This window comes from Calliphora vicina, chromosome 1 (assembly GCF_958450345.1).
Source record: "Calliphora vicina chromosome 1, idCalVici1.1, whole genome shotgun sequence".
Classification (NCBI taxonomy): Eukaryota; Metazoa; Arthropoda; class Insecta; order Diptera; family Calliphoridae; genus Calliphora; species Calliphora vicina.
Genome location: NC_088780.1, coordinates 117,495,810 through 117,567,898, shown reverse-complemented (window position 1 = coordinate 117,567,898; position 72,089 = coordinate 117,495,810). Strand labels below are relative to the sequence as shown.

At 28.7% G+C, this 72,089-nt stretch overlaps 3 protein-coding genes across 3 annotated transcripts; 2 read left to right on the top strand and 1 right to left on the bottom strand.

Moving 5' to 3' along the window:
• Positions 1–11,727: 11,727 nt before the first annotated feature.
• Positions 11,728–12,063, bottom strand: LOC135952393 (uncharacterized). Its single transcript, XM_065502308.1, has one exon. The coding sequence runs from the start codon at positions 12,061–12,063 to the stop codon at positions 11,728–11,730; it is 336 nt and encodes a 111-aa protein (XP_065358380.1).
• Positions 12,064–21,769: 9,706 nt separating this feature from the next.
• On the top strand, positions 21,770–22,322 carry LOC135955931 (uncharacterized). Its single transcript, XM_065506361.1, has 2 exons — positions 21,770–21,887; positions 21,955–22,322. The coding sequence occupies exons 1-2, from the start codon at positions 21,875–21,877 to the stop codon at positions 22,281–22,283; spliced, it is 342 nt and encodes a 113-aa protein (XP_065362433.1). The 5' UTR covers positions 21,770–21,874; the 3' UTR covers positions 22,284–22,322.
• Positions 22,323–45,442: 23,120 nt separating this feature from the next.
• Positions 45,443–69,420, top strand: LOC135963669 (WD repeat-containing protein 20). Its single transcript, XM_065515615.1, has 4 exons — positions 45,443–47,126; positions 63,885–64,073; positions 64,133–65,986; positions 66,095–69,420. Exons 1-4 carry the CDS (start codon positions 46,575–46,577, stop codon positions 66,152–66,154), a joined length of 2,655 nt encoding a protein of 884 aa, XP_065371687.1. The 5' UTR covers positions 45,443–46,574; the 3' UTR covers positions 66,155–69,420.
• The last annotated feature ends 2,669 nt before the right edge of the window (positions 69,421–72,089 follow it).

Genomic DNA, 72,089 nt, shown 5'->3' with positions numbered 1-72,089 from the left:
AGACATAAAACCTATGGAAAATAGTAAAAGACAAACTCGGACTTGAAAAATTGCAAAACAAGGAAGAACTTTGGCAGAAAATTCAGGAAATATGGTATGTAATTTCCTGATCTACATGCGAAAGTTTGTTAAATTCAATCCCCAAAAGATTTGATGCTGTTATTAGAAATAATTAATATGTAACAAAATATTAAGAAAACAATGAATTCTTATGATGATTTTTTATTTTTAATCATTTTAAGACTGATTGATTCTATTTGAATGTCGCATATTTTATTTAGTCTTTTAGATTTGACATCGTTTTTAACATAAGAATGTGTTATTTTTTTATTTTGTTTTTTTTTTCTATTTATTGCTTACGTTATGAGCATTAATATATAATGAACAAATTTTAAATTTTGAAATCAAATTTTGTAGTTTTACCGCTTTAATCGAATTAATATGTAGTGATTCTATTGTATTGTCCGTCACTGTATATCTTATAGTTAATTAAAAATTACACGATTTTTCAAAACCTCGGGACTTTTTATTTAATATCGGAAACATTATTTAGTTACAAAAATTATAAATATTTTGTTCGAAAATGAGTCTTAAAACTTTATCTTCTAAAGTAGAAAAATGCAGTATTTTCATTAAATATAAAACTCCTCAAAAGACTTTTATTTTATGACGGAAAAAATAAAAGTCCTCAAATGAGTTTTTTTATGACGGCTATTTTTAAGCTGAATAATAACTGCTTTAGATGGGTTTTTTTAAAGACACAAAATAACTGTTATAAAATAACTTTTTGATATCACTTATAACCGTTACGGTCCCTGGAAAATATCTGAATGTTGTAGTGGAAATAAAAGATGATAACACTCAAAACCCCTACAAATCACTTGCTTCTTATAGATGGTATAAATATTAATCAGAAGCTATCGATGTTCGGGGCATGATAATTCAGTATGCATAAACTCATTGTTCAATTGTCGAAAGAAAAATACACCTGATCTCTTTACTATCTACATCACGTATGTTGAAACGACCTAAAATTTAGAACAACAATAATGTATTTTGAAGATACTTGCCCGCACATAATAAGTTTATGCTCTATTGATCCTGTCAATTTGGGTTGTGTTTCACTGTTCTATACACCTGATCTCTTTACTATCTACATCACGTATGTTGAAACGACCTAAAATTTAGAACAACAATAATGTATTTTGAAGATACTTGCCCGCACATAATAAGTTTATGCTCTATTGATCCTGACAATTTGGGTTGTGTTTCACTGTTCTATCGAAACTACAATATAATGAGTTCTACTGAAATCTGAGATGTTAACGTAATATTTATTACAACAAGAACTAATAACATTTCTGTTGGATTGACTACAGGCAAATTTATTTATTTAGCAGAACCTGTCACTTTTGTTTACAAAAATTAAATTGAATACTCGCAAACACTACTCCATATATGCTCCTTCCCATAACAAATAATGTAGACCGGAAATCTTTTATTAAGAATGCCAAAACTATTTTCAATTATGCGCCGTGTTTTTTGTAGCCTCTTTATCAGTGTTATCGGGATTTAGGCGTAATCAACTATCGCCCAAAACAACAGCATCCGGAATGAATATATGGAATCTCTGAAGAACGAAAGTAGAGGCATTCAATTATATACATAAAGGGAATGCAATATTCAGAATTAAAGAAGCTATATGTTCTAAAGAACTTAATATCAACGGAAGCTACATATTTCAGAAAAGTAAACTATTGGGGAACATTTGTAGTGTTATTTCTAAATACCAGATGATGCTTTAACAAATGAAACTTTAATATTCAGATTTTTTTTATTTTATAATTCGAGGATTAAATGCTAGTAAATATAATAAATTTAAACCTCATATTGCGAAAAAGTTTATGTAGCCTAGATGAATTACATGCAGCCAAAATAAAACAAAAACCTTCTCCCAAAAAAATGTACCTACATACATACTAATTAATTCAAAACACTGCTTAACAGAATTTTCATTGTAGCCTTTGTTATTTAGCTGCTTTTTGGCAACAATTTATTTAACGTTCTTATACCCTACAGCACACTGCATTGCGGTTGTGTAGGACAAGCATACACTTGCATAAGTTAAAGCTGACAAGGAGAAAATGTTGTTATTAAAACAACATTTCCTAAAAGTAAGAATTTTTAAAATTCTTGCTGCTACATGTTAAATGTGTTTGCTCATTATGTTTATTTATGTTCAACCCTGTTTTTTGGTTTGATTAACAAGATGAGATAAAATTGTTTATATGTATGCATATGGCTGGTGAAAATTTTGTATAAAGTATATTTTAATCAGTACTATTTTTTAGCATCTTCTGTATTCAGTTATTAGCATGCTAGTCAAGTTTATCAAGCAGTCATTTTACTTGCTTGATATATGGCGTTAAGTTACTCCCCTAAGTAGGCTTATTTTTTACTCTCGGTTTCAGTTTTTTTTTTGTGGTTTTGTAGTTTATTTTGAGTTTAATGAAACTGCACGAAAGGATGTGTAAGCAAAAATCTTACAATGAGTTTTTTTATTAAACATTTTATCATGTGGCAACAATAGTAGCAACAAAATTAAACACTCAGATACATAGTGCATAAATAAGCACACAAAGTAAAGAAAATTATTTAACTACAACATGCACCAAAATATGTATATGGGCTAAACCCAGAAAATTTTCAAATCAATAAAACAGACTTAGGGCCATTATTACAATTTGCATTTAAATTCCTATTAAAGTTAAATTTAAGCAATAGAAAAAGTTAATTAAAGTTAGCTTTTACTATTAGACCCCTTTCACACTAGGCAATTTAGTTGCGCAAGTCTCTTGTCCAACAACAAAACAGCATGCTATATTTTCTTCTCCTTAACCCGACATTACGTCTGGCATCTACAAACACAAGAGACTTGCGCAACTAAATTGCCTAGTGTGAAAGGGGTCTTAGGAATTTAAAGGCAAGTTGTAGTAATGGCCCTTATACTATTAAATAATTTTTAAATTAGCGAATTTTGATAAAATATGTTGACATTATGGATTAAAGCTAATTGCGTTAAATAGTTATCACCAATCAAAGATGAAATTTCCAAAAATGTTAAAAGCTATTAATATCAGCGTACTTGTCTTCTAAAATTTTGTTTATTTCACCTGAGACAAAGTGGTAAAGCCGTGAAAACTATTTTTTAATACATTACAATTTTTTAGCTATCGTATAATTATAAAGTATATACGTATACAAAATGAGATACGTCACAATAATGATAACGAAATGCAAAGATCACTTCAAAAATTTATAGACAAATGGTAATTTTGGTTCCCTAGTTACTCATATGGCCAATTCCATGCTATACATACTTTATCTTTAATGGTTTTTGTAGCATATTTTGGATTGTATTCGAGTTTTGAGGACGCCTAACGTATAAGCGAGAACCTTTTCCACCAAATATGACTCTCATGATTTACTCTCATGATGTTCATTTGGGAACTTCATGCGCTTGGCTATAAGTCTAGTATTTAAAAGATGGGCCATTCTTGACTGCACGCTTTTAAATTATGTTCTCTGAGAAATGTGCGAACTTTTTGTACTGTCGCAGTTATATTAAGGTCCTTTATTAGTTCGGTTACAGCTTTGAAAGGAATTTTTTGGAGTGAAGGGGGGTCAGGATTCGTTTTCTTCCACGTCTTTCAGCCTTTTCTTTATAATTAATTGCGTTGTAAATCAATTTGTTCGAAAATCCAGCCAATCGACCAACTTCGCTATAAGATTTTCAATCCGATATTAGTTTATTGAATTCTTCGCGTTTATCCACGATCCATTTTATTTAAAATATTAGCTTTTTGTTAAACTTTAAGATCGAAATAATAAAAATAAAAATCAAATCTTTTAAACACGTGCTTTCCATTAAAGCAATTATGCGAAACAAATCTGTTTTTTTTTTAAATTTGTAAGTGGTGCTACTTTATTTTTCGGCATTTTTTAGTATTTTTACTTTAAATTGCTAAAAAAAAATTACAATAACAATTTTAAGAGAAGTACTACATTTTTAATATAGGGGACATGCTAAGCTATGTTTTAAATATCAACATTTGAAAAAATACCAACACTAATTATGTGTTTTCGGAAAAATAAAAAAAGCGTCCTAGTGGTGCTATTATTTTGTTCCCAACTGTATTGTTATATTATTTTGGTTCCTAATATTTTGGTTCTTTAGTTACTCATATGGCCAATTCCATGTCATCGTACGTGACATTTGTACGCCTATGAAGTGGACTAGATTTTACAATAATAATTGTATCTGAAAAATAATTGTCCAATTCAGAACGTAGTTGTATGTTGTACGTTTTATGATACAACTATTGTAGTTGTGAACACAGATTTAGCAAAGTAGTATGTTTACCTTGTCAAGCCTTGAAAATGCCAAAAGAAACAGATCAAAACAAAACATTCCATAGTCTATTAATGTGTAAAATAAATAGTGTAGCGAACAATAGCAAACTAATGTCTGAATTGTGTAAAAATGCAAACAATTGACAAATATTTAAAACAAATAATCGTTTTCCATAAATTAAATAAATCAATTGATTTCAGTGTTACCGTTTGGTTGTTATTTTACACTAAAATTAACAACGTTTTTTGTTTAAGTATAAATATGAACTTTTGGTAACACTTAAATTTTCATACACCATTCGAAAAACATATGTAAACATGTTGTAGGTGTTGTACAAAATATTTATATAGAAATTATCAACAACATTTGTACAACTATTGTAGATTCAGACGACTTGTAACTCATACGACTGTACAACGTCTATAGTACGGGTACTAATTTTGAAAAAAAAAAAAATAATAAGTACTTTCGTAATATTGTTGTCCAAAATATCGAGCGAAATAAGGGTATGTACATGTAAAAATATGCAAAAAAAATTGCGAATCGTAAGAGGCGTTATTTTTTCTTTTAATGTCTCACACAAAAAAACCATCAAAGTTAAATTCATTTCATACTACATGCTAATTGGTCGCTTAGTTTTTGCGGCCATCTTAGCCTAAAACATATCAATTAAATTAAGAAATAAAATATAGTCAGTTTAAACTCTTACTTTTGCCCTTAAAATGTTGTAATAAGCTCTAAATACTTTCACGTAGTAACATTTTAGTGATTACTGCTATTCAAATCATCTTGAAAAAATGTTTCATGGGTTTTAGTTTTTTTCAGACGTGGTTGTCATTCTCGTGGAATAGCCCATATGCGAATATCGCGGAATTATTTACTCAATCTTTATGTTGTTTCTCTATATAAAAAGTGGAGTTACATCAAACAAAAATATGAATTAAAATATATGTCACTTTTAAAATTTTCGAGATTATTGGCAATTGTTAACAGAATTAAATACATATAAACCAGCCACAGAGTTATTTTGTAACTCAAAGGCAAACAATTTGAAAATTCAAACAAAAATGCCTAAAATCCATTCAAAAAAATTACTTGATCTGTTAATAACAAAAAACTATTACGAATTATTACAAATTTTCATATAAAAATTTTAAATTTGTATTGAGAAACTGGAAAATTTATAAACAATAATTCGTAATAGTTTTTTGTTATTGAACAGGCCAATTTGATATACAAAAATAATACAAAAGAACATTTACTTTTTGTTAATAAATTAACATTTTAAATTACATTAACTTTTAAACTATTTAACCCATTAACTAACCTCCGTTTCCGTTGTCTAATATTGGCGAAATTTCATACCAACAGGATTTTGTGTAATAAGTATATTCATGTATATTTTATTTTTAAGTGATACACCTGAAACTATAGTTATTATACGCATTTATTATATTTTGATGAATATACGAATATTCCAGGAAATATTTCTACCCTTCTGATATTCCAAGGTCTTTGAAGAGTTCTGAACATAAGCAAACATACATAGCAGTACATATAGTTAGATTATCGTTTGAGTGTTGCTGAATAAATTGTAAAAATGCACCAAAATAAACGAGGTGGTTCTGGAGAAGATGTCACGAATGCATAGATCATATAGATCACATAAATTATATTATTTTCTTAAGATTATATACAAAAAATCTTTCATTTTTACTCGAAAATAATATTCATATTTATATATATATATGTTTTAGAACCCGTTAAATTTTTTTAAATTTTTAAAATTTATAGAACTACCGACTTTTGACCCCAACAAAACTATTTCTTCCTTTATCCATTCATGAAAACAGATTCCTCTCATCTAGCCCTAGTTAGAATTCATCTAACACAGCTAGAATATTTTGGGTATTTTTACCCATTCGGCGTTAATGGTTAGGATAATTTAATTGTTTCTGCATCATCTGAAACATAGAATAAACACATAGAACGGAAGGAGAGAGTAATATATATTGAAAAATTACTCTCTTTTCACACATACGGGTGATACAATAACAAAATACATGCAATACATTCTCATGAATTAGGTTTTTGACAACAGACTTAGGTTTTTGGCTCTCAGTTACCTATCTAGTTATTGTCTATGATCTGAAACGTTAAGCCTATAGTTAAAAAATAAGTTTGTTGATATTTTGATTATGGAATTTTAAAGTAGCAAAATGTTTTGAATTTTATTAATAGGACAGAAAAACGTACTTATTATAGTATAAATAAAAACTGTTCCCTCAAAAAAACTTTTCAATTCAAGATATGTAAGGAGTGTACTGTAGGATACCTAAAAATTACTTATAACATGCTCTAAAATAGCTATTATTAATAATATATTTGAAAAGTTTCGGTTTGTTTTGGATTACGCCGAATAATGATTTTTTGGCAAAATATTAGGTTCGGCTTCGGCCTGAATAGGTGGTATTGGTCGAAATGTAATATTGTATATATTAATCGAAGTTTTTTTCATACCCCAAATATTCAAATTTTCTGTAATTTTACCATATATGAAATCACATCTTAGAAGCTTAGACATCCATATACGAAAGAATACCCACTAGACAATTACTTAAACATAACTCTCTTGACTACTTAATGACATGCCACAATCTCTGCTGAACTTTTCCCGATTCAGAAGGTGGTTTTTGTATTTATCATCGACATCAGGCAAATTCTTGGAATATCATGAACATGTCTTACTTAACTAAGGACCAGTGCACAAAACATTACTTCTAACACTAATTTCCACCTGGGTGCTTACTACTTATTTTATTTTTATTATATTACAGTGTAGGTCAAATCACATTTTACAAAAATTGCTTTTTTTAATAATAACAAGTAAGAGTATTATATTCGGCTGTTTTCTATATAGACTTTCTTAAAATTTTAAATGACTTATGTTGAAATTTATGTTAATACTAGCTAAAACCCGGTGTTATTAGTTTCTGTTCATGTTCAGTTCAGTTTATGTTCATGTGAAAAACATGGATTTTGCAATCGATTAAAATCAAATGGCATTTCCGAAGTTATAATTCCCAGTTATAAAGGCCGCTCCGATTAGATTGTTCATTAATTGCCTTACTGTAAGTCGAGTGCCATTACAAATATGCAAACAATCATACAAACAAACACACATTGACTTATATATATATTAGAGTTCGTTTGTGAACAGGTCACTTCATTTGTTTTTCGGCTATCCTAATTTTTCTGAAGGATTTTGCGTAAATAAAAATAATGGCGTCCTATTTTTTGGAAAATGTTCATTCCTTGTGGTGGTTCAACGCACCTAAAGACGCGGATTTTGAGCATATTTTTCTGTAGAGCAAAAACGGTTGAATATATTGCAAATCTGATTTCACCAATGGATTCTGCATCAAAAATTAATACAATTGATGTTTTTTGAATCCCATTTTGGCCTCAAATATTTATACAAATGGTGGTATTGCTCATGCAAAATTTGAGGACTATAGCTATTATAGTTTCCAATATATTTGATATTTAAAATTAACTTTGTATGGGAGGTACCACGCCCACTTGAAAATTCAAAACAAAAAGAATCATATTGTTCCTTCCAGATATATAAAAAATTTCAAAATTTCAAGCAAATCTAGTTAGCCGTTTAGCCGTCTATAGACTTCAAACCAATAAATTACATACATATATACATATAAACACACATTCACTTTTATATATATAGAAGAAGATAATTGAGAAAATATCTTCCTTATCAGTGTAACCTTTGATAAAAGGGTTTAACATTTTTTTAAAATGTACAATAAAAACATATCATTAAACGAATTTATATAAAAAAAATTATAAATTCGCTGAAAATATACTAAACTATTTGGCAAATAATTTTACAATATTTTTCATATTTTGTTAGTAACTTGATGTTTAACACTTTCAATTCAATTCAATTATTTTTGTAAATTAGTGTGATCATAAAATAGCTACGAATTTTTTGTTTAAATTATAAGAAAAAAACTACATGTTGCTAATCGATCAATATTTCAGTAATGTTTTTCTGTAATTGACATCCAACGCTTTTAAAAACAAAACTTTGCTTTAATTTCCTGTTTTTTATACATAAGATGAGATGCTGTATTATAGATCCTAATATCTCAGCGAAAATCAATTATTCCGGCGGACATTTGTATGGGGGCTAGGAAAAATCATGAATAGAAGTTGAAACTTCGGACACCAAAATTTCTGTTCCGCTATGTTATTTATTGACATTAAAATATTTTTCTGTTATAGGGGTTAATTATGGGCTGATCCTCTCAAAAGTTGATAGAAAGATTTAGGTTCATATAAAACTTGTTTATGTCCAATTTCATCACGATATTAACCCTGATATGCCGACTGTACTATTTTTTTGGAATTTATATTTATGGAGAGTAGCTTGATTGTTATATGCATGAATGTTTCATTATTGCGTTTTAGTTTTGTTGTTGTGACCCCAATGTCCTATATATAGGACGACTTAAAAAACCACTTTTAATAAATTTTTAAAAAATTGTAATTGAACTGTTTTTTATTTCTCATTTGCTTCCAAAATAATATAAAAGTACTTTTAAAATGATCAAGCTCAAGCAGTCGGCATATATAGGGTAAGTAATTATCCCTCCCTTAGTCGCAACTGATCTGGTTGATACTAGCAAACTATTTTTTATTGTAAATCTTTATAAATTACTTAATTTTGAGCTATTTTTTGATAAAAATATACTTTTACTGCAATTTTATTTTTATTACTCTTTTAAATATTTTGAATTTAATATTGTTTTTATGCTTACGAAACAAAAAGTGAAGAGATTATTTTCAAACGCGGCTTTTCTTTATTAATATCAATTTGATACATTGCGATTAGTCTCAATTGAAAATGATTGTGACTAACGGAGAGTTATTATAAGACAATTATGAATGTTCAAGTCATTTTCATTTTAGTGACAAGTCTTGCCCGATTTTGCCCATACTTTACATTACAATTTACAAAATTTTATCAGGATAATCAGCATATTTATGACTGCTCAAACAGTATTCCGAGGGACATTTGTATGGGGGTAGGTGAAATCATGGACCCATATTGCCCAGTTTCAATACCAGACAAACTTATAAAGAGACAGACATACAGACAGACATAGCTGGATCGTCTTAGAATTCCATAAGGACCCAGAATATATATAGTTATGTGGATTTTCGTTTACAATTTTTATTTTGACAGACTGTACTTTCTTAATTGTTTTATTTTAGAGCTCACTTCTTGTTTATAAAATCTTTACTTTTTTGGAATTGGATTTAGTTAAATATATTTTGACCGATACTGTTCACACGAATGTATACTAAATGTAGACTGTGGTATAAAGTTTACTGATATTGTTGTTGTTGATGTTTAGAATGGGTGGTTTGGCTGTCTGGTTAATAATGTATGCATGTAGATACCACAGACTTGAATTATATTAAAAATATGTTGTTTAATATAGCACAAAAAACCCAATTTAGTTGGCCAAGAAGAGCAATACAAACAACCGAAAAAATAGGTGACACAAGAAAACATCCTCCCATACATACATACGTACATACAAATATTGACTATCACAGGAAGACGAGAGCTTATACGGAAGGAAGGAAAGTAGAAGAAGATGGGAGATTGGCTAGGAGTTGTGTATAAGTTGATTTAGCATTAAGCTGGGTACAATGAGGTTGAAACCAATTTACATATGAAATGTCTAGTATATAACAATGTCAAGAGAATGTAAATTGCATCGTTCTCAGAAGAGGCCTGCATACTCAAGAGCATGGTGTTAAAGTGTCTTTTGGCGAAAGCAAACAAAAATGGATTAACTATAAATATAATTAATTTAAATAACTGATTTGTTAAGTGTAAATATTTTTATTTGATGAAAATAAATTGCTTTATGCTTATTCACTCATTAGAACAAATTAAATCCATGGTTTCTTAATTAGCGCTTTTTTAAAATATATGGCGTATACGCCATGCAGACAAAATCTTGCTTGAAAACACGGCAGTACACGGCCTACATTATCAAAACGTTATGCGAAGTTTATATATATGGAAAAACAATGAACTACAAAAATGTACCTAAGATCTCAATAAACAACTTTCTAAAACATCCCATTCTAGAACTTCCTAGGAATGATTCGTAACACCGTTTATGTAGGTCAATATAAGTTGGTAAGAAAAAACTAAACGAATTAAGTGTTTTGGGCCATAAACTAGGCAGCTTAAAAAAATTATATCTAAATTTATTTCGATTTTATTAGGTTTTTGCATTTTATCATAAAATTTTTATGTACATTTGTAAATGTAGAAAACATAAAATATCCTATAAAATATACATATGTAGGTTTAAAATTTGTAATTTTTAATACTCAGGAATGCTTAATATTTAATAATTATAAACAAAAGTGCTGAGTCCATTTTATTTTGTAAAATACTTGTTTTAATTATTGGATTATTCATTAAATTTCAACCAAAAAATGTAAATCATACATTTTTATTAAATATTTGATAATTTTGAAATTTTTTTCACATCGACTTTCTGATAAACCAAATTTAAAGTGAATATTAAAAAATAAAAATGTTATTGTAAAAAACATAAATAAATATTGACAAAAAAGTGCGAGTACAAGGATGGATATCGCAATACACATGCTTCGAAGTTTCATTTTACATTCCAGTAAGTATTTACTTACTGCTTGTGGAACTTATATACATGCGAAATCAATATAAATTAATCTCTTATAGATACAAAATATATTCGGACTCGTATATATTTTGTATTTGTTGGCCCTATATATTCATTTAAATACACCAAAAGTTAATAAGATATCACATGGTAATAATGTTTCTTAAGTTTGTACTACTCTGGCTAAAAGAAAGCTAACAGTGGTAAAAAATAATATTATGTAAAACTTGGCCATAGGAAAAGTGTGCAATGCATACTAAAGAGTATCATTATGGTTCGAACCACAATCTAGCCACATACTCATACTTTTAACTATTCCCACAACTGCATTGTAACGTTATTATGTGGGTGGATGCTGACGATTTTTTGTGTTTCATTAACATCCTTTATAGTCTAAAGAATGTATAGAAAAAATGCATATATTTTATACGGATCAAGAAACTGATACATTTATTTAATTATAGTAACAAAATACCAAGTGAATGTATAATTTAAAACAATATTATAATTTTTGTAAGCAATTAAGATTTGTATAACTTATTCACAATTTTAATTGAATTATTGAGCTGGTTGTTCTCCTTCTGCCGCTGGTTGATTTGGTGAACTGGGTGGTGCCACTGTTGGAGTCCACTGCCAGTTGATCCAAGGTACACAAGTTTTTTCCGTGGCCAAAAATCCATCACCAATTGGACATAATTCCAAAGTAGCAGCTTGGCCCAATACAGAACACCTCCAATAGGCACGTTTATTACGGAAGTGTGGATAGAGCGTCACAATCAGTTCTTCTTCCGTTAAACAGCCAGGCTGACCAGTGTAGAGAGGATTACCTTGAGCCTGAACTAGGCTGGATGCTACAATAGCACTGGTTACCACTAGTAAGATTATGAATTTCATATTGTTTTGGATGTGTTATTATCTTTATTTTGTATCTTAATTGGATGTCACTACTGACTTTAGTTGAACTCAAAGTGAGCTTTTATATTAATATATTTTATATGTGAACTGTATTTGATATTTAATGAAAATCGCTTTGGTATTTGTTTATTAGTAGATGTTATCTAGTTTGTTAGAAAAGATAACAAGATAACAAAGATCTTATTGAAAAATATTTACTAATTGAAATTCTAAACAAATAATAATAAAGCCTATTCTTTGTCAGATAACTGCAGTTGGATGATAAATACTTTTTACACCCACCATCAAAAATATGGAGGTATATGGATTTTGTCATTTCGTTTGGAACACATCCAAATATTTGTCGCATATATATTTGAATATATATTCTGGGTCCTGATTTGAGCAGCCATAAATATGTTGATTATGCGACAATCATAATAAAATGTTAAACAAATTAGTTCTAACTTCTCTGAAATTATATTGTAAAGTATGTCGAAAATCGGACAACTTTTGTTCATAGTTCTCAAGGTTCTGAAATTTGAGCGTCTCGAAAATTATTTTTTTTTTTTTTTGATATATCGTAGTTGAAATTTTTCCTCATGCTAAAAGCTTACAAATCGGCGCAGGCTAGTATATATACACTCGAAGTTTATATTTTTCTTGAAATTTATGTTGGTGTAACTCTCGTAAACACGCAGAGAAAAAATTTTGTTGTACATGTTTACCGTAAAAAAATCCGTAAATTATATTTCCTAAAAATATAATATAAATTTTACTAAGCTCAAAGGTAGAATGGCGTTTACAAAGTTTATTAGTTATTAAAAAACTACAACAAAAGTACATGAAAGTACCACCAGATTTATGCGATTAACCATTGACTAGAGTACAAAAGATGTAGTGTAAGGAGTACTTAAAATTATACATAATTTTTATTAAAAACTAGTTGATCGCCCCGGCTTCGCCCGGTAGCATTTACTAATGTTAGTTCTTCAAGTTTCTCCAACCCACACACACCAGCCTGTTCTTATTTATTTGCAAATAAAATATGTAAATTTGTACTGCTTTTTTATTACAGTTGACTGGACTCACAAAAAACGAATTTCCGAGTTTTACCAGAATTTTTTTTTCTTTACAAACCATCTTCTGAAAATTTCGAATCGAATAAAAAAAATCAGCCAAATCGCTGCAGTCGTTCTCACGTGATGACATTACATACTTGTATCATTTCATTTTATATATATAGACTAGAGTGTCCCAAAAATTTTTTTTTTGGATTTTCGGAACGCATACCCTCTAATTTTTTAATATATATAAAACTATAGTTAAATATGAAATTTTGTCTTTCTATCATGAATGCATCCCGTGCCGACTTGCGATTTAGTTTTGTGGTGCATTTACAAGGGGAAAAAATGCAATTTTTTCAGTTTTTGTAAAAATGTTGCCATTAGATAAATATTTTTGCAATTTAATTTAAAAGAATCGATATGTGTACGTAATTGTCGTTCTAATAAGACATAAGTCACAAAAATTGGTTAAAAAATGTTAAAGTTATTAAAAAATCGCCAGGCCATTACGTGTCTCAGGCCACTAGAACAAGAAACTTAGGAACAAAATTAACATATTTTGAGAAATATTAAAATAAGAGCTAATTTTTACTTAAAATATATACATATTTACTTGTATATGAGTTTTTGTCTTCGTAGGATACCGTTAACCTATTCGCAGGTATGACCAAAAAAAAATATATTTTTTAACGGCAGTTTCAAAACTCCAATTTCAAATTTTTAAAAATTTTGTTAAACAAATTTCAGAATTTTTTGATTATCACTTGGGGATTTATTGTCAACATAATAGGGAATAAAAATCTCAATACCTCCTATAGTTTTTCCGTACCTGCGATTTAAATTTTGCGATTTTCGAGAAAAACTATTTTTTTTGCCATATTTTGGATAATGAACCTAATTTCCTTACTGTTATGATTTTTAAGTAAAAGCTACTCAGAATATTATACTCCATATAATTTTAAAAATAGTCTGAAAGTTTTACTAAAATCGGAAAACGTCAACCCTTAAATCGAGAAGGTCAAAGGTCAAATTTTTCAATATTTGGAATTTCTCATGGAAAAAAATGTTATATATTTTTGGTCCGATTAAAATAATGTCAATAGTTCCTTGTAATACCTGTTGTTAGAAAGCCACCCTTTAGCAATTCTATATGGGGTTTACTGTTTCAATAATCCAACTAATCCATAATAACAAGCCAAAGTAAAAATATATTTAAACAACAAATAAGTATGCTGCGGATTAGTAAAAATCATAGATGGGCACTTTGCAGTACCAGTACTTTTTCAGTATATATTTATTTTTACTGATTACTGGAAAAAAAATTCAAAATAATTTCAGTAATCAGTAAATTTTATTGAATACTGAAAAAAATCAGTAATCAGTAAATTTTACTGATAAGAATGCAGTATCCGGACGTTTTTACTAGATACTAAAAAAAGTTAAGTACCATAGATGTGCCATTTGAAGTACCATTACTTACTAAGTACTTGCCTTCAATGACATTTTCATGTTAAAATTAACATCAATTGAAATTTTTTTTTAATTTTTTGTGAAAATCTCAAAATACTGCAATCTGATTTACTGATTACTGAAAATCAATTCAGTAAAAATTTTGTTTACAGCAAATATGAAAGTGTAGCTTTGAAGTTAATATGATCACTAGTACATATTAAATGAGAATGCCCACAGGCGTCTCAATGTTCGCATAAAATGCGAGGTTATCATATAATCAACTACCAACTAAATGGAAAACTACTAGATCATTCAAATTCCTTAACGAGATCATCGCAATATTCAGCAAAGTTTTCAAAATATGTTGTATTTTTTAAAATTTTTGGAATATTTGTTATTTTATTTTCATTACTAATTACTTCCTTATTTTGAATCTATACATTTTTAATTATATTTTGTTTATATGTATATTTCAACTTGGAAAATAAAAACAATTTGTTTAGTTATTTGTTAAATAAATTCTACTCAAAACAACTAAATAATAAAACAAACAAAAAAATTAAAAATTAAATAAATATAACAAAAAAAACAGCAGTAAAATTTTACAATGTTAAGAAAATATTTACAATCAAAAGATTCCATATAAGCAACTACAATATATAAGATTAGAATTTTAATTCCTGGAAAAAAGAGGCAAATTCTATTGAATTCTTAAACAAAAAGTACTTGGGAGTTGATAAACCAAACTATTTACAATGTGTAATCTAAGTTAAAGTAAAAGTAAAAATGTAACGAGATGTAATTATAATTGTGAAAATGTTATCAAAATAATAACTAAGATCTAATAAACTGTATGCTAATCTTAATATCGAGTAAAGAAAAACAAAAGATTTGCTATAAATATCTGGCAATTTCAAGATAAGTTGCAGTACCTCTTAAAAAATTGCATTTAGAATAACGAGAAAATATAAACGAATTTAATATAAGTATGAAGTCCTTTATTGCATTTCTGGCTATTTCTTTGCTAGCTACATTAACATATGGTAATCCTCTTAACAATGGTGAACCTGGCTGCCAAACCGAGGAAGAATTGACTGTCAAATACTATCGCCATTTTCAAAATAAAACCGTATATTGGGAATGTGTTGCTCTAGGTCAACCAGCTGAATTACAATCCTGCCCAGTGGCTCATGGTTTCTTAGATCCGCAAAAGCAATGTGTTCATTTCTCATTGTGGTATTGGAGTCCAACAGTTCTACCACCAAGTGCACCAGCCACTGAATCACCCGCTGAGGCTTAAAGTCCGAACAATTGAATTAATGAAGTGGATTTTAAACAAGTGTAATGTAAATATAAAAATAAATGGTATTAAAAAAAATATAAATGTTTGTTTGATTTCACCTTGCTCACAGAATGGTTTTTTCAAGGAAGCCGTGGGCAACATGGTTACTGTGAGTAATGAGCCATTAAACATATCGTGTGTAATTCTTAAAGCGGGTCACACGGTATGTATTCCATATGTATTGGGGCATGTATTTGATACATATGGAATTCCAAGTTTATATCAAAATTTACGTTATGCATTCAATTCATAATTTTCACGTTCACACGTACATATGTAATTGCGTGCAACATAACCTCTATTAGTTTAAAGAATTATTGTTTTTAACTATATCTATATATATATATAACTTCTTAGAGCTAGTTTCTTACTTGTCACTTAAACGAAGCTTAACACACTGTTATATTAAACCTGAAACATATTTGTATGTATGATGTTGTATGTCCAATTCTCATTCCGCAACTTTCTGAAGCCATCTGATGATATAAGAAGCCGAAATTTGGCATACTTAAAGTACTTTCTTTGCGGAATATCGCAATGGAGCCATATTTTCGGCCTGTGAGCGGCAACGGTGTGGAACTTTCCGTTTTTAATATTTCTCCATATAACTCACTATTTTTTGTAATGTGATTTTACTTTTTCACAACTTTCTGAAGACATCTGATGACATAGAAAGCTGAAATTTGGCATACTTAAAGTACTTTCTCTCCGGAAGATCGTAACGATCGCCAGATTTTTGATTTTCGGCTATTGATTTTGGCCATACACCTCCCTATATAATTACTTATTTTTTGTAGATTTTTATGAAGACCGATGAAGGGAATAACGGATATGCAAGTAGTACATATTAGTCATAAGGATATTCCTAACGGAGCCACATTTTATTTGTCCTGGTATTCATTACAATTTTCTACTCTACAGTTGTATAACTTTTAAGTTCCCAGTAATGACACATACAAAATATTAGTAGTTAAGGGTGAATATTTGAACTGATTTAAATAGTAACAAATTAGTAACACAAAGAAAATATTTCATTACTTAAACACATTTTGTCTACTGAAAAGTTCATACACAGAGAAAACAGATTCGTTGTGGCAACCGAATTTGTCGCCAATCGAATTCATTCGGTTCCAGGTACTATCGCTTGATTCGTTTGCATTTAAGGTGACGGTACACGCAGAGAAAAAATATAATTGGACATGGTTACTGTAACCATTTATATAGTGTTACAAGATTTTTAACAATATTATAGTCACAGTAACCATTTACATGATTGTGGTAACCATAATATGGTCAATTTACGATTCACATGATTGTATCAACCATATATATGGTTACAGCAAACAAATATATGTTTGTGGCAACCATATTTATGATGAATAATTTTATCATAATATGTTGTTCTCAGATTATGATAAGCCTTAAGCCGAGAGCACCATAATATGATAAGTTCTTCATCATATAAATGGTTGTCACAAACATATATTTGTTTACTGTAACCATATATATGGTTGATACAATCATGTGAATCGTAAATTAATCATATTATGGTTACCACAATCATGTAAATGGTTACTGTGACTATAACATAGTTAAAAAACTTGTAACAATATTGAAATGGTTACAGTAACCATGCCCAACTATATTTTCTCGCTGCGTGTATATAGATTACTGATAAATGTATGATTCAGTCAATTAGGCTTATTTGTTTGTAAATTAAATTCTGTATTTCATTCTATAAAGAAATGAATTAATTAAAGAAATAAAATTGTTCTTCTTTAAAAACCATTAAAAAATTCGTTGCAACTTTTTATTGTTAAAACCAATTTGGATTTTTCGACTTTGATGATTTGCCTGGCATGAATAGGTTTTTGAACTAGTTGAATTTTAATTTTTAATAATTTTATTATGTGTAACTCATCGTCCTCTACTATTTAGAATCATTGTAATTCTTTAAAATTTGTATCGGAAGATACAAATCTAAACTTATATCAGCAGTTTAGGTTTTAAATTAGACCAAATGTTTCGTATAATGTGTATAAAATTAATATAAAAATTCATCAAAAAGAGAGATTTATTCAGTTTAGTCCCAAATTTTAAAAACCGGTTAAACGAGTGATATAACCCGTATAAACCGGTTAACCGAAAATAAACATTTTAAAGTTAGCAAAAAATCGAGATTTTAAAGAAAAGCCGATTTTTCGGTTAACCGGTTTATAAACACTACTTGTTTTTATCAGCTTATAACTTTTTTATAAGTAACGCTTATTCAAAAAACTATATAAAACAATTAAATGTTCAACTTTAGCTTTAAATTTTACAACAACTGCTGAACCGATTTTTATGACGTTAAAACTGGAGAAACATCTCTCCATCAAAAAAAGTTTCTAAAATATCTCTATCGGTTCAAAAGTTACAGAGTTTTGGCCGATGAAAAATTATCCTGAGCCACTGTGTGGCGGACCCGCGGAGGGTCGATAAAATTCGTACCTCGTCCAAATAAAAAGTTACAGGCATCCAAAGTTGGATCAAGGTCCGTATTTTTTGTTTATAGACACAAATTTTCTTCACGACTACATATCATTTATTTTTGATCCGTAATGCATAAGCATGTAAAATAAAAATTTACTCGAAACTTTTTATAAAAACTTCAACAATATTTTGGAAAATAAATTTTATGTATACAATTTATGAAAGCTTTATTCTTTGCCTATCCATAATTGTTTACAATTTTTAAATCGGTATACAAATGTGTGAGTTAGAGGTACTAAAGTACTGCGACCTACCTTAAAACAGTTTTTTTCAAAATAACTCAAAATTTTGAGGGTGTTTAAAAATCTTTGAAAATGGTTTTAGTATGCCCTCACCATACCAGTGTGTTATTAATTAAAATTCGAAAACGAGATCACGAGAAAATATCCATCGAAATAAAATTACATAAAAATTAAAATTACTCATTCGTTGTCATACAAAAAAATTAATTTAGAGGATGCAAACACATTTTTTATATAAGGGGATTCCCTAAACTTTAAAAATCTAATTAAAAGAATGTATTTCAGTGTCGTCTATATTCTTATTCCGCTAATAACTTGGCCAATAAGCGTTAAATCAAGAAAAGGAGCTCGATCTGTAATCACTCATATTTCTGGCTAAAAATCGATATTTTTATATAAAAACTCGCAATATCTAAAATCGTTAGTAACTTGGCCAATAAGCGTTTAATAAAGAAATGGAGCTCGATCTGTGATTACACATATTTCTGAAAAAAAAAACGATTTTTTATATAAAACTTCTAATTTGCTAATAACTTGGCCAATAAGCGATTAATCAAGAAAAGGAGCTCGATCTGTGATCACTCATATTTTTTTATATAAAAACTCGCAATAAATAAATTCTCTAATAACTTGGCCAATAAACGTTTAACCAAGAAAAGGAGCTCGATCTGTGTTCACTCATATTTCTGACCAAAAATCGATTTTTTATATAAAAACTCAAAATATTTAAATTCGTTAATAACTTTGCCAATAAGCGTTTATTCAAGAAAAGGAGCTCGTTCTGTGTTCACTCATATTTCTGACCAAAAATCGATTTTTTATATAAAAACTCAAATATCTAAATCCGCTAATAACTTGGCCAAAAAGCGTTTAATCAAGAAGAGGAGCTCGATCTGTGATCACTCATATTTGTGACCAAAAATCGATTTTTTATATAAAAACTCAAAATATCTAGATTCGTTAATAACTTGGCCAATAAGCGTTTAATCAAGAAAAGGAGCTCGATCTGTATTCACTCATATTTCAGAACAAAAATCTTTTTTTTATATAAAAACTCAAAATATCTAAATTCGCTAATAACTTGGCCAATAAGCGTTTAATTAAAAAAAGGAGCTCGATCTGTGATCACTCATATTTCTGACCAAAAATCGATTTTTAATATAAAAACTAAAAGAATATCTAAATTTGCTAATAACGTGGCCAATAAGCGTTTAATCAAGAAAAGGAGTTCGATTTGTGATCATTTTTAGTTTTTTTACATCAGACTTAGGTTCTTTGTCTCTCAGTAACGCTTCTATGTATATTTTATTCTATGACCATAAAATTCATTCTACATATTTTAAAATCAAATGTAAATCTGGGTTATGTTTGATTTACATTTGATTTTAAAATATGTAGAATGAATCTTATGGTCATAGAATAAAATATACATAGAAGCGTTACTTATTTATATATGAATAAAAATTATCATTCAACAATACTTTTTTTTTCTTTTTTTACCTATGTATTTCAAATCGCTTCTCACAAATTCACAGATCGAACGCAAGCATTTTTTTAATTTGGACAGGACAACATCTGTCGGGTCAGCTAGTAATAAATATAAATCAAATAAATATTTGATACTTTATAGAAAAATAAAACTAAAAATCATGCATTTAAGGGTTAATTGTAGGGAAATATGAATAATATGAATAATAAGAAATAATAATAATAAACGTATGAATAATATTTTTAAATGAGTTTGTGTCATTCTTTTTTAAAAGGTTTCTTTTCCTTGCATTATTATTTCATAGCAAACTGCTATGAAATAGTTTAAAAGTAAAAACCAATAAATAATTTTAGTTTTCGGTTTTAGGCCTTGAAAACCCGAGAACACGAAACTCTAGTATGAAGTGACAACAAAATATTAAACTCGGACTCTATTTAGAAATTATTATTTCTCAAAAAATCCCCCACTATGAAACGCATATGGCCACAGTATTAAATTAGCTATTTACTTAAATTAACCTCCAACAATTAATGTTTGCTAAATTTTAAAAACTTTTCTTATCATTTACAAATTTCCAATTAATTTAGTCTCTGATTACATTTATCTCAACATTGATTTTTAGATTATCACAAACAGGTGAACAAATATATGTATAAGGTTGCAAAGAACAAACATTTCATGCCGTATTTATTTAGTATTGACAAATATTTACTTTTTCAAGTATATAGAATGAATGTGAAGATGTCTGATGGAGAAGAAAAGAAAATCCCCTTTAAATTACGCCTTTGACCTTGATAAAAGGAAAGGAAAGAAAACAAAACAAACGTCAGTACTGATAATTTACTTCCGGTATCTTTTTGAAACATTTCTTTTGATTACAATCATTCGTTCGTTAAACACAAAGCAAATTGATATAGCAACCAACCAATTTTATTCACTTTCTGTTGATTCCTTTTCAATTTTCTTTTAGACTGTGTGTGTGTATTGTAGATTGGAAAATTCTATTTTATAAATGTCTAAGACAGGACAAATAGAATTTCCAATGCCCTATAATGAGGGATAGACTATTACATATTATCCTTGAGTCTATTTGAGTTTAAAGTCCTAAGATTTATGAACAAATTTATGATTAGTTTATCAGTTGTACCCTATACTATATTTCCCTTGTTACCAACGTTATGTTCAATATATAATATCAATTCAGTTGAGCTAGATAAACTAAAAAATACGTTATAAGATAAAAGCAAAGAAAAGTTTAACAAAAAAAAAATTATTAACTTCGAATTGCAACAGAATTCAAGTGCAGCCATTAATAAACAAGCAAAATAAATGAAATCCCTTATCAACAAATTGACCATTCAAGGTTTGTGAAGAAATAAAATTTCTTTAAGCAATTGTAGAAAGAATTTACAAGTATGTTCATTCAAACAACTATTGGGGTGATAGCCATTGACTTATTGGAAATTTAAAAGAAGATGAATCGTAAAAGGTCTTTAGCATTTTTCAAGTTCATGATAAAGTTTAAAAGATAGTGGATAGATAATAAATCATATCTCATTTATTAACCAGTCATCAATAACTTAAAGTGCAGTGAGAAGGAACTTGTATATAAATCAATCAACCATCAAGTTAAAGTCATCATAAAAGTTGTGTAACTTGAATCGATTAAACACTTTCCTTAAACAGCATGAAAAACTTATGTAAGTTTTAAATATATTTTTTAAAAGAAAAACCATAAATGGTTCTTTAATCCTTTTAATTATCCAGTAATTATAGTCATCTTTGTGGTCGTTGCTACTAATGCAGACATTGAAAATACCAGTTTTAATGGCAGACCTGGTTGTAAGACTCTGGCTGAAGTTGGCATGACTTATGCCAACTTTTTCGATTCATCACGTTATTGGCATTGTTACGCCATAAATAATCAAGCCATCTCTGAACGTTGTCCAAGTCAATATGGCTACCAGGCGAGTATAAAGTCCTGTGTACCCTATACTGTGTGGAGTTGGGAAGAGCCAGTCATGCCTCCAAGTTGTCCTGATTTCGAACAAGAATGTGTATCCGGTTCATCTGTTATTGCAAATAAGCCTGTTTAGATTACTATTGTAATTTTTTTAATAAATCGTTAAATAATATATCTATGAAGTGTTTTTTTTAATATTTGTTTAAGTAAATGGTCGAGTTTATGTCACAAAAAAACAGTTTTTCATCAGTAATAGTAGGATTTCTGAAAAAAAATTACAAGAAACTTAAAAGCTAATATATTTAGAGATGGGAAATGGGTAAATACCCGGGTATTTACCCAAAAGCTCGGTATAAACTATGTTGTAGAAAATTGGTGAACAAACACGTTGTGCAGCAAAACTTCATGAATTTTATAATAAATAGAAATTGAAATGCTTACAGAGCACTTGAAAAATAACAATTTAAGACAATACCTTTATTATATTCTATATAAATAAAAATCAAATGTCGTTCGTTGGTAATTGTATCAGTAGAGAACGGCCGGACCGATTTAGACAATTTTTTTTTTAAATGTTGGTCATAGCCCAACTAAGGTTTTTACGGAATGAAAAATTTACTACGCCCACTTTTTTCGATTTATTTAAAATCGGAAAACGGCTCCATCGATTTGGCTAATTTTTTGTTTAGATAAGAAAAGCAGTTCGATCTGTGATCACCCATATTTCTGACCAAAAATCGATTTTTTATATAAAAACTCAAAAATAATAAATTCGCTAATAACTTGGCCAAAAATCGTTTAATCAAGAATAGGAGATCGATCTGTGATCACTCATATTTCTGACCAAAAGTTGATTTTTTATATAAAAACTCAAAATATCTAAATTCACTAATAACTTGGCCAATAAGCGTTTAATCAAGAAAAGTAGCTCGATCTGTGATCACTCATATTTCTGACCAAAAATCGATTTTTTATTAAAAACTCAAAATATCAAAATTCACTAATAACTTGGGCAATAAGCGTTGAATCAAGAAAAGGAGATCGATCTGTGATCACTCATATTTCTTAACAAAAATCGATTTTTTATATAAAAATCATATATAAAAATAAGCGTTGAATCAAGAAAAGGAGCTCAATCTGTGATCACTCATATTTCTAACTTGGACAGGACAACGTCTGTCGGGTCAGCTAGTTATATATATTTATTTTTGCAATATAACATTATGTACTGGTACTCACGGACATTATCGCTGACCCATAGTCAGTTTCACTCCGAAAATAATTAAAAGATGAATGAGTAGTAGATTGGGAGATACTAGTTGAAGTGGAAGGTGCTTCCTCAAAAGAATTAGCAGATGGTATATGGAGGAGTCAATATATGAACCGCGATTCGGCTTAATTCTGTGGACGCGCATATACTTTTCCACCATGTCGAAGGAGATATTTCTTTATACAGCTCCACACAAAATTTTTAGACCACAAATCCTGTATTTATATTCAAATTGGTACACATGAATTGTTGAAAACAATAAAACAAATGAGTAATTTAAAATAATGTTTTAGCTGATTGACAACCAGATATTGCAGCATTTCAAATGCTTTTTATAAATACCCAAAAAAGGTATTTACTTGGTATTTACCCAATGTATGGGTAAAAACCGGGTAGAATCCCATCTCTAAATATCTTGAATAGAATATCCTTTACAGTAAATATAATGAAAATATCTGATCGCTTTAAAAAAAAGTTAAACAGAAATATCACTGAGTACTTATTTTGCTAATTGTTTAATTGCTAATTTAATGTATTAGGCTCATAATAAACCCCATGCTCATTATTTGTTTCTGTCTCACTTAAATATTTATCATTCCAATCAAAGTAATACAGAGATATTTATTATGAACTCAGTTCCATATAAATGAGAATAGTGCCTTTTTTATATTAATAATAGTATATCAACTTTATACTAAAAAAAATAATTTCTTGCATAAATAAATACACATAAATATTTCAACAAAACTCTATGATTTAAATGTATATCGTTACCTTAATAGAGAAAGGCCCTAATTCTTGGTTTTTTTTTTTGTAAGCGCAGATTTTTGTTTATTTCGATAAATGGTCCGCACATATATCATATTTAGCCAACAAATCTCGACTTAAAAAAAAACAGGAGTTAGGGCCTTTATCTATTAAGATAACTACATGTAGGTTTATAAATAAACATTCTTTTAAATCAACCCGTACCTAATATAGACTGAAAAGAAATGCAACATTGTGAAAAATGTCCTTAGCAGTGGCTAGTAAGGAACTGTTTAGCTCAATACAGTGGCACACATACCACTCACTTGTACGCATTTAGGATTAACAGAGTTATGAAAGAGTTTAAACATTTAAACATAAAAAAACATATTATGATCATTATTAGTATTAGAAAATTTCATATTATGATACAGTTTGTAATATGATTACAGTGGGTCATATTATTATTTCTTTGGATCATTATATGATTACTGCAGAACATATTATAATCATATACGAGAATGATATTACGACTATATTTGATCATAATATGATATTTTATGATACTAATAATCATCATAAAATATTTGTACTATGTTTTTTCTCTGTGTACATTAGAGTGTCCCAAAATTTTTTTTGGGAATTTCGGAACACATACCCTCTAATTTTTTTATATATATAAAACTATAGTTAAATATGAAATTTTGTCTTTCTATCATGATTTAGTTTTGTGGTGCATTTACAAGGGGAAAAATGCAATTTTTTCAGTTTTTGTAAAAATTTTGCCATTAAATAATTACTTTTGCAATTTAATTTAAAAGAATCGATATGTGTACGTAATTGTCGTTCTAATAAGACATAAAGCACAAAAATTGGTTAAAAAATGTTAAAGTTATTAAAAAATCGCCAGGCCACTAGAACAAGAAACGTAGAAACAAAATTAACATATTTTGAGAAATATTAAAATAAGAGCTTATTTTTACTTAAAATATATACATATTTACTTGAATATGAGTTTTTGTCTTCGTAGGATACCGTTAACCTAGGTACCGTGAAATAGCTCCCAAATGAAATAACGCCCAATGACATAACTCCCTATGAAATAATTCCCATCAAAAATGAAATAATTCCCAAACTTGAAAAATGAAATAACTACCAAAGGGTAAAATGAAATTATTCCCAATAATCGGAGGTTTCATAATTTTAAAAATATTACTCCCAAAAAAGCGAAATAACTCCCAATGAAATAAATCCCAATAGAAATGAAATAATTCCCAAACCGAAGCAATTTATTTATGTAATCTAAAATAAGGCACTTCAGATGAGCAATTATTCTTCGCTTACCAAACATTTTTTGCATTGCGGGCATATGGCGTAGCGCAAAGTTTTACTTCTCTGGGATGTGTCAAAAACTGGATTCACTCAGAAATTTTTTGCATTGACGCCCTTCGGCCGGGCGCTAAAGTTTTCTCCTCCGATTCAGTGCTATTAAGGGTTAATTTTAATTTTTGTGCTGTTATTATAAGTACTAGACATCATGTTATACTTTTCTTGAGTTTCATCAAAATCGGACCAAAAATATATAACATTTCGCTATTTTTCTGAATAGCTTTTGCTTAAAAATCGTAACAGTAAGAAAATTCGGCTCATTCGCCAAAATATGGCCATAAATTTAGTTTTTCTCGAAAATCGCAAAATTTAAATCGCAGGTACGGAAAAACTATAGGAGGTATTGACAGTAAATCTCCAAGTGATGATCAAAAAATTCTGAAATTTGTTTAAAAAAATTTTTAAAAATTTGAAATTGGAGTTTTGAAACTGCCGTTAAAAAAATATTTTTTTTTGGTTATACCTGCGAATAGGTTAACGGTATCCTACGAAGACAAAAACTCATATACAAGTAAATATGTATATATTTTAAGTAAAAATTAGCTCTTATTTTAATATTTCTCAAAATATGTTAATTTTGTTCCTAAGTTTCTTGTTCTAGTGGCCTGAGACACGTTAATGGCCTGGCGATTTTTTAATAACTTTAAAATTTTTTAACAATTTTTGTGTTTTATGTCTTATTAGAACGACAATTACGTACACATATCGATTCTTTTAAATTAAATTGAAAAGTAATTATTTAATGGCAAAATTTTTACAAAAACTGAAAAAATTTCATTTTTTCCCCTTGTAAATGCACAACAAAACTAAATCGCAAGTCAAAATTTCATATTTAACTATAGTTTTATATATATATAAGCTTATCAAAAAGTTATGAGGCTTCAAAGTTATTTATTTAACAAGAAAATAATAATTGGTAAAAAAAGTTTTGACATTTTTTTTTATTAGTTTGCCTTAATAAAACATTTTTAAAGCCACATACCTTTTTAACGGGTTGTGATAGAATATTGTGATAGAATAAATATTGGTACCGTTTCGATAAAAAATCTAAAATTTTTGTTTTATTTTTTTAATGAGATTTGAGCCCCTTGTTGGTGGTTTTTGGAACTGTTTTTAAGGATTCAAAAAACATAAATTGTATTAATTTTTGATGTAGAATCGACTTGTGAAATCATATTAGCGATATATTCAACCATTTTTGCTTTACAGAAAAATGGGCTCAAAATCCGAGTGTAAATTTTCCAAAAAAAAGGACGTCATTATTTTTATTTACGCAAAAACCTTCAGAAAAATTATGATACCCGAAAAACAAATGAAGTGACCTGGTCACAAACGAACTCTAATAGGTATATAGTACCATTTTAGAGTACTTTATGTTTTTCCATTATCACAATAAAATAGCACTTTTACACTCACATATACATGTTATCAGAATGAGTTAATTCCTTAAAAGTTTTCCAACTATTTCATTGCGAGTTTGCTGAAAAGTTAAACATTTACTCTTAGGAATACTAACAATAGTGCAAAATTTTTTGCTGTTCTGCTGTTGTTTACCTGCACACTACTCGAATAACAATGAAATAAACCAATTCCATGATTTTTCTTATTTTAGTCTTGGACATTATTGTGTATGATAAAATAGTAGGTATGAGTACACAGAGAGAAGGGTTCGGTATGAAATGAAACTAAATATTTCACTAGTAACAATAGTAAAATATTGGATCAAAATTATGTTTTGATTAAAAAATTGCCTGAACTTTATACTTCAGTAAAAAATTTGTGGAAAGTGCATTTTGCCAAACAGTTCTCTTAAACTCTACATAAAAGTATTGTGAATGTAATTCTGTACATATTTCCTCCCCATGATGCAACTGAGAAGCTTGTGTCACATAAAATTGAAATTTTGTTTTGGCATTGTAAATGGTTTGCTTCATTTCCTTCAAAGATGTAAGCAATTTTCTAAGAATTTACTCTTTCGCAACGTTTCCATCGTTTTAGATAGGGGTTTTAGTTTTTCTACACAATAGTTTTTTTTCCTCTATTTATTTCTGAATAATGTCAAAAGGATACAATTGAAAATGTGTAATTTTAAAGGATGGAAAATGAAGAAGAGAGCAAGAAAAATATAAAGCACGAGCGACATGAAAGACAATAAAATGTATGAGTTACACGGAACACAAACAAAAACATTCAAGGAACATTACCACTGATGCACAATGGCCAGGACAAGAGAATATGTACAGCAGCAACAAACAGGTCAAGTGATATGAACATTTGGTGTGTGATAAGTACAATGAGAATGACAACAAAAACCAATGCAATTGTTTGGGGATTAAATGCTAACAAAAATAAAATGAAAAATACTGAATAGAAATCCTTATTGATTCAAACAAACATGAACACAAGCAGCGTTTTATAATTGGATAGAAATTCTCTAAAGGAAGAAAACTTAAATTTATTTTAAACAATTTCTGCCAATTCTTAACCATTTAATGTCTGAATTTAAAAAAAAAAAACTGATTTATTAGTTTAAAATTTACTACTTTGTCTGGAAACTCACGCAATTTTCAATGTCAACATCGTCCATAAAATGATTGTAAATTTAAATCTGTGCAATGCGTGATAGAGATGTCAATTTACGAGTAAGTTAAACAACAGCAGAAGTTTGTTACGACTTAAATGAAAAATTTATGTACATTATGGTGGCCATTAATAAAAAAAAGTTTGATTTTTCCCAGTCTCATCCCCCAGTTTGGTTTAAATTTTGTAAAAAAAATTATCCTGAAAAGAATTAAGTTTGCTGCCTTTAAAAATAAAATTTTGATCAGCACTATTAAAATTTACAAGGTTTTTTATGATTTTAAAGGTTGAGTGTCCTTTTAAACACAATATATAACATTAAGCTATCTTTCCATGAGAAATTCCAAATATTGAAAAATTTTACCATTGACCTTCACGATTTAAGGGTTAGTGTTTTCCGATTTTAGTAAAACTTTCGACTATATTTAGAATTACCTCAACTATAATATTGTGAATTGGTTTTACTTAAAATTCATAACAGCCAAATAATTAGTTTTTCTCGAAAATTGCAATATTTAAATCGCTAGTACGGAAAAACTATAAGAGATATTTTCATAATTTGTTCACATTTTTATTCCCTACTCGCTGACCCGACAGACGTTGTCCTGTCCAAGTTAAAAAAAGCTTGTGTTCGATTTGTGAGAAACGGTTTGAAAAGGGTAAAAATAGTTAAAAAGGAAAAATAACGTATTACGCTGTGCATCAAAGTTCGGGTCATTAAATCTTTCCCGAATGAGACCAACGGGAAGTGATAGTAGAACATAAGTAGACCAAAACCCCCAAAGGGTTTTAAAAAGTTAGCTCGTATTTTAAAGTTATGCGCCTTTAAAGTTCAGCTTTTTTGAGTAAAAATTTTTCACATATGGGGGATTTCATGTCAAGTGAACCAACTTTTGAAATCGATGTCTTCCGATCGGGATGAAATTTGCACCAAGGTTAGCTCTATTGGATAGTAACTCAGACACAATTTTTCAACAACATCGGTCGAGAACTCTCTGAGTTATAGGGGGTAAAATTTTGACAATTTGGTCAAACAGGGGTTTTTTCTTATCCATGTAACTTATTACCTATTGTTCTTAGCAAAATGTGTTCCAAATAGTATAGATAGCTATTTCTTCGATCTTTCGAAAAAAAATATTTAAAAAAAAAAATAAAAAAATTTTAATATTTTTTTTCCGAAATCAAAAACTTTTTTGACTTTTTTTTAAAATACGCTATTTTTTTTTATTTTTTTTTTTTTCTTAAAATAAAGTTTAGATATTTTCCTTGAACACCTACTTGGTCGCTTAGTGGGATGCGAGTGGGATATCTATCAAAATAAATATTTTGTAACTCAAAACATAAAATTTTTGACTTTTTTTGCAAAATCAAAAACTTTGTTGACTTTTTTTTTCAAAATGGACCCTTTTTTAATCTTTTTTTTTAGGTCAAACAAAAGCTTAGATATTATCCTTGAAGACCCTTTTGGTCGCTTAGTGGGATGCGAGTGGGATATCTATCAAAATAAATATTTTTTAACTCAAGACTTACAATTTTTGACTTTTTTTTTTGCAAATACGATTTTTTTTCCAAATGGGCCCTTTTTTTAAAATTTTTTTTGTAGTCAAAAGAAAGCTTAGGTCCATTCCTTTAAGATATTTTTAGTCCCTTAGTGGGATGCGAGTAGGATATCTATCAAAATAAATATTTTGTAACGCAAGACATACAATTTTTTAATTTTTTTTTGCAAAATCAAAATTTTTTTCCAATATGGGCCCTTTTTTATTTTTTTTTTTTTTGCTCAAAAGAAAGCCTAGGTCCATTCCTTTAAGATATTTTTAGTCCCTTAGTGGGATGCGAGTGGGATATCTATCAAAATAAATATTTTGTAACGCAAGACATACAATTTTTTAATTTTTTTTTGCAAAATCGAAATTTTTTTCCAATATGGGACTTTTTTTTAAAATTTTTTTTTGCTCAAAAGAAAGCTTAGGTCTTTTCCTTTAAGACCGATTTTGTCACTTAGGAAGATGTGAGTAGGATATCTATTAAAATAAAAATGTTGTAACTCAAGACATTCAATTATTGACTTTTTTTTTGCAAATTCGAATTTTTTTTCAAAATGGGCCCTTTTTTAAAAATTTTTTTTTAGTCAAAAGAAAGCTTAGGTCCATTCCTTTAAGATATTTTAGGTCCCTTAGTGGGATACGAGTGGGATATCTATCAAAATAAATATTTTGTAACTCAAGATATACAATTTTTGATTTTTTGGCAAAATCAAAAACTTTTTTGACTTTTTTTTTAAAATGGGCCCTTTTTGTAATTTTTTTTTTGCTATAAAGAAAGCTTAGGCCTATTCCTTTAAGATGGTTTTGATCGCTTAGTGGGATGCGAGTGGGATATATATCAAAATAAATGTTTTGTAACTCAAGACATACAATTTTTGTGTTAAAACATTTATTTTGATAGATATCCCACTCGCATCCCACTAAGGGACTAAAAATATCTTAAAGGAATGGACCTAGGCTTTCTTTTGAGCAAAAAAAAAAAATTAAAAAAGGGCCCATATTGGAAAAAAATTTTGATTTTGCAAAAAAAAATTAAAAAATTGTATGTCTTGCGTTACAAAATATTTATTTTGATAGATATCCTACTCGCATCCCACTAAGGGACTAAAAATATCTTAAAGGAATGGACCTAAGCTTTCTTTTGACTACAAAAAAAATTTTAAAAAAAGGGCCCATTTGGAAAAAAAATCGTATTTGCAAAAAAAAAAGTCAAAAATTGTAAGTCTTGAGTTAAAAAATATTTATTTTGATAGATATCCCACTCGCATCCCACTAAGCGACCAAAAGGATCTTCAAGGATAATATCTAAGCTTTTGTTTGACCTAAAAAAAAAGATTAAAAAAGGGTCCATTTTGAAAAAAAAAAGTCAACAAAGTTTTTGATTTTGCAAAAAAAGTCAAAAATTTTATGTTTTGAGTTACAAAATATTTATTTTGATAGATATCCCACTCGCATCCCACTAAGCGACCAAGTAGGTGTTCAAGGAAAATATCTAAACTTTATTTTAAGAAAAAAAAAAAAATAAAAAAAAATAGCGTATTTTAAAAAAAAGTCAAAAAAGTTTTTGATTTCGGAAAAAAAATATTAAAAATTTTTTATTTTTTTTTTTAAATATTTTTTTTCGAAAGATCGAAGAAATAGCTATCTATACTATTTGGAACACATTTTGCTAAGAACAATAGGTAATAAGTTACATGGATAAGAAAAAACCCCTGTTTGACCAAATTGTCAAAATTTTACCCCCTATAACTCAGAGAGTTCTCGACCGATGTTGTTGAAAAATTGTGTCTGAGTTACTATCCAATAGAGCTAACCTTGGTGCAAATTTCATCCCGATCGGAAGACATCGATTTCAAAAGTTGGTTCACTTGACATGAAATCCCCCATATATTTAATTTTTAAAATTTAATTTGTATTTTTTTTACATAGTTTATATAAAAATGAACTACATTATATAGTTCGAGGTCTTTTCTGCTCTGTAGAACCAGAATTTGAAGTAGACAAATTTTGTAGTTCACTTCCTGTGTTTTCTTCTCCTTCATATCATCGTAATGCAAGTTCTTGCTCCACCAACAAATTTCCGCTAATACAGCATCGGGAGACTTTTTTCCTCGATATCTGCAAAATTTGTGTTAAAATGTATTGGGAAAAAAAATATATGTATATTAAAAATTACCTCATTTCAAATGGCATTGCAATTTGGTGGTACTGTTCACCTTGTTCATCTGATTCGGTCGCTAGTTGCTGACCGAAGTAGTCTAGATGATGATGTAGGTAATGAATTTTGAGCGACATATTAACGCCTATTTTAGAAAAAGCATTCATCATTGCGTTAACAGATCTCTGATAGCTGTCAGACCTATTTTTACCCAACAACCCGCCAATAACCTCTTTGATTGATTGCCAAGCAATCAATTACTCAATACTACTCAACACTTTTCGTTTTAAAACGATATATTTTTCTGTTTTTCGGTAATGTATTAGCAGACATCACTCCTTTTTAGAAACATTTTAGGTTTACAACATTATATCAATAAATATTTTGAACTTTTTAACTATTATTCCAGTTTTTTTAATAATATTTTATTCTGATTTGAAAATTGTTTACGCTAAGAGTTGCATTTCTAATATTGATTTGAGTTGTATTTATAGTAGAGATGCATTTTTTGCACCATAACCGTTAAATTTAAATAAATTAAATTGTAAAAATACAAGTCTAAAAGTATTGAGTAACCACTTTTGAGTATTGAGTACTCAAACAATATGGCAAATATTCTATACACGATACCCACTACTCAATACTTTTACAGCAATATTCAGCAATTCTCCAAAAATTGGTAATTGCGTATCTAAGTACCAAAAACTATAAAATAAAAAAATAAATCTGCAAAAAGTGTTATAATTAATGAATTTTAAGTATATTAGGACTAGAACATTCAACTAAAATTACTTTATATAAATATTGTCTTACTTCAATAGATTATTCATAAAATATATATGAAAAATTTTTACTCAAAAAAGCTGAAATTTAAAGGCGAATAACTTTAAAACACGAGCTAACTTTTAAAAACCCTTTGGGGGTTTTAGTATACTAATTATCTACTTTCATTTCCCGTTGGTCTCATTCGGGAAAGATTTTCTTGTTGCACAGTGTTATTGAAAGATAATTTTTATTCATATAGGGCATAGAATAAAACATGCATAGAAGCACTACTGAGAGACAAAGAACCTAAGTTTGTTGTCGAAAACCTAAGTCTTGCAACAACAGAATACATGTATTCATGTATGTGTTATTGGCCAAGTTATTAGCGAATTTAAATATTTTGAGTTTTTATATAAAAATCGAATTTTGGTGAGAAATATGAGTGATCACAGATCTATGTCCTTTTCTTGATTAAACGCTTATTGGCCAGTTATTAGCGAATTTAGATATTTTGAGTTTTAATATAAAAAATCGATTTTTGGTCAGAAATATGAGTGATCACAGATCGAGGTCCTTTTCTTGATTAAACGCTTATTGGCCAAGTTATTAGCGAATTTAGATATTTTGAGTTTTTGTATAAAAAATCGATTTTTGTTAAGAAATATGTGTGATCACAGATCGAGGTCCTTTTCTTGATTAAACGTTTATTGGCCAAGTTATTAGCGAATTTAGACATTTTGAGTTTTTATATAAAAAATCGATTTTTGTTAAGAAATATGAGTGATCACAGATCGAGGTCCTTTTCTTGATTCAACTCTTATTGGCCAAGTTATTAGTGAATTTAGATATTTTGAGTTTTTATATAAAAAACCGATTTCCTTTTCTTGATTCAACGCTTATTGGCCAAGTTATTAGCGAAGTTAGATATTTTGAGTTTTTATATAAAAAATCGATTTTTGTTAAGAAATATGAGTGATCACAGATCGAGGTCCTTTCTTGATTAAACGCTTATTGGCCAAGTTATTAGCGAATTTAGATATTTTGAGTTTTTATATAAAAAATCGATTTTTGGTCAGAAATATGAGTGATCACAGATCGAGGTCCTTTTCTTGATTAAACGCTTATTGGCCAAGTTATTAGCGAATTTAGATATTTTGAGTTTTTATATAAAAAATCGATGGCCAGAAATATGAGTGAGCACAGATCGAGGTCGGTTTCTTGATTCAACGCTTATAGGCCAAGTTACTGGCGAATTTAGATATTTTGAGTTTTTATATAAGTGAGTGATCACAGATCACTCACAGGTGATTCAACGCTTATTGGCCAGATCACAGATGATTCAACGCTTATTGGCCAAGTTATTAGCGAATTTAGATATTTTGAGTTTTTATATAAAAAACCGATTTTTGGTCAGAAATATGAGTGATCACAGATCCAGGTCCTTTTCTTGATTCAACGCTTATTGGCCAAGTTATTGGCGAATTTAGATATTTTGAGTTTTTATATAAAAAATCGATTTTTGGTCAGAAATATGAGTGATCACAGATCGAGGTCCTTTTGTTGATTCAACGCTTATTGGCCAAGTTATTAGTGACTTTAGATATTTTGAGTTTTTATATAAAAAATCGATTTTTGGTCAGAAATATGAGTGATCACAGATCGAGGTCCGTTTCTTGATTAAACGCTTATTGGCCAAGTTATTAGCGAATTTAGATATTTTGGTCAGAAATATGAGTGATCACAGATCGAGGTCCTTTTCTTGATTCAACGCTTATTGGCCAAGTTATTAGCGAATTTAGATATTTTGAGTTTTTATATAAAAAACCGATTTTTGGTCAGAAATATGAGTGATCACAGATCGAGGTCCTTTTCTTGATTCAACGCTTATTGGCCAAGTTATTAGTGACTTTAGATATTTTGAGTTTTTATATAAAAAATCGATTTTTGGTCAGAAATATGAGTGATCACAGATCGAGGTCCTTTTGTTGATTCAACGCTTATTGGCCAAGTTATTAGTGACTTTAGATATTTTGAGTTTTTATATAAAAAATCGATTTTTGGTCAGAAATATGAGTGATCACAGATCGAGGTCCGTTTCCTGATTAAACGCTTATTGGCCAAGTAATTAGAGAATTTAGATATTTTGGTCAGAAATATGAGTGATCACAGATCGAGGTCCTTTTCTTGATTCAACGCTTATTGGCCAAGTTATTGGCGAATTTAGATATTTTGAGTTTTTATATAAAAAATCGATTTTTGGTCAGAAATATGAGTGATCACAGATCGAGGTCCTTTTGTTGATTCAACGCTTATTGGCCAAGTTATTAGTGACTTTAGATATTTTGAGTTTTTATATAAAAAATCGATTTTTGGTCAGAAATATGAGTGATCACAGATCGAGGTCCGTTTCTTGATTAAACGCTTATTGGCCAAGTTATTAGCGAATTTAGATATTTTGGTCAGAAATATGAGTGATCACAGATCGAGGTCCTTTTCTTGATTCAACGCTTATTGGCCAAGTTATTAGCGAATTTAGATATTTTGAGTTTTTATATAAAAAACCGATTTTTGGTCAGAAATATGAGTGATCACAGATCGAGGTCCTTTTCTTGATTCAACGCTTATTGGCCAAGTTATTAGTGACTTTAGATATTTTGAGTTTTTATATAAAAAATCGATTTTTGGTCAGAAATATGAGTGATCACAGATCGAGGTCCTTTTGTTGATTCAACGCTTATTGGCCAAGTTATTAGTGACTTTAGATATTTTGAGTTTTTATATAAAAAATCGATTTTTGGTCAGAAATATGAGTGATCACAGATCGAGGTCCGTTTCCTGATTAAACGCTTATTGGCCAAGTAATTAGAGAATTTAGATATTTTGGTCAGAAATATGAGTGATCACAGATCGAGGTCCTTTTCTTGATTCAACGCTTATTGGCCAAGTTATTGGCGAATTTAGATATTTTGAGTTTTTATATAAAAAACCGATTTTTGGTCAGAAATATGAGTGATCACAGATCGAGGTCCTTTTCTTGATTAAACGCTTATTGGCCAAGTTATTAGCGAATTTAGATATTTTGAGTTTTTATATAAAAAATCGATTTTTGGTCAGAAATATGAGTGATCACAGATCGAGGTCCTTTTCTTGATTAAACGCTTATTGGCCAAGTTATTAGCGAATTTAGATATTTTGAGTTTTTATATAAAAAATCGATGGTCAGAAATATGAGTGAGCACAGATCGAGGTCGGTTTCTTGATTCAACGCTTATTGGCCAAGTTACTGGCGAATTTACATATTTTGAGTTTTTATATAAGTGAGTGATCACAGATCGAGGTCCTTTTCTTGATTCAACGCTTATTGGCCAAGTTATTAGCGAATTTAGATATTTTGAGTTTTTATATAAAAAACCGATTTTTGGTCAGAAATATGAGTGATCACAGATCGAGGTCCTTTTCTTGATTCAACGCTTATTGGCCAAGTTATTGGCGAATTTAGATATTTTGAGTTTTTATATAAAAAATCGATTTTTGGTCAGAAATATGAGTGATCACAGATCGAGGTCCTTTTCTTGATTCAACGCTTATTGGCCAAGTTATTAGCGAATTTAGATATTTTGGTCAGAAATATGAGTGATCACAGATCGAGGTCCTTTTCTTGATTCAACGCTTATTGGCCAAGTTATTAGTGAATTTAGATATTTTAAGTTTTTATATAAAAAAAATCGATTTTTGTTAAGAAATATGAGTGATCACAGATCGAGGTCCTTTTCTTGATTCAACGCCTATTGGCCAAGTTATTAGCGAATTTAGATATTTTGAGTTTTTATATAAAAAACCGATTTTTGGTCAGAAATATGAGTGATCACAGATCGAGGTCCTTTTCTTGATTAAACGAAATATGTGTGATCACAGATCGAGGGATTCTTTTCGAATTTTCAGCTTTATTACTTTATAGCAAATCCACATGTAATAGGAACAAAATGAGATGGATGTGCATAACAAATGTGGTGCGGATATATAGAGGGATCACCACCTATTAATCGCCACCATATGGCTTAAAGTTGCTGCCATAAAGATAAAAAGTTTATCCAAAAGAAATTTAACACCAATAGACAAAAAGACCGTGTCATTGGAAGCCGTTTTACAAATGCCGTCAAGGATTCCTATCAAGAAGAGATAGATGGGCTCACATCAAAAAATATCCTAATCAAGGCAGTAGAAGAACATATACGCTCCATGACCTCGCTCAAGAAGCCATGGTTGACGGAAAGATCGGAGTAAATTGTGCCAAAACCAGAACTACAAAAGCTCTAGCCCGACAAGAATACGACAGGTTAGACAAGATGGTGAAGAAAAGCGCAATCAGCTGCAGATACCCATCGCAGCCGAGACCTCTTCCGATCAGTGCGTCAATTAACGAACTCTACATTCTCTACCACCAAACCTAAAAATAGACAGATTAAGATTAGATTTTATGGATTCATTTTGTTATTTAGGCATCTTTATTACTACCATAGATGGAACAGCTGAAGGCATGAGATCCCCAATTAATAAGGGGCATGCAGCATTCAGCTATCTCGAAAAGATATCACAAAAAAAACACTAAAATTTAAATAGTTAACACCAGCATAAAATCGATGATTCTTTAGGCGGCGAATATTTAAAAGTTTTTAAAATTATTCTAGATATTCATTAAAATCTAAATCAAATCCATTTTGTGTAGTATAGTACAACAATTGTTACTTCTGACTGAGTTGTATTACAAAAATAAAATTTATTCTACTAATATGAGCAATTAAATTCTTTTATATTTAAAATTTCCCTTTTCTACCCCCAACTTAATGTTGCTACCACTTTTAACTATCACCACCAGTAGCATTATTAACACAACAAGTCATTTTGCGAAAAATAAGAAGCAACAAAATTTAGATATTAGATATTTTGGTCAGAAATATGAGGATTCAACGCTTATTGGCCAAGTTATTAGCGAATTTAGATATTTTGAGTTTTTATATAAAAAACCGATTTTTGGTCAGAAATATGTGTGATCACAGATCGAGGTCCTTTTCTTGATTCAACGCTTATTGGCCAAGTTATTGGCGAATTTAGATATTTTGAGTTTTTATATAAAAAATCGATTTTTGGTCAGAAATATGAGTGATCACAGATCGAGGTCCGTTTCTTGATTAAACGCTTATTGGCCAAGTTATTAGTGACTTTAGATATTTTGAGTTTTTATATAAAAAATCGATTTTTGGTCAGAAATAACCGATTTTTGGTCAGAAATATGTGTGATCACAGATCGAGGTCCTTTTCTTGATTCAACGCTTATTGGCCAAGTTATTGGCGAATTTAGATATTTTGAGTTTTTATATAAAAAATCGATTTTTGGTCAGAAATATGAGTGATCACAGATCGAGGTCCGTTTCTTGATTAAACGCTTATTGGCCAAGTTATTAGCGAATTTAGATATTTTGGTCAGAAATATGAGTGATCACAGATCGAGGTCCTTTTCTTGATTCAACGCTTATTGGCCAAGTTATTAGCGAATTTAGATATTTTGAGTTTTTATATAAAAAACCGATTTTTGGTCAGAAATATGAGTGATCACAGATCGAGGTCCTTTTCTTGATTCAACGCTTATTGGCCAAGTTATTAGTGACTTTAGATATTTTGAGTTTTTATATAAAAAATCGATTTTTGGTCAGAAATATGAGTGATCACAGATCGAGGTCCGTTTCTTGATTAAACGCTTATTGGCCAAGTTATTAGTGAATTTAGATATTTTGAGTTTTTATATAAAAAAAATCGATTTTTGTTAAGAAATATTAGTGATCACAGATTGAGGTCCGTTTCTTGATTAAACGCTTATTGGCCAAGTTATTAGCGAATTTAGATATTTTGAGTTTTTATATAAAAAAAATCGATTTTTGTTAAGAAATATTAGTGATCACAGATTGAGGTCCGTTTCTTGATTAAACGCTTATTGGTCAAGTTATTAGCGAATTTAGATATTTTGGTCAGAAATATGAGGATCACAGATCGAGGTCCTTTTCTTGATTCAACGCTTATTGGCCAAGTTATTAGCGAATTTAGATATTTTGGTCAGAAATATGAGTGATCACAGATCGAGGTCCTTTTCTTAATTGAACGCTTATTGGCCAAGTTATTAGCGAATTTAGATATTTTGAGTTTTTATATAAAAAACCGATTTTTGGTCAGAAATATGAGTGATCACAGATCGAGGTCCTTTTCTTGATTCAACGCTTATTGGCCAAGTTATTAGTGAATTTAGATATTTTGAGTTTTTATATAAAAAACCGATTTTTGGTCAGAAATATGAGTGATCACAGATCGAGGTCCTTTTCTTGATTCAACGCTTATTGGCCATGTTATTAGTTTTTATATAAAAAAAAAACATTTTTGTTAAGAAATATGAGTGATCACAGATCGAGGTTCTTTTCTTGATTAAACGCTTATTGGCCAAGTTATTAGCGAACTTAAATATTTAGAGTTTTTATATAAAAAAATCGAGTTTTGGTCAGAAATGTGAGTGATCACATATCGATGTCCTTTTCTTGATTCAACGCTTATTGGCCAAGTTATTGGCGAATTTAGATATTTTGAGTTTTTATATAAAAAATCGATTTTTGGTCAGAAATATGAGTGATCACAGATCGAGGTCCGTTTCTTGATTCAACGCTTATTGCCCAAGTTATTGGCGAATTTACATATTTTGAGTTTTTATATAAAAAATCGATTTTTGGTCAGAAATATGAGTGATCACAGATCGAGGTCCGTTTCTTGATTCAACGCTTATTGCCCAAGTTATTGGCGAATTTACATATTTTGAGTTTTTATATAAAAAATCGATTGTTTGTCAGAAATATGAGTGATCACAGATCGAGGTCTTTTTCTTGATTAAACGCTTATTGGCCAAGTTATTAGCGAATAAAGATATTTTGAGTTTTTATATAAAAAATCGATTTTTGGTCAGAAATATGAGTGATCACAGATCGAGGTCCTTTTCTTGATTAATCGCTTATTGGCCAAGTTATTAGTTTTTATATAAAAAAAAAACATTTTTGTTAAGAAATATGAGTGATCACAGATCGAGGTTCTTTTCTTGATTAAACGCTTATTGGCCAAGTTATTAGCGAACTTAAATATTTAGAGTTTTTATATAAAAAAATCGAGTTTTGGTCAGAAATGTGAGTGATCACATATCGATGTCCTTTTCTTGATTCAACGCTTATTGGCCAAGTTATTGGCGAATTTAGATATTTTGAGTTTTTATATAAAAAATCGATTTTTGGTCAGAAATATGAGTGATCACAGATCGAGGTCCGTTTCTTAATTCAACGCTTATTGCCCAAGTTATTGGCGAATTTACATATTTTGAGTTTTTATATAAAAAATCGATTTTTGGTCAGAAATATGAGTGATCACAGATCGAGGTCCGTTTCTTGATTCAACGCTTATTGCCCAAGTTATTGGCGAATTTACATATTTTGAGTTTTTATATAAAAAATCGATTGTTTGTCAGGTCTTTTTCTTGATTAAACGCTTATTGGCCAAGTTATTAGCGAATAAAGATATTTTGAGTTTTTATATAAAAAATCGATTTTTGGTCAGAAATATGAGTGATCACAGATCGAGGTCCTTTTCTTGATTAATCGCTTATTGGCCAAGTTTTAACACACAAGTGTGTCTTATACATACATATGTATGTATGTATTCACCACGAATACATACGGTTTTTCTACAACATATTTTCTTACTTGTATATAATTATATTTTTATTATTAGAAAATATTCAGAACAAATTTCGTATTTTTAGTTCCACGTGTTTCGGCCATATCATGTTATTAACAGCGGAAGTTCGCTGAAGCGGGTCAACGTATTTCCACATATCTTTATTCATATACATACATATCGCACTCGTTCAACAATACTGTATTAACTCAAAATTTTTAAAAATTCACTTTTTGCAAGAAATCAACTAACAACATCAATATCTATCTACTGTAAAAATTAGAAATACGTCGTATATTTTCATAAAAAAATGTATTATTTAAATTTGATTGTATTTTGAGTAGATACTGCTTTGTTAATAAAATAATACAAAAAAATATTGAGAAGTTTTAGAAAAATGGTACAAATTAACTCAAAAAATAGATTTATTTTGCAATAATTTCCAAAATTTTAAAGAAAATCAATGTAAATATACATATTTTCAAATGGAATTTGCTTAATATGATGTATTCGGATTTTCAAATTCTCTTAAAATGTAATCACAAACAGTTTTTGGCCTCTACTGAACATTTTAAAATTTTGAGTTAATACAGTATTGTTGAACGAGAGCGATATGTAGGTATGTTGTACCGATTTTTCCAAATATTTTTGAGCAACAAAAAATACAGTACGGGCTCGATTTGTGCAACTACCTATTATTGCAACTGACCGATTAGCGCAACAGCCTATTTTTTAACATTAGAGTCTTTATGACTGCAACTTTTTTCAAAAATAGACGCGATAAGTGCAACTTTATTTTTTTTTCATATGTAATATTATTCAGAAGTTATTTTATTCTCTTCTCTATTTATTCCGGTTGTTTTTTTAATCAGAAGCGTAATTCAAAACTATTTGCCAAACCATAGGCACCTAAAAAATACTTTCACGACGACACTGCTCTCATAAAGAATTTTGGCTGTTTATTCACAGTTATTATTTATTAAAATATTTTTTTATTTATTCGAGTACATATTATATTTATTTACACCATTTATTTTTACTTTGTTTTGTTTAATAAATGAATTAATTACTTTTTGTTAATTAAATTGCATGTTTTTGTTAAAAAAAGAATAAAAAATAATAGCGTATATAGTGGTCGCTTATTGCAACATTTCGAATAACGCAACAACCTCGATTTCCTTTCGGTTGCGCAAATCGAGCCCGTACTGTATTAATAATAAAATTCATACCCCTAAGTCCTTTTGTGTTGGCACTATGGCACTTAAAATTCAGTCAATAAAAAAATTCAAATATTTGATAGAAGACACAAAATCGAAATGCAATGGCAAACAATAACGATTCAATTTTAATAATAAAGATGACAAATTATTGTTTTTTCTAATAGAATGAAATTAAAGCCATTAAGTTTATTTTATTAAAAATTAAAAATACATAAGCGGTATTCACAATGTAGTGTACTTGGCCTAGTAAAAAAGCAGAAAAGCTATTTATTGACAAACATTTCAATTTCTAATGTATTTTGTTTTTATTTTTTTGATAATGTGCTCTTTTACTACATTACCAGACCAAGTATGTACTCTACATTGTGAATACCGCTATAAAATTATATGTTAAGGTCTATTTAAGGTCTATTAAATTTAAAAACCGTATTTTTTTAGAATGACAAAAATACACATTTCGGTTAAAATGATTTTTTGAACACTTTAGTGTGGTTCATATGTTTAAAATACGGTTTTACATTTTTAATAAAATGACAGAAATTTTTTATTTAATTGGTGGTAAAAATAACTACTGAACCAATATACATAAAACTGTAGCTAATTCAACAACCACCTAACGAAGACGTAATAAAAAAATCGGTGTAACAATGGCCGACCATGCTTGCATAATAAAGTAGTAGTATTTTTTGTTGACTTTTCAAACTTCTCTTTTAAATTTTTGAATATAGATATGTACATTAGGGACATAACTATTGAAATTTTTTGCAAATATGCAAATTGGCATAGTCGAATAGAGCATTAACAAATATGAAAAACCACGGTATTTTTTGTTTGCGGTTGATAAAAAAGTTCACTCACGTAACGCAATAAAGTTTTTCATTAAATATGTTCAATTATTTTTAAATACAATATCACAGATTATTACAGATAAGAATCAGCTGTTTTTATGAATATGGCAACCAAAATACAACCTATAAATAAATGTCAAAATGGTGGTGATTTGAAAAGAGGGACAAATATATAATAATGTTTGTTTGTCCCTTTTTTCAAAATACGTAACTATTTATGTATGTTCAATATTTCAAATTCTTTTGTCAAAAAATAAAATATTAATTTCTGAAAAACAAAATTTGTGTTAAAAGTTAAAATGCAAAATATTTTTAAAGAAACAGACAAAAATTCAATTTCTGCTGGGAAGAACTTTCTGCAGCATCAAGCCAATATCAGATAATATCATTACTTTTACAATAACAACAGTAAAAGTAAAAATAATAATTTCCCCAGGCAAGAACTTCCGGCAATAGCAACTTCAGACAAATTTCAAGTGTATTTTGAAGTCGGCTCTAGAGCAGATGGATTTACCGCAAATGTTGCAGATTCTAACGAATACAAGTGTTAAATTATTAACACTTACAATTTGCCACATTTCTAGCAGGGATACTTTTTTCCTCTCCCGACAAATGTGTTAATTTGTGAATAAGTTAACTGTAAGCATCTTTAAATAACTTGCCACATTTATCACAACAAGGCTTCCGGGCAACTTTATTAGCCCGATGTTCTCGCATTACGTGCCACATTCAGCACATTTCAAGTGCTGATATTATTTTATTTACACAAATTATTTTGATATTTAAATTCCAATGTTTATTTTTGTTTTTTTACAATCATATATGTATGTATGTATATACATAGATGGTCTCTCACACTCATTACATATATAGAAAATACTATTTTCTTTCTCGCTCTGTAAATCACGACTATAATAAAATTGTTTTAAAAATCAAAATAACCATACGGTTCGATATTACTTATTTGACACCTATCATTAGTTGCATATCTGTATAATCTGTGTACAATATATTTTATTTTAATAATATCTGCGGACATGCTTTTACATATAATTTTTAAATAAGGGAAGTAGAATTTTTCAGAGAAAAATACAAACCAATACAATACTCAATACTGACGATAATATGAACTAATTAAAACCAGGCCATTTCACTTTTGCAAGATTGTTCCTATTTGCGAATGGCATCTAATTCCCATATACAGCTATGGAAATGCCCAAAAATTATTATGCAGTTGAATTAGAATTTAGCTACTGATTTAGATTTCAACTCTGTGTAGATATATAAAATGCGTTAAAAAACAAAAATAAGTTGTTCATATTTTAAAGCTTTTGCATATTTTAGAGTAGTCAATGGATGTAAAAAGTGTATGCACTCGCGATAATATGAACACCCCAAAGTTCATATTATCGCGAGTGCACTGTATCCTTCCCACTGTGGTGTAGGGCTCTATCCCTTTCGGTCCCAAGCAATTTCAAAATTTGCGGATTTCAGTGAACTTTTCGATTACATTTCTTGCACTCGTACACAAAATACTAAAGTAAGTGCCGATTTACACCATGACACCAAGACGTCGTTTTTCTTTAATTCTCTTTTGATTTTTGAGTTTGTGGATAAGAGGGGTGGAGTAAAAGCAACTTGAAAAAGGAATTAAGAAAAACGTCTTAAAAGTCATGGTGTAAATCGGCACTTAATCGCACAAAAACATATTGTTACGAAATTGTACTTGAATTCAAATATAACGATTTTAACGGCTGATTTAAAGTTGCATAATGCTTTCAAATAGCAGTGCCCAAACTTTAACATATCTGTGGGCATTATTAACATTGAATAAAAGCTTTCAGTTGACCATTGATCGTAAGTATGGCAAAGCTGTTTGCTGCGACCGTATATTCGAATTCGAATATTCAGTTAAGAAGCATTGTAGAAAGTACACCACAGATGGCGTATGTATTAGAAAACTCTAGACAGTTAAAGAGCAATCTAGAGTGCAGATGGCAGTGTTACAAATAGTGGCAGAGGTTGCAGTCGTTAGTGAGTTTATCACAGACGCTTTTTGAATAAACATCAACTGAGTGCCTTAAAGAGTGCTGTGTTTTTCAAGTGAATTCGTGTACATTATAAAGTGTGTCTGTATTTCTGAGAATTTATAAACGTGAATAAAATAAAACATTGAGTGACTATTTAATTCTGTTGTTTTACATTTTAAATAAATAAAGAGTTGTTACAATTTTCAAACTACTTAACGGCTTTTATTTGCAATCAAAAATATCCGGTTTATTTAAAGGAAATAAACCAACGTTTTGAAAAGGATAAAACGTAACAATATTACAAAATGAAAAAGAAAAGTCGAAAGTTCGAAAAGTTAAATCGACTTTTTTCGACTTTTCGACTATTTCCGACTTTACGACTTTTGTCAAATTTTTACTATTTCTACCATTCTTTTGTAATGTTTAGGAATAAAAATTAATTTATCAAAGCTATAATGTATGAAATAATATTATAACTTTTATTTCTAATAGTTAGATTTAAATTTATAATATAGTTAACAAGTTTTCATTACCAATTTGGTATGTTTTTTATCAAACACATCTTATGCAATTCTAGTATATGTGATATGTCTACTAACTTTTAGTTTTTATAGACAAATTTTGGAAGAATTTTGTGCTGAAAGAGCTTTATTTTATAAACAATTATTTATTTTTGCATACCCCAAAAAAATGCATGTGTAACAAATTACAATAGTTTTAGTATAATGTGCAATTACATATTTTGTTTAACAATCTAAAATGTCGACTTTTTATCGACTATTCGACTTTTGAGATAACTTAATCGGACTTAAACTTCCGACCAAAAAGTCAATTTCGATTTTCATCAAATAGTCTATAGTTCGAACAATCGATTTATAGTTACCTACAATGGTAGTGTAGGGTATGTATAAACATCTTTCCCGTCGTATTCATACCCTAAAATACAACACTGCTGCATTTTGGTTGTCGTTAATTCTCTTTTAGTCACCTCATTGACAGCTGATAATATAAGAAGAAACAAATTAGAATGAAAGTAAAAACTAAAAGAAACAATAGAAAATTTTTAATTTGATGGAAAAAAGTGCTGAGATATTTGAAGGAATACGTAAATTAATACGATTGATGAAATGGGAAAATATACAAATAAATTAAATAAAGAAAATTACAAAACTCATATTTATTGAACAAAACCAAACAACAAATTGAGAAAACCCGGAATACTAGAAAAATTTACAAATTAATTAATATAAAAAACAAAATTGAGTGTGTGTCAAATTAAACCATTTTTTCTTCTTTGACGGCCGAACGAACGAAAAATGTAAAAATAGAAAAAATCTAAAGCAAAGTGTAAAATATTTTGTATTGTAATTTTGCAAAAGGAGTTTCATCAAGTGAAGGAATTCAAAGAAAACTAATCTATTGGATGTGAAAATATTGTTTTTGTAAACGAAAAAATTACGCAAAGAATAGAATTTCCACACCCACTTGCCAAAAAAAAATTATATATGAAAAAATAACAAGATTCCTTTGGTCATGTGTGAATATATTTTTCTTTTCTCCTCCATCCAACCAACCATCGACATCCAAACATCATCATAGAGGAGAGATTGTGTGTAAATATACGTATGAGTGTTAGTTTGTGAACAAATGTGCGTGCGTGTATGCGAAAATGTGCAATTTTTCCAATTTATTTATTATTTTTAACACGGAATAAATGTATAAATTGTCAAAGTGGGAAAATTGAAAATATAATTAAATTAAGTAATGGATAAATGTAAAACAAAACACATCAAAATACACATAAAACAATAACAACACAACCTCAAAGGAAAAGAAGCCAACTCCCTTTAAGAAAAAATAAAATAAAAAAACCGAAACGAAAGCCATACAAACAAAAAAAACTATAACGACCAACCAACAACAATACATTAGCCACTTCGATCTACTACATACAAACTAACAACAACAACAAAAACGCCAGAGTAGTTTCAAAATAATAACAATAATAAATAAATATCTACAGAGAAGAAGACTTTATCAAAAATAAACTAACAGTGTAGGAACGAAAACAATAACAACGTCCATAATAATTAATTATTTAAAGTTGCCGTAATGGCAACGCAACTTGATCCCAATGTCAAGGATGACCTAAAGACACAATTTGTAACGCGTGAGGGTACTTACCGATTACTCACACTCTCCGAGTATTCGCGGCCCAATCGCGTTGGCTACACAAACAATCAGAGCTCACCACAAGTACGTGTCTCCATCGTTACTCTACCCACTCCACCGGCGACGGGTAACTCCTCCAACACAGGCGCAAATAGCTCATCGACGGCAAATGGTGCTGGCAGTAGTCACAGTCGTCCTCTAACCAATGGCAGTAATTCGCAAAATGGCACAAATGGAGCTGGCGGCGATGGTGGTGGCTACGATGCACAATCTTCATCCTCTCTAAATGGCCAACAATCGCAATATGTGGTGCCCTCTTCGATGGATGCACGTTTGGGTGCTGGCATGTCCATGCATACAATGATGAATGGCTCCGGTGTTGGAGGTTTAGATCAGAATGGCTTGTCGGCGAGTCAAGTATTGGGCGGCGATCGTATATGTTTCAATTTTGGAAGGGAATTATATGTGTATGCCTTTAGGGGAGTAAAAAAGGTGAGTGACTTTTTATTTTGTATCTACCTGTAACAAACTTTGTGTGAAGAAGTTACAAATTGTGACATACATGAAAAAAAAACACGCTTTAGGGAATAACAATTTGATTGACGAGTAGTGCAGACTAGAGTTTCGTATTTTTTTTTAATCGAAGCCCAAAATCGACACCAAAAATTATTCTTCGGTTATCGGCATTCACTTTTCTAATTATTTTTATAAGAAAAATTCAAAATTTTGAACATGAAAACAAGCTAGCTGATATCTTTCAAGCAGAGCTTCGAATTAATTAATTCAATTTGCGATTATTTCACTAAAATCTTAATTCGGTATTAAAATATCATTTAATAAATCCATTTTATTATTATTATTTATTTTCAACAACCTAGCCTATTGGCCATAACCGGTTATACATTTCTACATAAAAAAAAAATAGTTTACATTAAAAAATTTAAGTATAAAATAAATTAAATAATTATGATATAAATTAAATAAATATTATAAATAAAATTGAACAAAGTCAAAACTTAAACTCCAACATATGTATTACATTATACAATATCATTATTAGATAATGATTCTTTAATTGATGTCAGTTAATTAGCAACTTGATAAGAAAAACTATCATCATATAATTCTTTTGCTTAACTCAAAGGATTTTTTTTAAATAGAATTCATTCATTGTGCATTTAATTCATAACAGAATTCATTCAACCAAGAAAGTATAGTCGGTCAAGCCCGCCATATGATACTCCACACCCAGAATATAACAGTTTTCTTTTAAAATTTATATGGGAGGTATGACTAATTGTGGACCGATCGCTACAAAATTTGGTGGCATTTGATATCAAAATATATTGTATCTAGAGTTGTCAACCCGATTTTCGAATTATTCGAAAACCCGGTTTTCATTTGGTCAGAACTAAATGAAATTTCATCAAATCATATATTGAAGCTCATGTTATATCGTATGTAGTTCAATTCAGTTTAACATTAAAAGAAGTTCAAAATCACCTAAATCAAACCCTTTTTTGTTGTGATTTTATTTTTATTTTTACTTGGTACATAATTTATTATAGCCTAAAATTTCTTTAAAGCAACAAATGCAATATTTATTTACTCATTTTTCACATCTGGAAAAAATAAACGAACAAACTGAATATTAAATGAAATTTCTTAATATAGTATCATTGCTAATTAAAATTTCTAGGAATAAGTGCAAGTTCAATTGTTATTTTTTTTATCTAACTTTAAATACACATCCAACTCTTATACAATGTTTCATATTTATAGGAACACTTGTTTTTTTAATTTCTCATTAATTTGGTGCATACTTGAAGGTATCTTTGGTAGACTTATTCATGATTCCATTTACTCTTCATTGATATACCATTTGTTGATACTGCTGTTGTTATTATTGCAATTTTTTTTATTATGTATAAAATATTTTCAATAATATACTCTATAATTTCTGCATTCTAGTAATAGTTTTTAATTAAATTTTGATCAATATTGATCCAAAAAAAAAGAAGATAAACTTATTTATGAATTTTTATACAAATATTTAACATGCGTATTTATTTATTGCTGCAATCCAAATATCCTATATTAGTTGCATTGCTGACAGGTGCACAATATTTTGTTCCCAAATTAAATTTGAAAGTTGTTATTTAACATTTGTGTTATGACTAAAAAACAAGACATTCCCAGCTAAAAATTACATGATAAAGAAGTAGTTCATTCAGGGGTTCAACTAATGATAAAGTGGTTTGATTTAGGTGAATTATACATGATTTTTACTTAGTGTGTCACTCGAAATCTTGAGTTTGTACGAATTTTTAGTTTTATTTCTTATATAATAGGAAAAATTTTTCTAATTTTTTCACTTTACCTTATTTACAAAATAATCAACTTAATTCCATATACATGTATTTCTTAGTTAGATCCAAAAATATTGATTGATTCCCACATCTCGTTTAAAAATAGTTTAGATGATTTTTTTGACAAAATTATTGGAATTTCGGAAGTGATAGTGAGATACTCTTTGAATGATGTATTTCAAATATTTTTTATCTATAGAAATATGCATGTGCAAAGGTTTCATAATAAGAAATATAAAATAACAATACAAAAATTAAAATTAAATACTTCTTCATTACAATTTCTAATCATATGATTTCAATTAATATTAATTAACTGTACTACTACTAAAAGGGTGATGCAAAAGTTTTTATGTTATTCATTTGTAATTGCTTTTTCATTGCAATGTTAATTTAAATATTTTGTGAAAATATTAAACTAGATTATCAAATAGAATTAAAGCAAAATATAATTAAATCAATTCATTTCATCATTTAAAAGTTGTTTCAATTTGATTTTTTTTTGGAATACATACAATAACATTAATCATTTCACTAAAATCAGAGGTAGTTAAAGGTAAATTTTACTTTTTTGTGTAGTTTTAAGTTATTAAAGATTTAAGATTAAAAATTTAAAAATGTTTGTACAATAGTTGTCCGGTCATTCATAAATCAATCTGGCAGTTAAAAAGGTAAATGTCAACTCTTGAAGTAGACTTTTTTGCATACTCCTAAGTGAACAATTATATACTGCATTAAATAAATAACTTCCTGGTTATCCTACATACAGTTGTTGATAATGTAATGTAAACTTTTCCAAATATTCAATTAATAGGCCACAGTCCAATTTTTTTATTGTTTTATTATTTCATTAATATAAACTTTCATTTACTTATTATAACAAAAAAAAATAACAATTGAAATCAAACTAAATAGTATTGACTAAAAAATGCACACTTAAGATTAATTTTAACACATATTGTCTAGCCCTTTTAGTGACTCTCTATATTGTTGGATAACCCTTGTTTTGCCGTTGTAACAGCGACAATGCATTGAACCAAAAAATCATCTCCTTTGAAATAGTTTGACATTGCCTTATAAACCCATCTGATACATCTTCCTACGTTGTGTAATTTCTAGTCCGTTTTCTCTTAGGTTTTTCCATGGGATTAAGATTTGGCGATTAGGCAGGCCACTTCAAAACGTACCACTCACTTACAACTCACACTTTATTAGCGTATCAATAATATAAAATCATTATAAATCTGTTACATAACATTTATAAGTATAATTTCATCATGTGTAAGATATTATAATATTTCTTTACCTAATTAGACCCCTTAAAATAGTCTTCCTATTCCATTTGTAGACATTAATATTCAAATTAAAACGAACAATAAAGCAATTTTGCAAAGCAAACAACAATAATTTGCCTAACTTTTTGGTGTTCTTATAAATATATCGCTGGCTTAGTGTGTAAACGGGTTAAGTGCTATTTTTATACAAAATTAAAATACTATGACCATTTTTTCGAAATACTTAGTCCTAGTTATAGTTAAAAATAACAGCATTAATAAATTATTGGTTGGTTGATTTATGTTACTCTGCTAATAATAGTAAATGCCTAGTAGATGATTATTTGACTACAAAGTATTCACAAAATTTAATAAAAAATTAATAAATTATTAAATTTATAAAGAATAACATTTAAAATTCATCAGAAGATATATTTGTGTTATTGTCGTTCAGTCTCTTTCCCTTCGGCCGTCTTTCAAATGTTCTTTCATCACTGACTCTTAAATTGTATTTGGTTTCATCCAAAAAGGCAACACTATTCCATTTATGACTCGACTATTTCTAAATAAGATATTTTTTAGCACAGATAGTTTATTGCTGCAATACACAACTAAATTGTTCCTAAATCTAGCTTGTGTATTAAAAATTATTAACATAAAATTAATATTAAAATAACGTTAAAACATGATGCTTTTTACATTGTTTTCTTGCATATACTTTTTGTTTTAGTCGTCTCTTTTTGTAGAATTTTAAAAGTTTCTTTTTTTTCCAATGCCAAGAATTATAATCTCATTCTATAAATGTATTTTGTGACATAACAGAAAAACCTGTTCTGTCTTCTAAATAATTTATTAAAGGGTACTTAGTGCCTTTTCAATCTAAGCTAACGACATGTAAGTATACATATATGAATGAATGTATGTTAGTTAATATAAATAAAATTTATCTTATCTTTATCATAATGCAAAAATAAATGAAATAAAAAATAAAACGAATAACAATAAAAACAAATAAACACTATCTGACGACTGGGTCTCTTCTTACGTTTAACAGCTATTTTTTGCTACTATTCCAATAGATTCTACTCTATATAGTTAGATGTGTACATTCAAAAACTGATAAGCTTTAAGCTAATATTAAAAATATCTACGATATTTATATGTATGTACACTCTTAATAATGTTCATATGTACTCAGCAGTTCTGAATGCAATTTATATATTTTGGTCCATTTGAAACGTATATTAATATTAATTTGTTGTATCATTTGTTTACATCCATCCTAGTCAATTGTCACTTTAGTGTCTCTAAATTATATAGAATGTAGTCACTTTAACGTTTATTTAGTACTGCACTTTAGAAAGTAGTTATTTCACACATCAGAAGTAATATATTCGAGAGTCAATTGTCACTTAGTGTAATCTGATGTGTAGTATGTATAAGTTTTTTTTCTTTTCAGCCCACTTTAGGGATAAGCCTTTTACTCACTATAAAGCATACATAATTTTGGGTATATTATCATTTTACTGTCCCATGTAGTCATTTCAAAGTTCTAATTATATTTATATTCAAGGCCAAGGACATGGCAAAATAACAAGTTATGTAGCTAATCAAGTAACCGGTATGTAAATCCCATGTTTTGACTACTTTGGACCAGCTATCGGACAGTCTCTTTGTAATTTATGTAGGGTCAATTGACCCCTGCTTAGGACACGCGCATGTTAAAATAACTACCCACGTAGCTATTTGTGTACATAGTTGTCACCCTAAATTATATGTAGAATCACTAGTTCGGGACAGTCACCCAGATCTGCTGGGTATAAAATAGAATTTATATGCATACTCGTAGATATATATATATACATCTAAAGGCAGTCAAATTACCAGATAAACAAGCTCTTAAAAATTAGACTCTTTTAACACTATTTCCAAATGATGATGCAAAGTGTTGTTTTTATTATAAATGCAGTTCAATAAATTTTTGCGAAAGTAATGCTATTTGCAATAACATGTTTTATTTAAAAGGCAATAAAACGATTATTCCAGTTAAATTTTAAAAACCCTTAAATTGTTTTATTCTACTACAATTCTGCGTTTATTTCAAATTAAGTATCTATGCAATGACCAATAACATTATATTTTTCATTTTTGGAAATGTATATGGTGTATTATTAATTGACTAACTATGATTTGAAAGAATCCATTTCTCTTTATATCTCTTCCACTGCATTCTGACTATTCTAAAACTGATATTTTTGTAGAAGAAATATAATAAACAAACAAACGAATTGATTATATAAATAATTTGTAACCAGAATAATTGTGAAAACACTGATTCCTTTATTTATTTAATAAATGTCTATTGCCGTTTATTATTGCGGTGACAAAAATAATAAAAAAGCAATTTTGATATGAATACAAATGTGTTTCACTGAATAAAATTGCAATATTGTGAATTTTTCTGAAAATAATGAGAAGGGAATAAAGGGGCTTTGCAAAATATTTGAGTTTGTTGAAAGACTGAAGCTGAAGGTAATTAGTTTAAATAACATTTGCAGTATTGAAGATGTCGATAAATTGTAAATCACATGTATTTCAAACAGGGAGAAAGAAATACAGAAATTTATATTTGAAACTTATTTAAACCTATAGAATAATATAATACCTATGTATGAACTATGCACTTGTTTTACGAAAAATACAGTAGCGAGCATATAAAATGCAATACCATTCAATGTGATTTTGCTCAAAAAGCACTGATTTTGCTCAAAAAGATATCCAATTGTCCACATCTGGTGTTTTTATATTCTTATTGATCATTGGCAATTATAGTATGACATTTTGTCCAATATTTTTTTACGTAAGGATAATTATAAAATTTTTAGTAAAAACAGTAGTAAAATTGTGCGAGCAAAAAAAATGCAACTCTAAGAAAATTGATTTGATTTTTAAAATTTTGAAAAAAATAATTATAAAAAATTGCTAAAAACTATAACAATGTTGCATTACCATCATTTACTATTAATACAAACAAATTTAAGGACTACCTATGATCAATAAGAATATAAAAACAGCAGATGTGGACAATTGGATACATTTTTGAGCAAAATTTATGTTCGCTACTAGAGGGACTGATTTTTGAAAATCCTGGGGTTCGGGATTTGGTAAAGTATTTTCGGGAAATTGAAAATCCCGAAAATTATAAGAAAGAAACGTGCATAATTATGTCTTTACAATTGAAAGTAAATTTTTTATTTAGCAACTAATTTTAATTAGACACTAAAAAGCATAAAATACTTGCATTAGTACATTATATAAGAAGAAATAACAATAAAGTATGTACATTAGGGATATAATTATTGACATTTTTGCAGATATGCAAATAGCACAGCCGAATAGAGCATTAAAAAATATGAAAAGCCACGGTATTATTTTTTCGCGGTTGTTGAAAAAGTTCACGCACCAAACGCAGTAAAGTTTTTCATTAAATATTTTTAATTATTTTGGAATATAATATATGTATTTTATTTTAATAATAACTGAGGACATACTTCAAAAAATAATTTTTAGATAAGGGAAGTATCCCTTACATTTGCAAAAAAAATATGAAATTAATTATATAATTTTTTTCAGAGGAAAAAAAATTTGTATTATTTTAGAAATTGGTGTTGGTGTGTGATGTTTTTGATTCCAAATGACCTAAAAAATGATTTTGTGGTATGCCAAAAATTTCGACAAAATTAGTTATGTATATAACTGAAACGAATTTTGTTTCCGACATATTCTGTTGCCGAAAAACATCTTTCAAATTCCATCTTTCACATTCGCAAACCCGTTTGCAAATATTTATAACAAATCTGAAAGTATTTTCCTCTTGTTTTTTCAGAAATAAAATGATCTATTTCATTTGCAAGCTGCAAATCTACATTATAATTTGGTTTCGTTATTGTTATTTGTTCATTTTGTTCGAGCTCCTCATCTGAGATAAAATCAATTTCATTTGAAGAGGATTTAAATAGAGTTTTGTTAGATAACTTACTGAATAATTGACTTGGTGAATAATTGATTTTGATTCTAGAGCCCCACTCAAGGAAAACCAAAAACACCGTTTTCCTTTATTAACTATGTTGTAGCAGGAGTTGAGCTTAACAACTTTCTGAACATCACTTTGCAATATTCATGCATGTAGAATGTCAAAATGCATGAAAAAGGCACACAAAAATGACAATTTCCCCTATTTATTTATTAAAAACGGGATTTGGAAAATCTCGAAAATTCTGGGATTTGAAATAAAAAAATTCTTTTATAAAACTCCTGAATTTTCTAAAATCAGGACTTTTATAAAAAAATAGAAATTAAAAAAAAAAATTTAATTGTCATACCATTCAAAATTTTTATTTTTCGAAAAATGTATGGCTATTCTTTAAAGGTTTGAAAATGTCGTGTTATATTCATACTCATGAATTTCATTTCTGTTTTAAGAAAATCCGCGGTTGCCATCGATTTTTCGATAGCTTTTGGCATGAGGAATAAAAATGTTCTCTACGACATATCAAAAATGTTTATAAAAAGTAAAATAATTGACTTTTTTAAGGTATTTTTAGTAGGTAATAAAACCTTAAAAATAAATGTGAATTTTTTGACTTGCTCCTATCCCCCATATAAAAAGTAAAAGCCTAAAAGTATGCAAAACCTTTTATTGTAAATATGCGTTGCAATTTATTGTAAATATTCATAAAAATACGTGAGTTTTATCACAAAATTTATAAGTTTGTTCAGCGATCGCAAAAAGTCGCAGAATTTTTTTTCATAAAATGAAAGAAAATATTCCAAACTTTCATTTAGTAGTAGTACTAACACGGAGGTAGACCGAGCTAACTTATTTTTTTTTTATGAAAACTGCAAATGCTAAATTTTTTGGAGCCATTTTGATTTGCTCAGATCTCTTAAACTATATATGTAATTTACATATTTTTTCTTTCCTATTAAATTCAAAATACTATATACCGTTCTGACGTGATGCAGTTCTGACGTGATGCCATTACATACATGGACCATTTCATTTTTATATATATAGATTTTATTTTTTTCGAAAACAAATCATGGTTTTTAACTAATGAAACATTTCACTACAGAATTACATCATTAGATTTCTGAAAAATAACTGTACAAAAATAGACTTTTTGCCAAAAAAATACCACTGTGTGTCGTAGTGGAAATTTTTTTTCTCATACCAAAAGCTACCGAAAAATCAATAGCACAATATCAAAAAATGCTTGTCCTTACAAATAGGTCCACCCTAGTACACATATCCATATGTACTTATGTAATTGATCTCTATACAATATACAGTTATGGACATATAAATGGCATATTTTACCAAAAGTACATCTTAAATACAAAGGTTTATTTGCAAAAAAACAAAATTTTTTTAGTATTTTCGATATTGTAGCATAAGATAAAATGTCCCATTTATATTTCCATAGCTGTATATTATTATCATAATCAAACAGTTTATATAATTCTATATCTATTTATTACACGTTTTAATTAAAACCTTTACTTATCCTGTCAAAGGATGTATTTAACACTTTTGTTTTTAATTACACCACTTTATTTAATTAAAAACAATAATAGTTCAAATGAATTTCCATACAAATTATAATAAAACTATGTAGTTTAAAGTAGCAAAGAACCGCAACACTTAAAATTAATAAAACTGTTAAAAATGTATACCGGATAATGTCAGTATGTCAACCAATAACCAAAAAAATAAAATAATAAAAAAATGTGAACATCACACACATTTCCTTTTTACCTTTTGAACACATTTCAATTCTATTTAAACAGACAATGACGACTGCAAGATCGACGAATATTATCTTTATTGTCGCTGTTGATGTTATAGTAGTCATCATGATGTAAGCGAATAAATCTTTAAATAAATTTTATACATACATACTCTATTTAAACTTACATACATATGTATGTATATATTAAATATGGTGAATGCATTGCATCCAATTGTAAAGGATATTTATTGAAATTTGTGTGCAATATAGATTAATTTTTTTTATCTTTTTTCAAATTTCAATTTATCAGGCCTGTTCTGAAACCCACGTGATTTCAAATCACTAATCGTTTTTAAATCACAGGTGTGATTTGTGCCTGTTCTGTAAATCACACATTTTAGAATTTTTCGGTGTGATTTTAAAATCCGAAATCACAAGAAAACAGTGATAAACAGGTATGTTCTGTAATCCACGTGATTTCAAATCACATACCGTTTTAAAATCACACATGTGATTTGTGCCTGTTCTGTGAATCACACTGTTATTGTATTTTTCGGTGTGATTTTAAATTTTCGAAAGCACAAGAAAACAGCTGATTCGTTTATTTTAAATGTTTTGTTTTGCAAATAATTTTGTAGAAATTTTAAAGTGAAAATAAAAAAATGCCTGGAGCTTCTGTTATATCTTTAATTGAATTAAAAAGAATGGAATTACATTTTATAAAAATTTTGCAAAAACTATGGCGCAAGCTCAACCACTATGTCAAAAAGAAAACAAAACAGCAAAGCTGCCACAGTACACAATTGCTTTTGGTTACCACTTGCTTCAACTTTGTTGCATTTTTTTTCCAATTAGCGCAAAAAACTTAACGCATATTGATAACTTATAATATAATCTAACAAATATTATAAATTTTATGACGAATTCTATAATTAATTTAAAGATATTGAACATATTTTAGACAAACATTAAAACATTTTAGTCTGGCAAGCTTCCATGTATTTTCGAAAATCATAAACAGCTGACAACTGAAAACAAACCTGAAACCACAAAAGAAATCACAAAAGCAAATAAACTTTTTACAGCAGAAAAGGTGTCTCTAGATTTTTATTAAATTTTAAGTGTTTTTTTAATAAAACAAGTAATTCTATAAGAAAATTAATAAAGGACATATTGTTTAATTTATTTAAATAATTTATTTCAATATTTTCCATGCAATAGCCGCAGAAATAACCAAGTGATTTGAAAACATTAGTGACTTTGTTGAACGTTTTAAAATCACAAAATTATGTGCTCAGAACACCTTTTATGTGATTTCAAACCACTTTTATAAAATGTGATTTGCAGAACATACCTGAAAAGCTTTAATATTTTTAAATTTACACAAAAAACTATTAAATTTTTGACTAATAATAACTTATATAAATTAATTATATTTTTCGTCAAATTAATTATATTTGTTACTCTGGCAAGCTGCTTTGTATTGTCCAACAACTAAATCAGAAATAGAAATTCACAAAAAGGAACTAACTTTTTACAGCAGAAGACACCTCTTTAAAAATTTGTAATTTTTATGTTTTTTTTTTTAATAAAATATCTAATTTTACTACATAAATGATTAAAGAGCACATCGAATTATTCATTTAAGCAATTTATTACAAATTTCGCTGAACGTTTTAAAATCACAAAATTATGTGCACAGAACACCATTTTTGTGGTTTCAAAATGTGATTTGCAGAACATACCTGTATGTATATTTTCCAAAAATTTTGTTATACAAATTCGAAAAAGATAATGCTTCTCTTTTGTATGCCGAATCGTGTATATCCACCATCAAAATGTAATAATAAAATATTTCTGTAATTTTTTAAAAAAAAATTTGAACAACATGAAAATATACATTTCGCAACAACGTCATAACTCAAAATCCGTGCTTTTTGAACTGAGTAATACAAAATATGCTACATTCTATAGTCTTTCATATTGTTTTACCAGTTTTCAAAAAAGTCAATTATTTTTTGTGTGAGAGTGTTTTTTGTTGTAAACATCAAAATTAAAATTAATGTTTTCTATTATATTTGACAAGTAAAAGTTTGCGTTAAATACAGATTAGAAAGATATTAACATCTACTATTTTTCAGGTTTTATTTCTGAAATCGCATGATTTTTGAAAATTTATTTAAGAAATAGTAAAATGTCATAAAACATTCAAAGCCGATTCTCGAAACGACTTTTTTGAAATATGACGTTGCTGCAGCAAATGAGCGATATGTAAATGAAAATTTAAAAATTTTTTCAAGTCTCCTAGATTTGAATTGAAAAAAAATATGAAAAAAATCATACCATTTAAGAAATTTATTATAAATGTTATGCAGATATAAATCTGCTGGTTTCTGTAATATGTCAATAGAAAATAAACTGAAAATGGTTGTGGTTCGGAAAGAGGGACAAATATACATCACACTCGTTGCCTATTGAAAATAACCATACGGTTCGATATTACATTTTTTACAACTGTTATTGGTTGCATATTTGTAATAATATATGCTATTTATGTTTTATGTGTACCGTTATTTCAATATTAATTTTGTTTTTATAAATTTAATTTGTTAGTAGAAATGGCTACAGTCAAGATTTATGAAAATTAAATTAGTGCAGAGTTGAAGCAAAAAATTATCTGAGATAAATATTCAATTAATAAATCAGCAGTTGAACTATAAAAATTCAACATTTGGGGGAAGACCGTCCTGGTAAAACTACACCAAGACAAGATAATTTAATAGCCTCCACGGGAGGATATCAAAAATCTAAAATTAGAAATTAGTTCTTGAACTGTTAGGGAAAGAAACTAGACTGGTGGTGGCAATATTATGTTGTGGACCTATTTTTCAGGGCAAGGTAAGAGTCCAATTCATATCATAAAATAAACTATGACTGGAGTTGGAGATTTCAGCTTGATAATGACCCCAGAAGCACCTCTTGTAACTTAGTAGTTGTAATCCATAAAGGTACGCGTTTTGAAGTGGCCGACCAATCGCCAGATCTGAATTCCATAGAAAACCTATGAGAAATTGTAGATCGCATAATACTGGTAAAAACTATACCCCAAAGGAAGCTTTGTCAGATGTGCTTAAAAGGTAATTGCCAAATATTTCAAAGGAGACGATATTTAGTCTCTAAATGATTTTTTTAGATTGTGACCTATTAATTGAATATTTGGAGAAGTTTTAATTGTATTTTCAACCACTATATTTCCCTTTAATTTTAAGATTTACAGAATTACTCTATCAAATTTTGAACGTGGTGAACCCAGAATTTCCTTAACAACTTGCAGAATTCTATAATCTTCTAAATACTGAAACATTAATAGAACTTTGAGAAAAATTAAAGAAACTTCATTGTTAAAATATTATTAAAATAATTCTTTTGTTAAACTTTTCCCTGAGTGATAATCATTGTTTAAATTTTGAAAAAATTATATCACTGCTACAGTCTAGAATATAACATCATTTTCAACAAATGATTGTAAAAATACATTCATTCATTCATATCAAAAATTTCACTAAATTTCCATCAAGTCACAAGTTTTGTCTTTTTGAATGTCATCCAAAAATCATAATGTAGGGCCTTCTGCTTGTCTGTTTTGATTAACTTTTCACTTTTTTTTTGCATTGTGTATTGTTGTCAACAACAATTTAATTCAAAAATATTAATAAAAACAACCACAGACACACTGCAAAAATTACAAACATCATCTTTTTGCAACTAAACCAACAACAACAAAAATAACAATATAAACTGTAACAACAATATGATAATGTGTCACATTGAACTCTTCTCTACTTTTATCACTCAGTCACTCCTCTATTCAGTTCATGTTTTTTTATATTTTTTTTATTTTTGTATTGTTTTGTTGTTGTCTCTTCTATTCAATTCTCACTTACGCAACATTTATTATCATTTTCATAATTATCACGAATTAGAGGTGTTTGTGTATGATGTTGATTGTTGGCGCAGTGACTTTGTACTGCAACACAAGGAGATAAAGGGGGTGTAGAGTTCACAAAGATTTTGTAAGAACTTCTGTTGTAGCTCCCAAGGTTATTAAGGGAGTCAAACATTGACGTTTTACTGTTGGTATGTTAATTTAACTAATTCAAAGTGGTGAAGAGGCAAATATTTACAGTAATAACTTAACAAACATGAAGAATATTCATTAAACTGGTACAAAAATATAATAAATCGAATTTCATAAGGACCAGAATATACATATATATTTTTGTGGATCTGCGATGAACATTTTTATGTATTACAAATGGAATAACAAAATTAAAATTAAAAATATATGGAATTTGACCCTGGCGTTGATTTTCAAATGCCAAACATTTTGTTTATTCAGAAATCCATTAAATTTAATTCGCAATTAACAATTTATGTTTATCAGCTCCAATAAAACTTATAGAACTGCAAATCTTTATCAGAAATTCGTTCTGAGTTTTCTGTGATGAAGTTATCATATATAAGTAAACCCATAATTCACACAAAAAATTAACATTTAGAAGCTCTCATATAACGTGTAAAATTCCAAATCTGACTGGAATTCGTTCTAACTAGTCTGTTTTGAAAGAATTATTCAAATCGGTATTGAAATTATAGACCATATTATTATCCGCAAGATTTTATATAGAACATTTTATTATTCAAGATTCTCAATAGAAAACTTGATTATCAGCAAGATTTTCTATAGAGAATTATCCGAAAAATTTTCTATGTAAAACTCGATTACCCGCAAGATTTTTTATAGCAAACATGTTTATCCGCAATATTTTCTTTAGAAATTTTCGTTTATCAGCTAGATTTTTTATAGAATGCTTTGATTAAATACAAGATTTTCAATAGAATGCTTGATTAAACCCAATGCTTTTCTATAAAAATTTTGATTATCCCCAAAATTTTCTATAGAAATCTTGATTATTCGTCAGTTTCTCTATAGAAATCTAGATTATCCGCAAGATTTTATATCGTAAATCTTGATATTAATATTATTTATCCGAAGATTTTCTATAGAAATCTTGATTATCCGCATGATTTTCTAGAGAAAACTTGAAATCCGGATTTTAAACAACCCATCAGAATTTACCTGTAATATAGCCTATAAATAAATGAAAAGAAAAAATGCCTTGTTGGAAATATTGTTACCTATATCTCGGATAGTAAGTCCTTTATATAGACAATATTTAATTTAAGGAGTGAGATCGAAAAATTCTTAACACACGTTTTTCATTACATTTTTTAACCCAAGTATTATTTGAATTTTTTTTTGATCAAGTTACCTTTGAAAAACATGTCAGTTATTATGTGTAATGTCAATTATATTAATTTTTTTGTTAATCTGATTAAAATGAGTGACCAGAAAAAAGTGCGTACTGAAATTATTAAATATTTTCAACAAAACCCAACTTGGTCTTACAAAAAGTTGGCCAAGCATACAAAGGTCTGCCGTCAAACTGTTTCCAATGTTATTAAACAGTACCGGGAGAACTTGTCAGTTGATAGAAAACCTGGTTCAGGTAGAAGGAATGGTCCACATGATGTTTCTAAAGCCAAAAAAATAGAACGCATTTTCAAAAGAGCTCCCAACACATCCGGTAGGAAAGCAGCCCGGTTAGCTCAGTGCTCGGACTATTTGGTACGAAAAGTTAAAGCTAATGCAGGTTTAAAAACATACAAGGCTCAAAAAGTTCCTGACAGGAACGCTACTAAAAATTTAGAGGCCAAAAACAGAGCACGGAAATTGAAGTCAAGTTTTATAAAAAAATATTCTTGCTGCATAATGGATGACGAAACGTATGTTCTGGCAGATTTTTCGCAACTTCCAGGTCAAAAATTTTATGTTGCTGATGCTCGAGGGAATGTTGAAGAAAAGTTTAGGACCCAAAAGCAGACAAAATTTCCCAGAAAGTTCTTGGTATGGCAAGCAATATGCAGTTGCGGCAAAAGAAGCCACTCATTTGTTACAACGGGCTCTATAAATACCGAAATTTACATCAAGGAATGTTTACAAAAAAGGCTGCTTCCATTCATAAGACTTCATAATGTGTCCACTTATTTTTGGCCTGACTTGGCATCCTGTCACTATGGCAAACAAGCCCTTGAGTGGTACAAGAACAATAATGTGGTATTTGTACCAAGAGAGGCAAATCCTCCAAACTGCCCGGAGCTAAGGCCAGTGGAGAGATATTGGGCTCTTGTTAAAAGAGAATTGAAGAGTACAAAAAAGGTGTCCAAAAGTGTGGTAGATTTTAAACGGAGATGGACTACATGTTCGAGCAAAGTGACAGAAAGCACTATAAAAACGTTAATGGAAGGGTTTCCGAAAAAGGTTCAAAATTTCATCACTAGTGATTAAAACTATAAAAATAATTTTTTTTGTAAATTGTAATAATAATTTCAATCAAATAAAAAAAAAATTAAAGCTGTAAGTTTAGTGGTTTCTTTTTTATAAACATATATGTATGTTAAGAATTTTTCGATCTCACTCCTTATTCACGTAAAAGTGATTTTTGTTAATATTTAATCAATTTATCAGGCCTAAATCCTTATTCCGGACTAGCTGAAAAAATTTTCCCAAATTTGTGTTTAGATTTCGTCATTGGGCCAAAAAAAAGCCAATGTACATCGCTGTTTATATGGATATACAACTAAGAAAGCGAAAATGAAAACAAATTTTATATGCACCACAAAACGAAACTTTTTCTTTTCCTCAAAAGCTTAATAACTTTTATTTAATTGAAAATAAAGATATATAAATTAAAAGTTTAACTGCACTCAATTCTAGAATAATTCTTCTTTTCAATTTGAATTCCTACAAAAATGCAATTTGTATTTAGAATATTTCTTCCTATTTATCTGTTAAAATATATCTAGAACTTTTTATTTTTATTTTGAGTAGAAGTTACAAAATTTTAGAAAATTTTTGAACATTGCATTAAAAACATAAGAAATACATACATATATATTAAGATATATAAATCATATTGGGTTCATTGGCATCATATTATATCGATTGTCTGTTATCGTTTGCTTTATTGGTTTCATTTGCCAATGAACATGGATTATGAATAATTTATTAGAACACAATACACCCATTCATGCATAAATGAGGTAACTTTGGCAAACATTATCTTAGGTTAAGGTCATCGTAATTTCTTACTGTTATTCATTGATTTTTTTTTAATTTCATTATTTTATTTATTTCTTATCATGAAAAAATAAAAGACAAATAAAGAATGAACGAGAGAATGAAACATGTTTTAATGTGGTATTTAATATTTTGACAACAGAGTATTAAATAGGAAGCTTATGTTGGATAGTGTGAGCAATGTTTGGCTATGTTTGCAAATAAATAATATATAATTTGTGTGAATTTAAAAAAAATATATTATAGGAACAACAATAATGAGATATAGTCTAATAAAAATTACAACAGCAGCGTCCAAAAATTACACTTTTAATTGAAGAAACTCAAGTAAAGCTTGCACATCCTTCAACATCACAAGAGTCAAAATATTTGGACCACAACAATTGAATGTATGCACGACATTGTACAAATTTATAAATTCATTTCTGAAATTTGACACTTTTGTCATCTTTAAAGTATAGTATACTAAAATTATTTTCTTTAAAATATACCTACATATAATAGTACTAGTACTTTTTTAAAGCTTTTAATTACTTTAATGTATTACTGTATTTAATAAATTATGAATAAATAATTAAATAACAAATATTTTTTTTAAATTACTTTTAACACAGGGTGCGGAATTGAGTAAACCTATTGATAAGAAATTCTATAAAGGAACAAATCCTAGTTGTCATGATTTCAATGGCACTACGGCAACGCCCATGGGAGCTCCTCTGCTGGTGGGTTTTACAACGGGTCAAATACAGCTGGTTTCACCACAGCCAGGACCCCGGGAATATCGTAAACTATACAATGAAGATGTAAGTATGTACAAATAAGGTTTCAAGATGACATAATAAATGTTTGTTTTCTCCCCCAGCGTCTAATTGATAAAACCAAAGTGACCTGCTTAAAATGGCTGCCAAATTCACCGAATCTCTTTTTGGCCTCACATGCTTCGGGACACCTTTATTTGTACAACGAGAATCTACAATGTCCACAAACTGCACCCAACTATCAGCCCTTCAAAATGGGCGACGGCTACTCAATACTAACCTGCAAGTCGAAATCGAGTCGAAATCCTTTGTATAAATGGGTTTTCAATACTGAAAATTGTTGTATAAACGAATTTTGTTTCTCACCATGCGGTTCAAATTTAGCAATAGTATCACAGGATGGTTTTTTACGAGTATTTCATTATGATACCATGGAATTGTTGGGTATAGCGCGTTCCTATTTCGGTGGGTTTCTATGTGTGTGCTGGTCTCCTGATGGCAAGTATATTGTGGTGGGCGGTGAAGATGATTTGGTAACAGTGTGGTCGTTTCATGAGAGGCGAGTAGTGGCTCGCGGACAGGGCCATAGATCGTGGGTTTCAGTAGTTGCTTTTGATCCTTATACCACGTCGTATACGTCGTGGGATGGCGGTGATTTTTCAGATGATGAAAATCAAATAATGGAATATGGGTCATCACGTTATGCTGGCGAGGGACCAACAGCAAATGGTTTTGATTCATATGCAGTGGGAGGTCGTGATAAAAACTCTACACCCATACATTCAAGACAGCGACCACAATCGGCCTCGTTTAGATCGGATGCCTCATCGTTGGCACCCGACAAATTGGCCATTAGCTATCGCTTGGGCTCGGTAAGCCAGGATACACAAATTTGTTTGTGGGACATAACCGAGGATATACTAAGGCATCCCTTAACCCTCAGACAGCGGGTAAATAGCTGTAACATGAATGATACCAGTTTTATGAATGGTGGCATCGATTCAGATGGTGTTAAAGTTATACGACCCGTGGCTATAGGCCATCCCAATGCTAATAATTTTCCCCAACACTGTAGTAGTCCAACCAAAGAAATGACAACCGCAACCACAACACCACAAACGTCAGGAGAACAAAATAGTAATAGTAGTTCTAGTAAGTTTTCAACAGCCAATTGTACAATATCCTCACAATCATCAAATGCCAATACACCGCCAGATGATATCTTGGCAGCGACTGCAACAACAGCCAACAAAACAAACTCAAAATCTCTTGGTAATGCCGCCGGTGCTGGGGGTTCGATAAAATTTCCCAACTGCATTACAGCCACCAAATCCGATTCCATTGAAGGCAACACCACCGCCAATCATGTAAATACATTTTCAACTTCTTCGGGCTACAATAGCAAAACATCCAATAGTAGCAAATCCTCAGATTCTGGTATATCGGCGTTTAATTCGCTAACACAAAGGTTAAGCAATTTTTCATTCCTCAATTCATCGGATAAGAAATCTGTTAATCTTGAGGGTGGCAGCACCCGGCAAAATCGTCGTACTTTAAGCCTACTCAAATCCTATAATCATCACAATTCCACTACGAACCACCAGCACATGGCCAATTCAACACAAATCGAAACGCATGCCAACTCTTCAACATCATCGCACAGTTTTGGCTCCTTAAAGTTGGGCAAATCATCGCAACATCAATCGTCTTTAATAAATAATCTATCGAATTGTTCACCCTCATCGACTACGAACTCCATCATAGCATCGTATGATCCTCTGAAACTAATTGGCACATCGGCGTGTCCACGCTTCGATGAGTGTCCACTGCTCGAGCCACTTGTGTGCAAGAAGATCGCACATGAACGTTTAAGTGCTTTAATATTCCGAGAGGACTGCTTTTTAACGGCATGTCAAGATGGTTTTATATACACATGGGCTAGGCCGGGTTATGCTACGGTGAGTATGTTTTAGAAACGTTAAATACTTCTTTAAACCTTTGAACAGTTACATTACCTTTTTTTTAAATTAAAATTAAAAACATGATTTCTTGTTTCATGTCTATAGAATGTTCCCCAACATTTATCGCCAACACAAACGGCGCCACCTGGCGGTACGGTAATATAGTTCGATAAAATAAACATACAACAATATCATAAGAATTTAGAAAAATTTAATATTTATGCTACTAACACAGCAACTACTACTACTCCAAATTTTCCTCCCTCCTGTTCTTCAACAACTACTACAACACCTTTAACGCCAACAAAACTTTTTTTAACCACAGGTGAGAAAAGAGTGTAAAATAGAAGAAGAAGTTAAAGATAAAAAACTGTTTTTATAAAAAACTTTTTTTTTATACTATAAAATTTATAATTTTCTTATTTTTGATATTTACAACAAAAGAAAGTAAGAAAAGAAAATTATAATTATAAATCATGTTAAATATTAAACATAAAATAAAAATATATACATATTATTAATAAATAAAATATTAAATTATAGTTGAACTCCAAACACCACATACAACCATGCCCCCCTCCTTTTAATTTTTCTCCTCCTACTTAGTTTTGTTAAATTTTTTATTAAAAATAGAAATTATTACACATTTTTTTTATAAATATTTATACATGTATATTTCACTTTAATAAACACAAATTTGTAAAAGTTAATGCATATAATGATAAATAGTGGTTTAAATTAAAAAATTTTCGAAATTTCGTATATGTTTTTCTGTTTAGCCTGTTTGATTTATAAATTTCGGAAAAATTGGCACGATTTTATTAATATGTAGGTTCAATTAATTTCAAACAATATTCTCATTTCAAAATAGTCATTGCAATTAAAATATTCTATAATTTTGGCCAATGTTAAGATTCTATTTAAATGCAGTATCGGTATATGTACAGACAAATATTTTACTGTCGATATTTTCTGTAAATATGAATATCCTTATATGTCTTAATGTTAAGCATCTTACTAATTCATTTAAGAACTTATAATTCCAATTTATATTTAGTCGACCTACTTAAATAAACATTTAATTGATTCAGTCTAAATGATCAAAATTTCCTTTTGTGACTGAAAAATTTTAGTTGGGGTGACACAATTTCGGTTTTTTAAATCGTAATTACTTTTTACTGTCTGGTCAAAGGTAAAGTTTGTAATATTCGAAATGGTTTCTATTTATATAATAAAATCTTGTTGAAATTTCAATAAAATAATTTGAATAGAAATATTTTAATTAAGCCTGGAATGCACCGGAATAAAAATTACACCAACAAATTTGGTAAAAAAATATTTTAGGCAAATATTTCAATCAGATTTTTCTACGTTTATCATGAATAGTGATTGTGAAATAAATTTTTATGTTTAGAAAAACGATTGTGTATAAGCTGATACACCATTATATTTTTATTGCATAATAAGAATCTATACAACTGATTCTACTACACTTCCACAAAGTGGGTCAAAAGATCAATTGAAATATTACTTTTGTTCTATATACTAGGTTTATGAAAACATATTGCAAACTTTTATACAGTGCCCCAATTTTAAAGACATTATATACGAGCTGAACCATCTTGTACCTTTATTTTTTTATGGTAATTTTTTATATTTATGAGTTCAATAATGTGTACATTTGAGTGCCGACCACTGGTCTAAAATAATTTCAATTCTGTAAGATTTTTTCTACAGGTTGCAAAGGCATTTTTGTATGAGAATTGTAAGGAAAAAAGTATAAACAGTTTTATTTCTCCTATCGGAGTGGTCACACTAAAATGATTCTCTTTTAAAAAATTGAATTCAAAATTATTAAATAGAAAACACAACTAAAAATTAATATATTTTGGAAAATACCAAAGATAAAAAATATAAAAAAAAAATTCTTTAAATAAAAAATTCCCCAATCATTTACTAATAATATCTGTTAATATTTTTTTAAAAAAATATGTGTTATATAATAAAAAATTAAATCAATATGTATGTATATCTTTACTTCCTAAATAATTTTGCCTTATAGTTAATTTATCGTTTAACAATTAAGTAAAAAGCCTAAAAAATAACTAAAATCATAAAATAAGAATTATTAACAAGATATTAAGCAAAAATAAAAAAAGTTCCAAAAAAAATATTGCCCATAGTAAAGTAAATAAACCAAGTATGTGTAATAATAAAACCATTTTTTAAAACTTTTAAATAAAACTTGTTAATAAATGCATTAAAGAAAAAGAAAAGCAATACTCTTGGGAAAAAAACAAATCATTATGAAAACTTAAAAGAATAAACATAATTTTTAAGTGAAGTCTTAAGTTTGAAATAAAATTAAACCACGTTTGGCTTAAACTATAAAAAAATATTTATAAATTATAAGTAGAATTTAGTAACTAGTTTTGTAATTGTTTTGTGGTAGTGAAGTTAGTTTATTTTTTTGTTTAATTTTTATTTTTTTGTAATATTAATTAAAGTTTCCTTCACACCCTCTCGCCGTAATTATGTATGTGTATAAAGTTATTTGAAGCAAGAAACATATTTAAGAATCTATTATCTATTAATTAATGCTTTTATTATTATTTATTAATTACTAAGTTATATAATTGAAATTTAAAACAATACAACATGAAAGAAATTAATCCATTAAACACACACAGAATTCTATTCTATTCAAATAGAAACAGAAATGAATGAAACTCGTATTTAAGAACTATAAACATATTTAACAAATAATTTTATTAAAAAAATATTAAGTAATTTTTTTAAAAAATTACTTATTTACATTTAATGTAAAATAAATGTTTTACTATTAAATAGAAATAAAACAACAGCATTAAATAAAACAAAATCATAATTATAATTAATAAAGAAAAAATAAGAACAACAACAATTGGTTGATTTATCATAAATGTAATTCATAGAAATCTCTCTCTATCTATCTCTTTAACTATTTATCTATAACTTTCTCTCTTTAAAATAAAAACAAAATAAATATTAACATATATACATAAAATATAAAACAAATATTAAAATAATATGTTGATCATCTATTTGAAACTAAAGTACATACATATATTTTATAATAAAAATCGCGAACGAGAAAAGTAAAATTGAAAAACAAAATAAAACGGTGTTAAAAACGATTCAATAAACAGGCATCTAGTTTTAACAAAATAAAATTTATAAATATTATTAAAATAAAATATTAAAATTATATACAAACAACAACTCTGTGTAAATAAAAAAAATACCAATAGTAAATACAAAATTAACACAGGAATAAATTTGCAAAATACATATAAAAGAAAAATAGCAACAACAAAAAACAACAGAAGAGACTAAAGAAAAATTAAATTTAAATAAAAATTATTAAAAAAAATAAATAAAATAGAACAAAATTTTCGTTTTTATTAAATAGTGTATAAGGGAATTAGTGTTTCTTCAATACTGGGTGAAATCATATACATACATAGTATAAACATGGACAAAATTAATTAATTATTTTCAATAATTTTTATAATTCATAATAATTTTTCAACATAGGTTTCGTCTCATTAATACCCTATAGTATGGGGTCTGTATTTATCTATTAGTAAATATGTACTAAAAATCTTAAATTTGGGATTTAAAATGAAGTAATATGTTTGTTTGTCAATTAATGGGTCGATTATGGATGTATTTAGTACCCAAAAGTTTAGACAAACAGAAGTAAGAGTGTTATATTCAGATGTACTAAATCTTCAATCAATATGCAGCAATAAAATATTTTTCTGATATAGGGGTTATATGAGGGGTAGGGTCAATCATTGACAGATCTTGTTTATGTCCAATTTCATCATGATATTATTTAGTATAAGACAATTATGAATGTTCAAGTTATTTTCTAAGGGGGAGTAGAGACAAATGTTGCCCGATTTACTCCATACTTTACATATAATGTCAGAGTACATAGAACTAATTTGTGCACAATTTTATCAGGATTTCCGCATAAACAACTTATTTATGGGGATTAGGGGAAATTATGGACCTATAATGCCCATTTTAAATACCAAACATACTTTATCAACATAGATAAACTTTAGCTATGTTCAATAACTAAAAGTTGTTACTAGTTAGTAACAATTGTTACTGGAAAAGCGTTCATTAACTCGAAAACTTGCAAGTAGAGAAAAAATCAAGAGCGTATAAATTTTAGAGAGTGTTCTCTCGTTGCAAACTATTACAAGTTCTATATTGAACTCGTAATAGTTAGCAGCTTATATTTTATATGTTTTGTGTTATTGTTTATTTATTTAAAATTTTATTTTTCTGGTGAAAAAATGCCAAAACAAAAGAATTTTCAATAAAATTGAAGAAAATGTGAGTATTTATACATTTTAAAAATAATAAAATAAGGAATTTGTGTGTATAAAACAATTGTTACTGGAAAAGCGTTCATTTACTTTTTACTATTTTTGAAAATTTAAGAGAGCAATTTTGTAAATTTTGATTTTATTCTCTCGTTGCAAGTATTTACTGGGAAAGTAAATTAACAGACCTTTTATAAACCAGCTAGCTCCTTTAGTTTGGGATCTATCGTGTTTTCAATAGACAGACAGATGGAAAGATGGAAGGACATAGCTAGATAGTCTTAGAAATTCACTAGGACAAAGAATATATATACTTTTGTGGGTCTGCGATGAATATTTCGATGTGCTACAAATAGAATGACAATATACCACCCATCTTTTTTGATGCTGTATAACAAGTAACAATGTCATATTCAGCTTTGCCGAATCTTTATACCCTTCTGGTTAAAAAATATTTTGTCCCATTTTGCAGTTTGCACTAATACTTAGTGTTAGTGTAAAATGATTGCAATCATTTTGTTGATGTTTAGCGCTGAGTTGGAAATTAGCGGTCTCAGTAAACATTATTCTCAAAATTAAAATATTTTATTAAAACAAATTAGGCCCTAATTTTGTAAATCACGTCACCAAAGTGATGTTTATGTGCAAAGCACACACATTTTAAAAATTTGTTTTTGTTTTGTGTACACAATTTTCAAATTATGAAAGACAAATCAACGCTTGAATTTTTGTGCGTTTGTTTCAGGATGCACTAAGTAAGGTGAAATCAACAACACAGCTGATTTTTATTTATCTATTTGGAAAGTGCTTGTGTTTTGTCAAACTGAATTTATTTTGAAAAAATAATAAATTTTATTTTAAAAGAAAAAAAAATTTAAATCAAAAAACATGAATGAAAATGTGAATAAAAAGATTTCATATAATGAAATTTGGATAAAGCACTATTAAACCGTTATTCTTTTTCAAAAATAATTTAAATTTAACGGCCGTTTTTTAGTTAATATGCAAAAATAAAATTTGTTTATTTTTTATTTGACAAATTCAATTTTGACAAAACCTATGCTCTTGTCAGCAAGAAATATTGTGTTTGTTGTCGAAACGCTCTCACCTTACTTATTACATCATGGTTTGTTTGGTTCACAATTTGTACATAAAACAAAAACAAATTCTTGAAATGTGTGAATTGTTGTTTTTGCTTTGCACATAAATATCACTTTGGTGACGTGATTTACAAAATTAGGGCCTTAATCTTCAGTGTGTCGTATCTATTTATTCTGCACTAATTTGAGTGCAACTACAAATTTTGCACTACATTTTTTAGTTCAAAATGATTTAAGTTTATTTTTTTGCACTTATTCAATACTTAAAACTAATATTTCATTAAAAAAGACTTCAAACAAAAAACATTAAAAAATTTTATTCGCAATTTGGCGTCAATAATTTCATGACCTCTAATTTTGGAAAATTTTGTGAGAATGAAGAGCCGCAGAACAAAATCTACTTTTTCGAACATTTAAAATTTTTGGGAAAATGAGTTTTATTTATTTCGCCCCCTTAAAAAACTGCATGAACCTGGAAATGGTAACAAGTTTCTTACTTATCAATAGATACATCTACATAACTGCCATAAGTCACCACATTAAATGTTAAGGATGTTTGATATAAAACCATTTTAATATCGGAAATAGAACCTTTTGTTAAAAAACAAAGCAATTTTC

Bases quoted from the DNA above. Each gene is read 5' to 3' on its own strand.
- LOC135952393 (XM_065502308.1), bottom strand. From the start codon at position 12,063: ATGAAATTCATAATCTTACTAGTGGTAACCAGTGCTATTGTAGCATCC.
- LOC135963669 (XM_065515615.1), top strand. From the start codon at position 46,575: ATGGCAACGCAACTTGATCCCAATGTCAAGGATGACCTAAAGACACAA. The intron at 64,074-64,132 runs GTAAGTATGTAC...TTTCTCCCCCAG, and splicing joins GTAAACTATACAATGAAGAT to CGTCTAATTGATAAAACCAA. The intron at 65,987-66,094 runs GTGAGTATGTTT...TCATGTCTATAG, and splicing joins CTAGGCCGGGTTATGCTACG to AATGTTCCCCAACATTTATC.